Source organism: Erythrolamprus reginae, chromosome 4, assembly GCF_031021105.1.
Source record: "Erythrolamprus reginae isolate rEryReg1 chromosome 4, rEryReg1.hap1, whole genome shotgun sequence".
Taxonomy (NCBI): Eukaryota; Metazoa; Chordata; class Lepidosauria; order Squamata; family Dipsadidae; genus Erythrolamprus; species Erythrolamprus reginae.
The window spans coordinates 119,802,581-119,874,669 of record NC_091953.1 but is presented as its reverse complement, the minus strand read 5'-3'; the positions used below and the strand labels follow the sequence as shown (position 1 = coordinate 119,874,669).

Genomic DNA, 72,089 nt, shown 5'->3' with positions numbered 1-72,089 from the left:
CATTCATTGAGATATATCCTTCCTTTTTTCCTTCTCCATCCAGAATTTCTTCCTTCCATCCAGAAGTTATTATACTTCTACTATTGTCTCATATTCATTCATTCATTCATTCATTGACATATGTCCTTCCTTTTTTCCTTCTCCATCCAGAATTTCTTCCTTCCATCCAGAAGTTATTCTACCATTGACTCATATTCATTCATTCATTCGTTCATTTGTGTGTTTGTTCATTTGTTTGTTGGTTCGTTTCTTTGTTTCTTCGTTTCTTCGTTCGTTCATTCGTTCATTCGTTCATTCATTCATTCATTCTTTGGGTGCGATATATCCAGTATCTATCTCATTTCCACATATACATGCACAAATGTATATACATAGAAAAAGAAAGACAGAGAGAAGTACTTGCTACTATGGGACACCTTTAAATAAAGTAGAATAATTTGCCTTTATCATCCAGAAAAGGTCCATTTACATATCATAAATGCCTTTGACAATGATTTGTTTCCAGTGCCGGTTAACAATGCTTCAACTTTAGAGGGTGCATAGGGAATGCATCAGCTGAACTAACTGGGAAGATCCAATCTCTCAGACACGTTCAATCCAAACTTGGCAGCCTAACTCTAACCCTAACCCCACAAACCACACTCATAGTAAGAACCCCTCAAATGAGGAAAAGTAAATCAATCACAAGTTTCAGACCTGTAAAAGTCAATATTGACCTGAACAGTCCAAGTGTAACAATCAGCACATAGCAACAGGTAAACCAACCCCCCCCCCAAAAAAAACCCCACACTCATAGTAAGAACCCCTCAAATGAGGAAACGTAAATCAATCACAAGTTTCAGACCTGTAAAAGTCAATTAATCACAAGTTTCAGACCTTTAAAACTCTCCGGGTCAAATAGACCCAAAACATTACATCTGTATAGTAACTGCACCCAGCAAAAGCTAAACAAAAAACCTAAAAAAACCAATGAGGCAAAGTCACTTAATCATAAGTTTCAGATCTGCAGGGAAAAAAATTGTATTGGGTGGGAAAGGGGAACCAGGCTATGTGAGTGGAGGGCTAGTACATACACATACATGCAGCTGAAGTTGCACAAATGGTAGGCTGGTGTGCACATGCATGCACATGCAGCTGGACTGCAAGTTGAACTGTGTACATGTCTGTGCACACCGACCCATTGCTCATGTGAATTGAGCTGCATGCATGCGTGCATGCCATCCCATCTCTTACATGGCCTGGTTCTGCATAGGACACAGCGCACTAATGGGCCATGGCCTGGTGGTTTGTAGACCCCAGGTTTCATTATTATTATTATTATTATTATTATTATTATTATTATTATTGTTATTGTTATTGTTGTTATTATTATTATTATTATTATTATTATTATTATTATTATTATTATTATTTTATTATTATTAAAACCCCTGGTTTGTTTGTTTGTTTGTTTGTTTGTTTGTTTGTTTGTTTATCCATCCATTTATCCATCCATCCATCCATCCATCCATCCATTCATTCATTCATTCGACTTTTATGCCATCCAATCCTGAAGGACTCAGGGTGGCTTACAACATAATATAATACAATACAAAAAGTTACAGCAATAAAAAGAAGTCAAATATAATCTCTAAAAAAACCCATTCCTAACCCCAATAAAACCCATTTATATAAAAACCAGTCAAATCTTATGCATGCACACCATTCATACAATAACATTTGGCCATGAAAGATGGACAATTCATGGCCCCCAGGCTTGCCGGAAAAGCCAGGTCTTTGTGGCTTTGCAGAAGGCCAGTAGAGTGAGAGCAGTATGGACATCGGGGGGGGGGGGGTAGTTGGTTCCATAGAGCCGGTGCAGCCACAGAGAAGGCCTCCCCCCATGGTCCTACCAATCTACATTGTTTAGTTGACGGGACCTGGAGGAGGCCAAGTTTGTGTGCTCTTATTGGTCTCTGGGAGGTATGTGGCAGAAGACGATCCCATAGATAGTCTGGCCCTGAGCATTAGACTAGTGCACCAGTCGCCTGATGCACCGGTCGCAGCCCTATTTGGACCGGGAGTCACCGCTCACAGTCACTCATGCCCTCATCACCTCGAGGCTTGACTACTGTAACGCTCTCTACATGGGACTACCTTTGAAGAGTGTTCGAAAACTCCAGATCGTGCAGAATGCAGCTGCAAGAGCTATCATGGGCTTTCCTATATATGCCCATGTTACTCAAACTCTCCGCAGTTTGCATTGGTTGCCGATCAGTTTCCGGTCACAATTCAAAGTGTTGATTATGACCCATAAAGCCCTTCATGGCATCGGACCAGAATATCTCCGGGACCACCTTCTGTCGCACGAATCCCAGCGACCAGTTAGGTCCCACAGAGTTGGCCTTCTCTGGGTCCCGTCGACTAAACAATGTCGTTTGGCGGGACCCACAGGAAGATCCTTCTCTGTGGTGGCCCCGACCCTATGGAATCAACTCCCGCCAGATATCAGAGTTGCCCCCACCCTCCTTGCCTTTCGTAAGCTCTTAAAAACCCACATCTGTCGTCAGGCATGGGGGAATTGAAATATTCCCTTCCCCTAGGCTTATAAAATTTATGTATGGTATGACTGTATGTATGACTGATCTCTTAAATTGGGGTTTTTAGAATTTTTTAATATTAGATTTGTTTGCATTGTCTTTTTACTGTTGTTAGCCGCCCCGAGTCTGCAGAGAGGGGCGGCATACAAATCAAATCAAATCAAATCAAATCAATCAAACAAACAAACAAACAAACAAACAAACAAACAAACAAACAAACAAACAAATAAATAAATAAATGGACTAACATGTAGTCAAACCTGGATGCACCGATAACTGGTAAATATTTTTTTCCGAAAGGAATGTTAGATCTGAATGCTTTTACATACCCTTTTTTTAAAAAAAAAAAAACCTGGATCATATCTATCTAGCCTAAAGCTAAAGTTTAAAGTTTTTACAATTTATCAAACCTGGCCATTATTTTAGAATCCCCAAATCTTCATTAGTTGAAGTATGCAAAATGTTTGAAACACACCCACATACCCACAAAAAAGCTGCTTTTGATTTGGCAAGCAATTAAATCTTACTCTTTTCAGATGCTGTTTGCCCTTACCAGAAGTATATATTTGTCTCTATTTGTTGTTATTAGGTAGCATGTCACCTGCATATTGGTTGATAAATAACTCCAAGTTAGATCACAAGAGAGGATTGACTCAATCCTTTAGGGGAAAGCTCAAGGATATTGGTCACAAAATCCAACCCCCATCTCAAAAGAAGCACTTTCTAGATACTTTTTTTTCTTACAAATAAAGGGTCCATTCATGTTCATTGATTTGATTTGCAAGGATTACAGATCAAATGGCCAGATAAATTGAGATGCTGATGAAAAACAAGTTAAATGGAAACTCTCAGAGTGGACTTCTGAAAAATGTGCCACAGAAGAGTAGCAGATAAAATTATTCAGGTGGCTGAAGAAATTTAAAAGCTTTTAGGACTCTGTTGATGGCTGATGCGATGCTTATTTCAAAGTGTCCTTTTAGTGAGAGAGGGAAGAGTGAATTACCGTACATGTGAGAAACTACCTTTATTTATCCAATGAGTGGGATGTGGGAGAATAAATGGGTTAAATCTGCAGTTGAAGCAATGGCAGCTTGGGGGCATCGTGAGATCATGGTTCCGTAGCCAATATTGAGCATTCAACCTGCTCTTGCTTGAACTCTCTTAGAAGAAGAGGAGGACAAGGAAAAGGAAAAGGAGGAACACAATTTGCAAGCTCTTGTATTTATATAAAAATAGTTTTTAGGACATGAATCACAGTTATATAATGTCATCTAGCCATTAGACAGCTATTTTCTTATGGAGAAAGCTGGTTTTATATATATATTCATTATTTCAGCAAATTCAGCAAAAAACCATGTGACATATAACTATATTTACAGCAGCACGAAGCTTACAACTTCAGCGTGATAATGGTGAACGTGATTTCACCGAAACGTCGCATAGACACTCAAAATATTACACGGGGCAAAACCCGAACTCAGAACAATCTACATATATATATATATATATATATATATATATATGTCACATGTTTAAGCTGAATTTGAAAATTAAGGGAGACTAGGATAGATCTATTTCGGCCTTATTTTGGCCTTCACGGGTACAGGTCAGTGTTCCCTCTAATTTTTTTTTGGGTTGGGCGGAAAAGTATAGTGTCTGAGCAGCAGTCCCTTCAGGACTGGGCAGCACAGAAATAAATAAATAAATAAACAAACAAACAAACAAACAAACAAACAAACAAATAAAAAACCCACCCTGTTTTGCCTCAGAGAATTTCAAAATAAAATACTGTACTGTGTGTCTATAACAGTGAGCTCATAATAGGGCAACTCTATCAATATCAAAATGCCACTTAAATAGTTGAGCTAGTTTCAAACTAGATTTTGATTTTCTTTCTCTCTTCCTTACTCCCATTCTTTTTCTTTCTCTTTTCCTTCCTCTCTTTTTTCTATCTGTTTCTCTCTCTTCCTCTCTTCCTCTCTCTCTCCTTCCCTCTCACTCTTTCCCTCTCGGCTTCTGGGCAGGTTTGGAAAACTCTGAGTTGATGATGATTTTTAAGTGAGCGATTGCTCACTGCTCAGCTTAGATGGAACTATGGTACAGGTATGACGGTCTTGGTATATTCGGGTTTCTTCCCGTGTAGGATTTGGAAATTTCTGGCGACGTTTCGATGAGGTCCCACTCATCATCTTCAGGCTGGTGTTTCTGTCCTTGTTCTAAGGCGAACACTGCGAGACCTAAGCTGCCTTCCTTCTATAAATACTGGTGGCTGGGTGTGGTTTGATGGCTCAGCAATTGCCTGCTGTGTAGAAACTTCCTGGTGAGTCAATGGGGTAACATCCCGGGTCGTTGATGTAGCTGAAGTATACTGATTAGTTAATGGTTGTTGATATATATATACATATCGAATCCCAGTAAGGAAGGGTGTGGCTAGCTGATGAGGCCAGAACAAGGCCGAAATGGTACCATCCTAGTCTCCCTTCATTTTAAAATTTCAGCTAAAAACATTTGATACATACAGAATATAGTTGTCGGCTATGAATAAATTAATTGCCTTGAAATGGTCCTGGGTTGGGCCTAGAGGCAAAAAGGAGCTGTGACGTTCCTTCAATATACCAGGGTGATCCGACATTAAAAAAACATATATAGCCCCTCTCTGGTACAGAGCTGGAGGGATCAGGCCTGGTGGCTCAATTGTTAATTCTCTGCCTTACAAGGCAGAAGCTGCCAGATCGAATCCCAGTAAGGAAGGGTATGGCTAGCTGATGAGGCCAGAACAAGGCCGAAATGGTACCATCCTAGTCTCCCTTAATTTTAAAATTTCAGCTAAAAACATTATGTGTGTGTGTGTGTGTTTGTGTGTGTGTGTGTCATATGTTTTTTTGCTGAATTTGAAAATTAAGGGAGACTAGGATAGATCTATTTCAGCCTTATTTTGGTCTCATCAGCTAGCCATACCCACTGGGACTTGAACCTGCAACCTTTGCCTTGTAAGGCAGAGAATTATCCTCTAGGCTACAGTATACAATCCCTTCAGCTCTGCACCAGGGAAGGGTTACATATTTTTGTGTCGAATCACCCTGGTGTATTGAAGGAACATCACAGCTCCTTATGTGCCTCTCGGCCCAACCCAGGGCCATTTCCAAGGCAGTTAATATTATTGATAGCCGACAATTCTATCTGTATGTGTCACATGTTTTTTTGCTGAATTTGAAAATTAAGGGAGACTAGGATAGATCTATTTCGGCCTTATTTTGGCCTCATCAGCTAGCCATACCCACTGGGACTTGAACCTGCAACCTTTGCCTTGTAAGGCAGAGAATTATCCTCTAGGCTACAGTATCCAATCCCTTCAGCTCTGCACCAGGGAAGGGTTACATATTTTTGTGTCGAATCACACACATATATATATATGATAAAATAATGTATTAAAGACAAAGTGGAAAGTGAAATGCCATTTCCAGTACTTAGCTATTTCGGAGATTTAGTGATATGTTAAAAATAATTTCAGTAACTGAGATTTTTAGAAACTTAAATAAAATAAATTCACATAGGTCACAAATTTATGAAAGATACTGAAAACATTATTATGTTCAAGGTTGGAGTGTCGGCATTGTTCTTTCCTATGATTTATCACAGAGCTGTTAACATCCAAGACAATAAATGTGGGATGTTGGCATCGTATTAATAAATAGTGCCAAGGTTGTTGCATTCTGGATAGAACTTTCTATTTCATGACAATCGTTGAGGAACTGTACTTGGGAATAAAGTTGATTACTTCAGAATTAAGAGTTTAGTATATCCTGGTAAAGCAGATTCCTAAAGAGGAATCAAATAAAGTTCTTTGGGTAGAGAAGAATGTGACCAAGTAATGCACAAGTTCACAACAGAGGGACAAAGATATGGCAAGCATTTATATTAGCGGTGCCTATGTTCAAAAACAGAGAAGTCCCTATTTCAAAAAGAGTTCCTCTTATACGGAAAAGTTAAAGTGCATAATACAGTGGTACCTCTACCTACAAACGGATCTACTTACAAACTTTTCTAGATAAGAACCGGGTGTTCAAGATTTTTATGCCTCTTCTCAAGAACCATTTTCCACTTACAAACCCGAGCCTCCGAAACTGTAACCGGAAAAGGCAGGGAGAAGCTTCCGTGGGGCCTCTCTAGGAATCTCCTGGGAGGAAACAGCCGGAAAAGGTGGGGAGAAGCCTCCATGGGGCCTCTCTAGGATTCTCCTGGGAGGAAACAGGGCTGGAAAGGTGGGGAGAAGCCTGTGTGGGGTCTCTCTAGGAATCTCCTGGGAGGAAACAGGGCTTCTGCCCTCCCTGTGGTTTCCCCAATTGCACACATTATTTGCTTTTACATTGATTCCTATGGGAAAAAGTGCTTCTTCTTACAAATTTTTCTACTTAAGAACCTGGTCACGGAATGAATTAAGTTCGTAAGTAGAGGTACCCCTGTACACTTTTTTACATGTTAGCAGTTAGATAGCTTTCTAGTACAACTGCAGTCAAACATACTACAGTATCTGTTCTTTAATCCAGTCCAACCCTATCTTTGATAAACTCTACATCTAGGAACTCAACCTTATAAAAATGTAGAGATAAATGTTGGGGAATATTATGCAGGAATAGGAAGGACTATGACAGGGGTCTGCAACCTTCAGCTCTGGAGTTGCATGTGGCTCCACCCCCCTATTGTAGCTCCCTATCACTCAAAATAGGCATAGCAACCACCAATGTGTGACACCTGCCGGCACATGATTTATTGAGCTTTTTGGCCCATCTTATTTTTTTCGGAGTTAAAAATGTTTTTGTTGTATGCTGAAATAAAAATGTGTTTTCTCTGTAGCAGGATATTCATTTCATAAATGCAACACACTATAGTTTTTTATACATAGCATAAAGGTAAAAATGATATATGCAGTGTTATCCTCATTTTACATATCAAAGGGTTTTGCGGCTCCTGGTGTTTTCTTTTCTGTGGCAAATGGGTCCAAATGGCTCTTTGAGTGTTTAAGGTTGCTGTCCCCTGGGCTATGATGTCGGATATTTACTGTTGTGGTTAGCTCTGGCCCAGCTCCTGCCCCAAGGACTGTGGATGTGGGGGAGATATCCACATGCTGCAGGCCTGTTTTGCCCACGGTGGAATCTGATGATGAAGGCTCCTCTGACCAAGCAGACATGAGTGACAGGGAGGAGGAGAGCGGGGCAGACAGCTCAGAAGGAGAGCAATTATCTAGCTCCTCCTTGGATTCAGAACAAGAGTTAATGATACAGCCACGCATGTGGAGAGCGATGCATAGGCAACAACAACTGAGAGATTATTATCAAAGAAAATGAGGCCACCTGTGGTTGGGTGGGGCTGTGGTAATTAGTGAGGCTGCTATAAATAGCAGCCTATGGCTTTGGCCATTGTGGAGGATTATCTGATCGTTGTGTTTCGTGACTGCTTTACTGACTTTGACCTTTTGTGTGCTGATTTTCCCCCGCTTTGAAATTAAACCAGAGCAAAGTGTGTTTCACTTTGTGAAAGAAGAAGGACTGTGAATTGCCTCACAGCTGTAAGCCAAGTATCACAGAACTGATAAGGGACTTATACAAATTACCAGTTTGTTTGGAGATGAGTGCTCTTTGCTATACCAAAAGAGGGCTTAGTTTAAGTGACTTTTCATTAGAAAGAACATTGTTTTGAATTTTCAAATGTGTGTGTGTCTGAAATTTGTACCTGTGAATTTTGGGGAGAAGTCTACCAGAGAGCCCGATAGAACAAAAACAACTTTTCTATGTATAGTTGTTATTGTTTGGCTTTTCAGGGGTATTTGTATCTGTTTTCCAAATTTGTGTGGATTTGAGTATCACATATAGTTTGATTGGAATAGATCATGGAAGACAAGGTTCAAATCTGGAAATTCAGTTATGACTTTGGGCCAACCTCCTTCTCAGTGTAACCTATTTTATGAGTTGTGGGATGATTATGAGAAAGAAACACTATATCTACAGTATGATCTCCTGAATTAAAGGGGAAAGGACAATTAAAGATGAAATAAAATAAATATTGATAGACTACTTCTTATTTATTCATTTAATTAATTGTTGGAATTATATGTCGCCCTTCTCTGAAGACTCAGGACGGCTCACAACATGTAAAAGAAATACAAAACAGTTCAAAAGCCCAATTTTAAAAGTGATCTAAAAATCCAAGTTCTAAAACCATGCAATCACACTCATTCACACCATAGTCATGCTGATAGCTGGAGCAAGATATTAGAGCTCAACGGTCACAAGCCTGCTGGCAAAGGTAAATTTTTAAAACCTTCCGGAAGGCCAGGAGGCAGTGTGAATCTCTGAGAAGAGTTGGTTCCAGAGGGTCGGAGCTACCACAGAGAAGGCCCTTCCCCTAGGGCCTACCAGCCAACATTGCTTGGCTGACAGAGAAGGCCAACTCTGGGCTCTAACAGGTCACTGGGATATATAAGGCAGCAAAACGTCCCGTACGTAGGGTCCCAAACAGCGGTGGGCTACAAGCCAGAACGCTAAATTGTGCTCGCCACCACGGCTCGTAAGTACTTGCGGGGCCAGCGCAATTTTGCTTCTGCACCTGTGGAGTTAGAAAAATTGCGCACAGAGTCGCAGGGGAAACCTCGCCAAAACACATGCACACCTGCGGCTCTATGCATGATTTCCACAGATGCAGAAGCAAAATTGTGCTGGCCCCGCAAGGACTTACGAGCCGCAGCAGCGAGTGCAATTTAGCGTTCTGGCTCATTATTATTATTATTATTATTATTATTATTATTATTATTATTAATTAGATTTGTATGCCGCCCCTCTCCATAGACTCGGAGGGGCGGCACTCGGAGGGGCGGCACTCGGAGGGGCGGCACTCGGAGGGGCCCACCACTGGCCCTAAACCATATGAGCTTATGAGTTAAACTTGGCATTTTTCCTCACATTATTTTTTCTATTTGGTGGTTAGAGGCAATATGATGTTCTACTGGGCTCTGTGATAGGAGCCTCTCAAAAATTCAAGGGTACAAATTTCAGACACACACACACACGTTTGAAAATTCAAAACAATGTTCTTTATCACAAAATTCAAAATAAACTAAGCACTCTTTTTGGATTGCAAAGAGCACTCTTCCCAAAACAACCGGGTAGTCTGTACAATTTCCCTTAAGCAGTCATTAAGTACTTAGCTAGCAGCTGTGAAGAAACTTCACACCCCTTCTTCTTCCAACGAAGTGAGACACACACACACATGTTGCTCTGCTTTGTTTTCCAAGGCATGAAAAAGCAACAAAGTCCAGAAAACACAGGATTCCTGACGAACTCCAATCAGATATTCTTCCACAAGAGCCAAACCCACATGCTGCTATTTTTAGCAGCAGCCCTAATTACTGGAGCCCCACCCAAACACAGGTGGCCTCCCTTTTTTCCTGTAATATGTTCTTACTTGGTCTCTTCTACGCATAATTCTGCGCTTGCGTGGGTCCAAAAGGTCATCATCTGAATCAAGGGAAGATAAGGGAGATTGACTGCCTGGGCTGTGTGCCAAGCCACCCTCTGCCGAGTCACTCCCACCTTCTTCTTCGTCCGAGGAAACAAAACTCTGAACTGATTCTGTCGGCAACAACACAGGCCTGTGACATGTTGAAGTTTTCCCTGCATCCACCTCCCCATTCCCTGGGGCAGGAGCTGGATCAGAGCCAACCACAACATATGAGTACTCCACTGTAACTTTCAAAAGAGAAGATAAGTGTTTACAGAACACATACATCTTTTTGGCCAGCAGTAGCACCACATGACTAACCTGAATAATCATTAACACTATAGGGTTAACTAATCCAGGGGCTCAGATGAAGCTCAACAATGCAAGATAACGATTTTATATTTGGAAGAGATTGAGGAATTATATACAGATCAAGCACACTTTGTTAGAGATGCCCCTTTAAAAGATGAAAAGGTTTTAAATGTTTTCCAGTGTCATATTATTAGCAACCTTGTTTGTTTCTTCAGTTCATGCCCTCATGTAATAATAGAATTTCAGAGAGTTTCTATTAATCTCTTTCTGACATCACTGAGCACAAGGGACATGGATAGTTCCTAAAGCTAATATTACTGTATGTAATCATCTAAACTGCAAAGGTCTTACACTGATTACTGTGGGCTTACTCTAAGTATTACTAACTCGGCATTTAATTTAGTGCATCTAGTTGGTTGACACTCTTGCAAGTGTGGATGGGACATTAAGTAGGGTAACCCTCTATTTCCTCTTTGTTATGGTATCAATTACCTTCTGTAGAAATTGGTGCAAGATGTTGGCTTTGATTTTGATGGAGTAGAGATCAGCTCTCTGGATTATGGAGATGATTTAGTCTCAATAGCTAAATATCCTTCTAGACTGCAAAAGAAGGTAGGTTTTTTACATAGAGCCCTTAACTCTGCTGGAATGTCCCTGAATCCCAAGAAATGTCTAGGTATCTGTATAGTTGAAAATGGGAAGGAAATGTGCACAGCCCTATAAGCAACATCTGCTTGTATGACTACATCTTTTTGGTCCTTTGGACCAAAGAAATCTACTGGACATCTCTGTCTTGAATTCACATGGAAAAGCCATTTATTACCAAAATAAAATTGCAGGTTAGGCAATACACTCCAGGAAGTTCTTAAGCCCTATGGTTGCAGCTGCTCTAAATCTATTTATTGACTTAATTTAGCATGAACTTGTACTAGGAAATTCCCATCATAATACCTTCAAAAAATTAGATTATATGTTGTGTTCCTCTGATCGGCAATGGCTTGTGGTTGCCAAGCGATAGTCCTTTCAGCTATTATCATGCTCTTATTAAAGAGCGTTGCATCAGCATTCCTTGTTCTCAACTACCATCTCATTTGTCCAAAAAACTTGTTTTGCTAAAAATGATACAATTTTTGATACCATCAAATGACAGGATGTCTTTTGTGTCCTTGGAAATCTAGTCACTCACAATGCCAGGTGTGCCTGCCAGAACTACTGGATTCATTACAACATCTGGAGCAGTTATTATGTAAAGATAATCTATTTGAGTTATTTATTTTGTTTATTTTATTAATTGGATTTGTATGCCACCCCTCTCCGAGGACTCCGGGCAGCTCAAAACAAGTTAACGAATTAAGACAATCATACCAGTGGGGGTTCTAAATAATTTTGCTCCCATGTCCCATGCCCCTCACGTCATGAGCACTACCGGTTCTAAGAAATTATTATTATTATTTATTAGATTTGTATGCCGCCCCTCTCCGTAGACTCGGGGTGGCTCACAACAATAACAAGAACAATGTAAGAACAAATCTAATAATTTAAAAAACGCTAAAAACCCCATTATTAAAAGCAAACATACACACAAACATACCATGTATAAACTGTATAGGCCTGGGGGAGATGTCTCAGTTCCCCCATGCCTGACGGCAGAGATGGGTCTTAAGAACTTTACAAAAGGCAAGGAGGGTGGGGGCAGTTCTAATCTCCGGGGGCAGCTGGTTCCAGAGGGTCAGGGCCACCACAGAGAAGGCTCTTCTCCTGGGTCCTACCAAACAACATTGTTTAGTCGACGGGACCCAGAGAAGGCCAACTCTGTGGGACCTAACCGGTTGCTGAGATTCGTGCAGCAGAAGGCGGTCCCGTAGGTATTCTGGTCCGATGCCATGAAGGGCTTTATAGGTCATAGCCAACACTTTGAATTGTGACCGGAAATTGATCGGCAACCAATGCAGACTGCGGAGTGTTGGTGTAACATGGGCATACCTTGGGAAGCCCATGATTGCTCTCGCAGCTGCATTCTGCACGATCTGAACAGGAAGCAACTCATCACTGAATCATACCATCTGGCTCCTATTTTACTAAATCTGACCTTATTTTTGAGAAAAACAGCTAATTGTGAATTCTTGAATTCTCAGTAATAGCTAGATTTAAGCAGCAGTGGGCTACGAACCGGAACACTAAATTGCGCTCGCAATTTCTTAAGTTCTTGTGGGGCCAGTGTGATTTTGCTGCTGCACCTGTGGAGGTAGCAAAATCTTGCACGGAGCCACAGGTGCGCCCGTGTTTCAGCATGCGCAGAAGCAAAAAAAAACCTCACCGAAACACGGGCACACCTGCGGCTCCATGCAAGATTTTTCTACCTCCACAGATGCAGCAGCAAAATCACATTGGCCCCACAAGAACTTATGAGCTGTGCAGCAAGTACAATTTAGCATTCCAGCTCGTAGCCCACCGCTGGATTTAAGTTACAAGAAACCTGGGATTTAAAAATTGCTAAGAATGGATTATTGGCCTCCATAAATGATATTTTGGCATATTTAGCCATGATCAATATTAAATATATTATTGTGGTTGTTTCTAATTGTGGTCTCATCAAGTTCCAGATTTCAATGGTGCAATTGACCGTCTGATACATCCTTGACCTCTGTTAACTCGCTATCAATGAATCCATTAAATACTATGATTGATATACATGCCACACTAAGATTGATTCCTAGCAGACTTGCTATTTCAATGTTGCCTTTAATTTGTGACTTACTTTTCATGGTGATTTTCCTGCATAAGTGCCGAAAAGTGACAATCTGCCTAAGAAGATGGAGCTGCAAGTCTTTGTATTTTATTTGATACTTTTTTCTTGTTTCTATTGTAAATCTAATAATAAATTATCAAAAATGAATAAAATATTGCACTGAGTTTTGTGTGCTTACTCTAAGCATTACTAACTCTCATCACCTCGAGGTTCGATTACTGCAACGCTCTCTACATGGGGCTACCTTTGAAAAGTGTTCAGAAACTTCAGATTGTGCAGAATGCGGCCGCGAGAGCCATCGTGGGGCTTCCTAGATTCGCCCACGTTTCTGCAACACTCCGCAGCCTGCACTGGCTGCTGATCGGTTTCCGGTCACAATTCAAAGTGTTGGTAATGACCTTTAAAGCTCTGGGATTGGGCCAGAATACATCCGGAACCACCTTCTACAGCACGAATCCCAGTGGCCGATAAGGTCCCACAGAGTTGGCCTGTGGCGGGCCCCAGGGGAAGAGCCTTCTCTGTGGCGGCCCCAGCCCTCTGGAATCAACTCCCCTCAGATATTAGAACGGCCTCCACCCTCCTTGTCTTTCACAAATTACTCAAGACCCACCTTTGTCACCAGGCATGGGGGAATTAAGATATTCCTTCCCCTAGGCCATTACAAGTTATGCATGGTATGTTTGTGTGTATGTTTGGTTTTTTATAATAAGGGTTTTTAGTTGTTTTATTAAATTGGATTGTTACATGTTGTTTTACCATTGTTGTTAGCCGCCCCGAGTCTGCGGAGAGGGACGGCATACAAATCCAATAAATAAATAAATAAATAAACTCTGAATCTAATCTATACATAAGTAATGGGTGAATGTATACCATTCTTTAAGTTAGAATGCTGGTAGTAACACACAGCATGATCAGATGTGGATTTTTTCTGGTTCTGATCGGTTCTATAGAACCTGTAGTAACTTGGCGGCCTGGGTTGCTAAAGTATGACTAAACAAGTCCCTATGTACTGTTGAAATGTTAAATATCATTTTCTTAACTGTTAAATAGTTTCATTGTCCTTCAGATACCAAGCAAGAATAGAACTAGTTTGAGTAATTTTGGAACTACATAAAACTTTTATTTCATGCCACCTGGTAAGCCCAAATAGCTTAGAATTAAATCAAGTCATAATTGGAAAACAGTAATCTTATTACACCCTGCATAGGTAGCAATACCAGTAAAAGTAGCATTTGAGTAATGAGATTCATGACTTTTTCACATTATCCACAGACCCTTTCCAGCATTCCATCAAGTTGCATGTTTCCACTTGAGATGTAAAGAGGCAATGACATCATAATGGTGTTCATTATTCGCTCAAGTAAATGCTACAAGTTATAGTAGATTAGTGTATCAACCCATATAAGTTGACCTTGCTGGTGATTTGGTTGGCTGCATCTGTTATAATTACAATGCAACAGGCGATGGAAGCAAATTAATCTTGGTACAGCTGAACATGTTGCCCTCCTGATTGCAAAGAAATTGGGTAGCAAGAAGAGGAATAATTTTTACCATCCTTAAAATAGATAAGCACTGGTTTCCAATTCTGATTGCAATATGAAAGGCTAAAAAATAAGTGATTCAGAGGCTCACAATTTCATATTGTGTAATACACACACACACACACACACACACACACACACCTAAAGAATATCTCAATACCCTATGACATTCACTAAATGTTGTATCTTATGATTCATGATGAATGTATGATGAGTATGATCATGATTTATCACTTATATCTTTTATGTACACTGAGAGCTTATCACAATAGCAATAGCACTTAGAGTTAAAAACCACTTTACAGTGCTTTACAGCCCTCTCTAAGCAGTTTATAGACTCAACATATTGTCCACAACCATTTGGATTCTCATTTTACTCATCTGAGAAGGCTGAATCAATCTTGAGCCTGGTGGGATTTGAACTGGCAAATTGCAGGCAACCGGCATGCAGCAAAAATAGCTACTGATCTTGAATAAAAAATTATCTACAACTCTTCATTCTCTACATCAATGACCTCTGTGACCATATCGAAAGCAACTGTGTTCTTTTTGCTGACGATGTGAAACTTTTCAACACCACTGACAACACACTCACTCTCCAAAAAGACCTGGACTTTGTCTCACTGACAACACACTCACTCTCCAAAAAGACCTGGACTTTGTCTCAGACTGGTCTAACACCTGGCAATTTCAAATATCAACCAACAAATGCTCTACCCTCCACATCGGCAAAAAGAATCCAAACCTCACATATGAACTGAATAAACAATCTCTCACTGCCAACCCACACTCAGTAAAAGACCTTGGAATACTAATATCGAATGACCTAAGTGCTAAAGCCCACTTCAACAATATCGCCAAAAAAGCTTCCAGAGGTGTTAACCTGATCCTACGCAGCTTCTGCTCAGGCAATCTCACACTACTCACAAGAGCCTACAAAACTTTTGCCAGACCCATCCTAGACTACTGCTCATCTGTCTGGAACCCATACCACATCTCAGACATCAACACCCTTGAAAATGTCCAAAGATATTTCACCAGAAGAGCCCTTCACTCCTCCACTCGAAACAGAATATCCTACGAAAATAGACTAACAATCCTGGGCCTAGAAAACCTAGAACTACGGCGCCTAAAACACAATTTGAGTATTGCCCACAAGATCATATGCTGCAACGTCCTACCGGTCAATGACTACTTCAGCTTCAACCGCAACAACACAAGAGCACGCAACAGATTCAAACTTAAAACGAACCGCTCCAAACTTGACTGTAAAAAATATTATTTCAACAATCGAGTTATCGAAGTGTGGAACTCATTACCAGACTCAATTGTCTCAACCCCTAACCCCCAACATTTTCCCTTAGACTCTCCATGATTGACCTCTCCAGATTCCTAAGAGGCCAGTATGGGGCATACATAAGTGCACTGGTGTGCCTTTTGCCCCCTGTCCAATTGTCTTTCCTTTCTCTCACTTATCATATATATTTTCTTTCTTTCATATATCCTTTCCTCTAAGTTCACTTTACCCTTATATATATTACTACATGTCTATTTTTCTTCCTTTGTATTTGTGTATTGGACAAATGAATAAATAAATAAATTAAATTAATTAAATAAATAAATAAATAAATAAATAAATAAATAAATAAATCCCTTAAATATGTATTATTAAGAAAAATGCCAAAAAAAATAACATTTGACAAAGCAGTGGTGGTTGATATAGACTTCTGGTATTGTGCTACATTCTGGTCAGTGTTGACCCCCTCCAACTATGTATAATCAATCTATTAAAAATTTAATATTTCTTGGCTCACTAAATATTTGTGGTTTATAGTTGTTTACACATAAAGCAAAGTAGATAAATCTATCCTTTGTTATTAAACATAGAGCCATATTCACTTTGAAGATTCTTAGTAAGCTGTACTGAATGGAAAACCACAGTTTGAAGAACTTAGAGAAGAATATTTAAATCAAAGCATGATTCACATGTTTTCTACGTTAGATTTTGGCTCACTATGAACTTTTACATTTTCAGTTTTGTCCATGTGCTATCTTCTCAGAGGTAGAAAGAACTGAGTTTCTGTCTTGGGCTGAGTATTCTTCCACATCTTCAAAACTGACCTATAAAAGTAAATTAAGGGGTCAGTCATAAAATTTGCAGATGACACATAGCTGCTAACTAAGTGCACTAGAATGCCTTCCGTCCCCTGTCCTATTGCTCTCCTATATCTCCTATACCTTTCTTCTATTCCTATATCTCTTCTTCTATTCTTTCATTGATATGTTTTATTCCTATATCTTCTCTTCTCTTCTTTCTTAGATATATTTTACTATGAGTACCTCCTCTATAACCTTCATTATGTATTTTACTATGTGTATACCCACTAAAACCCTCACTGTGTATTGGACAAAATCAATCAATAAAAGATACAGTATTCTCAAGATTCAGAGCTATCTTGACAGACTTGATCATTGGACATTATCCAACAAGGTGTACTTCAATTGTGAGAAAAACTAAGATTCTGAATTAAGGGCGGAAAAAGCACAGCACACAGTAGACAATATCTGATTCAACACTAATGCCAGTGAGTGATATAGTATCCTGGTGGACCACTGCTTAGGTATGGATTGACAATGTGCTGCGGCTGTATCATTAACTCTTGTTCTGAATCCAAGGAGGAGCTAGATAATTGATCTCCTTCTGAGCTGTCTGCCACACTCTCCTTCTCCCTGTCACTCATGTCTTCTTGGTCAGAGGAGCTTCATCAGCATATTCCACCGGGGGCAAAACAGGCCTGGAGCATGTGGATGTCTCCCCCACATCCACAGTCCTTGGGGCAGGAGCTGGGCCAGAGCTAACCACAACACATACAAGGAAATTTCCTAGGGCATCTCTCTGGCAAATTTGCAAGATTTGTTTTTCTTGCCATATATTGTACATGTATACATCTGAAGTAGGCTGTGTTGTTTCACTGTGCTAGATAATACAGGTGCGGTATGCATAATTTTGAATTTGTTTATTTGTTTGTTTGTTTATTTTTTTATTTAGCTATGTTTATATAGTGTACAGTGGTACCTCTACTTACAAACTTAATTCATTCCGTGACCAGGTTCTTAAGTAGAAAAGCTTGTAAGAAGTAGTACTTTCTCCCATAGGAATCAATGTAAAAGCAAATAATTTGTGCGACTGGGGAAAACACAGGGAGCGTGGAGGCCCTGTTTCCTCCCAGGAGATTCCTAGAGAGGCACCACAGAGACTTCTCCCTGCCTTTTCTGGTTACAGTTTCGGAGGCTTGGGTTTGTAAGTGGAAAATGGTTCTTGAGGAGAGGCAAAAAAATCTTGAGCCCCGGTTCTTATCTAGAAAAGTTCATAAGTAGAGGCGTTCTTAGGTAGAGGTACCACTGCATATTGGAGGTGAGAGCTGTATGCAGCAAAATTTCAATTTAATGTACTACAATTAGCGTACATTTAAAGTAACAATAAAGTTACTCTTATTTGTTTGTTTTATGTCTGTTTTGTTTTGTGTGTACTTATTCAAAAATAATAAAAAATGAAAATTTAAAAAATAAGATTCAAGATTTAATTGCATTTGTATGCCGCCCCTCTCTGATGAAAATAAAAGAAAATAATGTTTTATTTCCTTTTCATATGTTCTGTTGTCTTATTCTTGACTGAATACTGTGGGGTTCCAAATAGTTAACATTCAATATAAAAATCTTGATTCTTTAAAGTTTCTAATTGTTCTTGTTCTTGTATTTTTATATCCACCATAAGCTGCCTTCACTGCCAACTAGCAACCGCTTATTACAGTGGCTTGATTAGATCTGAACCTTGAGGATTATTCCTCCATAAATGACATACTGTAACTATTCTCTATGCTCCTATCTGGGATCATCAATATGTTTATTATTTTGTACATTTTTTTTACCCACAATCGCCCTCATAAGTCTGCTAAATCTCCTGTTGGGGAAATGATGCACACATTTTACATTTCAAATAGTTTAACTTTTTACAGCTTTTATGTATTATATAAAAACTGGAGGTTGGCTGAGAAAGATTCCCCACTGCCCTTCTTTGCCTGTAATGAATGCAGAAATGTGATTCTGTAGGATAAATCTCCTGTAGAGGGGAAAAAGAAAGAAGATTTGTGCTTATAGCGCATAAACTCCGTTGAATATATAACAATATCCATTCAGTGTGGAGAATCTGTAATCTGGCCAGAGATAAAACGGTACTCTTGAGACATAAACACATGATCAGAGATACAAAGGAGGTAGAACTGTTTCCCCAAACCTTTCTTTTATTTTTCAACCATAAAAGATTCTGCTAAAACACTTAAATGTGTTTCACAATGCGAGAAGAAATGAAGAAAGAAGCGAGCAGAATCAGGAATAAAGCACCATGAGAGATTGCGGGCTGGATCATTAGCTTAAATAAACAAATAGTGTCTTATTTTAGACACAGTAATTTTACATTCTTCACTTTAATTTGCAGCTTCCACCTCCACACATTTAGTTACCAGCTGTACAAGGAGGCAGCTCATAGATTTATTTCTGGGTAGGCATAATGCCTACAGAATGACTTTACTACCTCGTATCGACACATCTGAGCTATTTGTGTGAGAGACCCATGCGTTTAAAAAGAAATTACCATTTTTAGGAAATGTTTCAGCCTCCAAAATTTATTTTGGGCAATGACACCAATATTCAATGCCGCTTGTGTAATTTCAAATGCCATATTTAGATGGTTGCATAGAAACCAGACACCCTGGACCTCTCAATTGACCTGTTATGATGTAATTATTATTAGTTTCTGGCTTGAGATTGTCCTGTAGAGCAAATACTTATACATGAAACCGCTGGGTGAGATCATCCAAGGGCATGGGGTGAGGTATCATCAATACGCAGATGATACCCAGCTTTACATCTCCACCCCTTGTCCAGTCAGTGAAGCAGTGGAAGTGATGTGCCGGTGTCTGGAGGCTGTTGGGGTCTGGATGGGTGTCAACAGACTCAAACTCAACCCGGATAAGACGGAGTGGCTGTGGGTTTTGTCTCCCAAGGACAATTCCATCTGTCCATCCATTACCCTGGGGGGGGGGGGAATTACTAACCCCCTCAGAGAGGGTCCACAACTTGGGCGTCCTCCTCGATCCACAGCTCACATTAGAGAAACATCTTCCAGCTGTGGCGAGGGGGGCGTCTGCCCAGGTTCGCCTGGTGCACCAGTTGCGGCCCTATTTGGATCGGGAGTCACTGCTCACAGTCACTCATGCCCTCATCACCTCGAGGCTCGACTACTGTAACGCTCTCTACATGGGGCTACCTTTGAAAAGTGTTCGGAAACTTCAGATCGTGCAGAATGCAGCTGCGAGAGCAATCATGGGCTTCCCTAAATATCCCCATGTCACACCAACACTCCGCAGTCTGCATTGGTTGCCGATCAGTTTCCGGTCACAGTTTAAAATGTTGGTTATGACCTATAAAGCCCTTCATGGCACCAGGCAAGGTTATCTCCGCCTTCTGCCGCACGAATCCCAGTGACCAATTAGGTCCCACAGAGTTGGCCTTCTCCGGGTCCCGTCAACTAAACAATGTCATTTGGCGGGACCCAGGGGAAGAGCCTTCTCTGTGGCAGCCCCGGCCTTCTGGAACCAACTCCCCCCAGAGATTAGAATAGCCCCCACCCTTCTTGCCTTTCGTAAGCTTCTTAAAACCTACCTCTGTAGTCAGGCATGAGGGAACTAAGATATTCTTTCACCCTAGGCTTCTACAATTTATGTATGGTATGTTTGTATGTATGATTGGTTTTAAAATAAGGGTTTTTAGCTGTTTTAGTATTGGATTGTCGCATGTTGTTTTTACCACTGTTGTTAGCCGCCCCGAGTCTACGGAGAGGGGCGGCATACAAATCCAATAAATAATAATAATAATAATAATAATAATAATAATAATAATAATAATAATAATAATATCTGTTTCCCCACTTTTGCTGATATTCTGTCTCCCACTCCATTAAAAAAAATAAAGAAAGAAATGTGTGGGAGGGGCTTGGAAATTCAATTGTGCAACTTATCTGTAGAGATTCTCAGCCAAAGTCCCAAAGTCCCCAAGGTACTTTTTAAGGGGGCAACTGAACTTTCTTGTTTTTTCTTTGAATATGTTTCCTTCCTCATCCAAGAAGCTTATTCAGCTTTAACAGGATAGTGAGAAATGGAAGGATTTACTGTATACAGGGTGTGTTCCAAAGTAATGCAATTATTATTGTTTAAGTAATTTATTGAACAGATTTGCACAAACACTTAAAATTCTTCAAAGTACTGTCCTTAGGCCTCTACACATTTTTTCCAGCGACTCTGCCATGACCAGTACACACCCTGGAAGGTGTCTTTGGGGACCTCTCGCAAGGTCTTCATCACGGCTGATTGGATCTCTTCTATGGACGAAAAACCCACCTTGCCACAACGCGCCACGAGTCCGTGAGTTCCTGGCCAAACACCAGGTGCCAACGCTCCCCCCCAATAGTCCTGATGTCACCCCAGCAGACTTCTTTTTTTTTTTTCCAGCCCTGAAAAGAACCTGTTTTTTGTCCATAGAAGAGATCCAATCAGCCGTGACAAAGACCTTGCGAGAAGTCCTCGAAGAAACTTTCCAGGGTGCGTACCGGTCGTGGCAGAGTTGCTGGAAAAAATGTGTAGAGGCCCAAGGACAGTACTTTGAAGAATTTTAAGTGTTTGTGCAAATCTGTTCAATAAATTACTTTTTAAAAAAATTATTGCATTACTTTTGGAACACACCTGTATTCCTTGCAGATGGTTGGCCATTTGCATCCTTTTAAAGGGTCATTGAAGTACCTGGAGGTTTTTATATGTGTCCTCAGGGTCACCTGAGTAGTGCTCCTGGTTCTTGTAGTCTGCAATAGAACTGAAACCTGACCTCTTTTTATCGGGTATTAGTATAGATAAATATGATAAGGGAACAATATATTTAATGTTACATATTTTGACTGCTGCTAGATTGGTTTTTGCACAAAAATGGAAAAACCATAAATCCCCTCAGTGGAAGAGATATTGTATAACATACTATCTTGTGCAGAAATGGACAGACTCATGATGGAACTAAAAGATAAAAATGAATCAGAGTACTTTGAAATCTGGGAGAAATTATATTATTGATGGGAATCAAAGAGGAACGTGGGATTATGAGTTAGCCATAACTTGATGTATATATTTTTATATTAATAAATAAGGAAAATGAATTTAGTATTGTACATAAAATGGGGGTATATCTATATAAAAGAGTTGTATTTAAGAAGAGAAAGAAAATGAAAATGTGTAATCTGGAACATTATGTCATGTCCAAGTTTTTTGTTTGTTCTTAATTGTACTATAAATAAAAAAAACTTAATTTTTTTTTGTAGATTTCAACTCCCAGAATTCCTCAGCCAGATGGCAGTTCCCTGGTGCTTCCAGGATCTTTTATCTTAACATCCTAGAAATTAAGGATTTTATACTCATGTAGGATTTTGAACTAATGATATTTACCCATGTAGTACGGCTGCATTACTTTTATCCTCCAAATATTTTCTTTATTACCTTCTTCTACTGGTATCCTATGATTTATCACTTTGTTGTTTCTATATACATTTATGCCTGTACCCCTAGAATTTATATTTGTATGTACACTGAACGTTTGTATGTACACTGAGAGTTTATGCACTGGAGACAAATTCCTTGAATGTCCAATCACAATTGACCAATAAAGAATTCTATTCTATTCTATTCTATTCTTAGCTGCCCCGAGTCCTTGGAGAGGGGCGGCATACAAATCTAATAAATTATTATTTATTATTTATTTATATTTATTATTTACAAATCTATTTTATCATTATTATTATTATAATAATAATAATAATAATAATAATAATAATAATAATAATAATAATATTCTTTGGGACAAAACGACCATGGATGACTGAGAATCTCCATAGACACATTAATCTTAAAGTTGCCACTGCGACCTAGTTCCCAGGCTGATTGGCAGGAATGGAATTTACCGTCTATGGCAGGGGTAAGCAAAGTTGGCTGTTCTATGACTTGTGGACTTCAACTCCCAGAATTCCTGAGCCAATCATACTAGCTTAGGAATTCTGGGAGTTGAAGTCCACAAGTCATAGAACAGTCAACTTTGCCTTTCCCTGATCTATGGCAGGAAAGCTTTGTAGGGCGTTCCCCAACGACTCTTGTTAAAAAAAAAACCCCAAACAAACACGCGTTCTTGGAAAAAGGACTATCCTGGCCATAGCACCACGTGTTAGCCTCCTTCCGGCTTCCGCCCGTCCTTGAAGTCGACTTCCTGCTCTTCGGGGAAGGGAACGGACGTTCAGCCTTTTCCCCGCTTAACAAAGCGAGCGGAACCGGCGAAGCGCTCTTTTCTGCCCAAACTCTCGCTTGGCTTAGCCCGTGGAGGTCCGAGAAGGTTGTCCGGCTCTGCCCTGCCCACGTCCAGGGTGAAGGGACGGCGTCGGTTCCGAAGGTGGCAAAGCTCGTAGGACTCTCGAGAAAAGTCTGCAGGTAAGGGAGCAGGAGAGTGGAAGAGATCTGGACGCTTTGATATTAAAAGAATTGGAGTTTTGTTTTGTTTTGTTTGCATGGGGGGGGGGGGATGCAAAGGATTTCCCACCCATGCATTGATTGCCCGCCAAAAGCGATGCGTTGCGTTGCGTTGCCTTCATTGTGGATCCTGCGCTGATGCTCAGTGGGGCTGGTTCGATGCCTGCAAAGAAATCCCTGTGTCGAAGAATTCTGCTCTTCTGTAGAGGCAGAACAAAAGCAGGGTGGGAGCATGGGGGCACGAGCACTCTTCTTTATCTGTGCCATGTACAGGAGTGTGTTTGCATGCAGGCCTGAGGAGTGGGGTGGGGTGGGGGTTGCAGCCTGTACACAGAAACATAGAAGATTGACAGCAGAAAAAGACCTAATTGTCCATCTAGTCCGCCCTTATACTATATTATTATTATTATTATTATTATTATTATTATTATTATTATTATTATTATTATTATTATTATTATTATTATTTATTAGATTTGAATGCCACCCCTCTCCGGAGACTCAGAGTGGCTCACAACAGCAAAACACAGTACAAATCTAATGATTAAAAAACAGTTAAAACCCTTAATATAAAACAGTCATACATCCCAGACAACCCATACATAAAACGGAACGGTCCAGGGGAATCAATGATGGCAGAGGTGGGTTTTAAGGAGTTTGCGAAAGACAAGGAGGGTGGGGGCAATCCTGATCTCTGGGGGGGAGTTGATTCCAGAGGGCCGGGGCCATCACAGAGGAGGCTCTTCCCCTGGGTCCCATCAAACATTGTTTCGTTGACGGGACCCGGAGAAGGCCGACTCTGTGGGACCTAATCGGTCGCTGGGATTCATGCAGCAGAAGGCGGTCCCGGAGGTATTCTGGTCTGATGCCATGAAGGGCTTTATAAGTCATAACCAACACTTTGAATTGTGGCCGGAAACTGATCGGCAACCAATGCAGACTGTATATCCTGTATTGTATCTTAGGTTGGATATATGTTTATCCCAGGCATGTTTAAATTGTCAGTTACTGTGGATTTACCAACCACATCTGCTGGAAGTTTGTTCCAAGCATATGCTACTCTTTCGGTAAAGTAATATTTTCTCACCTTGCTTCTGATCTTTCCCCCAACTAACCTCAGATTGTGCCCCATTGTTCTTGTGTTCACTTTCCTATTAAAAACACTTTCCTCCTGAACCTTATTTAACCCTTTAACATATTTAAATGTTTTGATCATGTCCCCCCTTTCCCTTCTGTCCTCCAGACTATACAGATTGAGTTCATTAAGTCTTTCCTAATAAGTTTTATGCTTAAGTACATTGAATAGAATAGAGTAGAATAGAATAGTTGGACACACAGGGAATTTGTCTTTGGTGCAACAGAATACACTATGCAGCTAGACTTACAATGCTAGGTTTAGAAAGCTTAGAACTACGTCGCCTTAAACACGATCTAAGCATAGCCCATAAAATTATCTGCTACAATGTCCTTCTTGTCAGTGACTACTTCAGCTTCAGCAACAACAACACACAGGCACACAACAGATACAAACTTAAAGTAAGCTGCTCTAAACTTGACTTCAGAAAATATGACTTTAGTAACCGAGTAGTTGATGCATGAAGCTCACTACCAGACTCTGTAGTATCATCATTTAACCCCCAAAACTTTACCCTTAGACTATCCATTGTTGACCTATCCAGATTCCTAAGAGGTCAGTAAGGGGCATGCATAAGTGCACCAGAGTGCCTTCCGTCCCCTGTCCTAATGTTCCTTTTTTACTAGTATCATACATATAAATATTATTATATCTTCGTATACCACCAATACATACCTGACCAAACAAACAGATAAATATGCTCTCATTGTACATAAAAGAAAATGGGTCTTATATCTAGGGCCCATGGAGCTCAAAGGGGGGAAATGTTAAAATTTTTACAAAACCAACTTTTTAAAAAGAAAAACAACTCTGGATATATACTTCATACTCTACACTTTGTGTGTATTGTACACAGTGCATAGCAAAACCGCCTTGCCGCCTCCTTTGATATAACCTTTATTAATCAGAAACTCAGTGAACAGTTCTTTATTTAGTTGATTGACTTTGAATTTCCTTGCTTCTTTATTTAAGTTTGCAAGCTTAGTTTCAATTTGTTTATTTATGGGTATATTTTATATTTCATTTCAGTTGATTGAATGGTTATGAAATGTCCTCTCAAAAATCTGGAACTCCAAAACCCAAGGACAAACCGACTCAGGATGAGATTGATAAAAAGGGGCGACAAACGCTTTTTCAATTTACCGCTAAGGGCAAAACAAGTGAAACTAACCAAAATGAAACTTCGGAGAGGGGTGGCATACAAATCTAATAAATTAGTGTTATTATTATTATTATTAATTATTTTCAAAAAAAACATCAGATCAAGTAAATTCTCAATTTAAAGATACCGGTATGTATCCATGTGTTGTAGATGAGCCTATATTAGTCTTGTTCCATCACTTAATAATCCTCTGGCCAGCCCTTTTTGCTTGTGAAAAGACAAAAGCAATATTGCACTGATGTTCTGCAAGCCTTCCCTTGCATAGCAAACCACATAGGAACCTGCACATTCACCCTTCTCAGATGCCTTTGGAGTACCCAGGAATGTAAGAACATCTAGTTTCTCCAGATTTAGCAAGTAAAAAATGACCATAAAGGTGAAATACCGAAAGATGAATATTTGCAAAGTTGTATCTCCCACGCAGAGTCTTGGAGTAGTAGGGCAAAGATGCCTTTGGAACCTGGAGTGCCCAGGAAACTAAGAAACATAGTTTCTCCAGATTTAGCAAGTAAAAAATGACCATAAACATGAAATACCTGAAGATGAATATTTGCAAAGTTGTATCTCCCAAGCAGAGTCTGGAGTGGTAGGGCAAAGATAAGGAGTTTCAGGTGTTCAACTCCAAGTCCCAGCCCTCCTCATAATTTCTCACCGGGCTGTTACAATGGGTTGGTTAATGCCCTTTGTATTTTTATTTCATTCTCCTTTTTATATGATTGATAGATAGTGTGATCTTTCTCAGGAATGGCTTTCTGTCTCTGAGAAAAAGTTGAACCTAAATTTGGCTACCATTTCACCGTATATTTTTAGATACATTTATACCAATGTATAAATTGGTGTTCCTGGTGTTTACCGAGGCAAAATAACTAATGAGGGAAAATGGAGATTATGTTATATGCATGTCATTATCCAGAATTGCTTGGCAGAAAAATAGTTCACTGGGATGAACTGCTAATTACCGTGTTTCCCCGATAGTAAGACCCCCCCCGATTGTAAGACATATGGGGGGTTTCAGGGGGGTCGGCTTATATAAGCCATACCCCGAAAGTAAGACATATGTCTTACTTTCGGGGAAACACGGTATAAACGGTATTGCGGGGGGGGGCGATGACATTGCTTCCAAGATCCCCGCGCGCCCCTCGCCTTCGCTCGCCGCGGCCTCTTCCACCGCCTCTTCCCCTGCCGAAGCTCAGCTGCAAGCGGCCAGCGAGGCCGCTTGCAGCTTCGCTCGCCTTCCAAGCTCCCCGCGCGCCTTCGCATTCTCCCCGCGCGCCTTCGCCTTCCAAGCTCCCCGCGCGCATTGCTTCCAAGCTCCCCGCGCGCCTTCGCATTCTCCCCGCGCGCCTTCGCCTTCCAAGCTCCCCGCGCGCATTGCTTCCAAGCTCCCCGCGCGCCTTCGCTCGCCTTCGCTCGCCACCCGCCTCTTCCCCTGCCGAAGCTCAGCTGCAAGCGGCCAGCGAGGCCGATCGGATCCGAGGCGAGCGGCCGGAGCTGCGCCCTCCTTCGCCCGCCTCCTTTCCGCTCGCCTCGGAGCCGAGCGGCCTCGCTGGCCGCTTGGAGCTGAGCCTCGGCAGGGGAAGAGGCGGGGTGGCGCCGCGGCGAGCGAAGGCGAGGGGCGCGCAGGGAGCTGCGCCCTCCTTCACCAGCCTCCTTTCCGGCAGCTCCCTGCGCGCCCCTCGCCTTCGCTCGCCGCGGCGCCACCCGCCTCTTCCCCTGCCGAGGCTCAGCTGCAAGCGGCTCCGAGGCGAGCGGAAAGGAGGCGGGCAAAGGAGGGCGCAGCTCCGGCCGCTCGCCTCGGATCCGATCGGCCTCGCTGGCCGCTTGCAGCTGAGCTTCGGCAGGGGAAGAGGCGGTGGCGAGCGAAGGCGAGCGAAGGCGCGCGGGGAGCTTGGAAGCAATGCGCGCGGGGAGCTTGGAAGGCGAAGGCGCGCGGGGAGAATGCGAAGGCGCGCGGGGAGCTTGGAAGCAATGCGCGCGGGGAGCTTGGAAGGCGAAGGCGCGCGGGGAGATGTAAGACATACCCCCAAAGTAAGACACAGTGGGGCTTTTGGGGGTAAAAAGATAGTAAGACACTGCCTTACTATCGGGGAAACACGGTATTATTATTATGATTATGATTATTATTAATTAGATTTGTATGCCGCCCCTCTCTGTAGACTCGGGGCGTCTCACAACATACAATAAAACAATTCATAACAAATCTAATAAATTAGAAAAAAACATTAAAAAACCCCATTATTAAACCAGACATACACACAGACATACCATACACAAATTGTATAGGCCCGAGGGGGGGGGGGGGAATGCCTCAATTCCCCCATGCCTGATGGCAGAGGTGAGTTTTAAGGAGTTTACGGAAGGCAATGAGGGTGGGGGCAATCCTAATCTCCGGGGGCAGCTGGTCGATGCATCGAGAGACCTACGTTCAGCAGGGAAGGGTCAGTTGACTGTTCCACAGACACGTACAGCAACATCAAAATTGTGGGTCTTTCAAGATTTGTCCCCATGTCTGTGGAATAGTCTTCCCTTAAGCTTTGGGTAGAAGAGAATGTTCTCCCCTTAAAGACAATCCTCTTTGATTCGGCAGATTGAAACGTCCTTGCTCTGGGGATAAGCAAGAGGGGAAGACATTAGAGTGGTTGGGAATGTTTTGTGGTTTTATTAGTTGTGTTTTAGCTAAGTGTGTGTATTGCCTGCTGTCTGTCTTTGTTGTATATGGCTTGCTGTTATTTATAAAAGGCCATTATAAATAAATGTTTATTATTATTATTATTATTATTATTATTATTATTATTATTACTACTACTACTACTACTACTACTACTACTACTACTACTACTACTACTCTTTGTATGGAATTGGCCATCTAGAAAATAGGGTATTGAATGGGGAAAAATATTCAAACTTATTTTTTCCTTACATAAAAAACTTGACGTGTAGGGGCCTAGAAATCTAAGTATAGATCCATGGTTCTAGAATGATAGTTACAGGACAGAAAATCTTTTAAACCCAAATCTTATTTGTGATTTTATTTTCCCAGACTGCAAACTGCTTCACTGTCCGCCTGATGGAGAATGCGATTAGTGCCCTGCCTGTTGGAGCAGTGGCCGCTGTACTAAAGCCCAGTGCAGAACTTCCCAAAGAGACCTTAACTGTACATGGTTATGATTTTGAACATGGATTAGACTACCATGCTTTGCTCCAGTCGTATCTCAACACTGGTTTCCAGGCTACCAGTTTTGGACAAGCTGTAAATGAGATCAATCGAATGGTGAGTGGCCAGAAAGATTCCTGAAGGGATGAAAGGATAGAAGACTAGATAGAAAAGCAGATACTGGATTCTATCCTTGAATCTCCACTTCCATGAATTGCCCAGAAAGTAATGCACCACATTTTTTTCCTCAGCCTACAGTAATGGTACGAATGTGAAACTTTAGACATACATTATTTGAATTGTCAGAAGTGCATGTGTAGATTTTGCGTTTCTTCGGACCAATAGCGTAGCTGCAGCAGTGTTTCGAAATTGTGTCAGTAAGTGATGTACTTTCTTAATGCGGAGAAATAAACTGTTGGGAACATTCACAAAGGTTTGTGTAGAGTTTATGGAGAATCTGCAGTCAACAGAAGTACGGTTAGTCGCTGGGCACAGTGGGCGAGGCCATTAGAAGATGAAGAGGTGATTCGCACAGTGGAGAAATGACTCTGGGACCAGATTAGTACCAATGGCATATGTGCCCTTGCGTCTCGCTGGAGGAAGGCCATAAAACGAACAGACATTTCATGGAAAAATAGGGTGTATAGAAGAAACATCATTTTTTCTTGTGTGGGTTTCATTGTGTTCAATAAATAATTGTTGAAGAAGAAAATGTGGTGCATTATTTTCTGGGTGACCCTTGTACATTTCTTTCCTATCCTGTTATCTTTTGTTTGCTCATATTCTCACAATATTCTTGCTTATGTTACGTTGCAATTGGCTCACAGGAATTCAGACTTGGGAACATGCATCTTTCTGATAATACCCTGCATACCACAATGTTTTACCAAATAGCTGTAAAAAGCCAATTTTATTTTATTTGCCCAATGAGTTTGCAGAAACAGGAAATATGAAGAATGGTGGAAGGTCTTAAGCATAAAACGTATCAGGAAAGACTTAATGAACTCAATCTGTATAGTCTGGAGGACAGAAGGAAAAGGGGGGACATGATCGAAACATTTAAATATATTAAAGGGTTAAATAAGGTCCAGGAGGGAAGTGTTTTTAATAGGAAAGTGAACACAAGAACAAGGGGACACAATCTGAAGTTAGTTGGGGGAAAGATCAAAAGCAATATGAGAAAATATTATTTTACTGAAAGAGTAGTAGATCCTTGGAACAAACTTCCAGCAGACGTGGTAGATAAATCCACAGTAACTGAATTTAAACATGCCTGGGATAAACATATATCCATCCTAAGATAAAATACAGAAAATAGTATAAGGGCAGACTAGATGGACCATGAGGTCTTTTTCTGCCATCAGACTTCTATGTTTCTATGTTTCTATATTATTTATAGTTATACTATGATGAAGTTTAATCTTACCATCTCATCCTTACGACATAGAATTCAACTCGTTAATATCCATAAAGGTCTGGATTTTGATGGGCAACCTGTAACTTAATGAGGCCGAGGGAATGAAGTAGATTTTGGATGGAATAATTTCACAAGTAGTGGCTGCCCCAAAAATCCATTTTTTATTCTGGTAACTTCTGCTGTTTTTCGTCTACTTATGGTTGATTCAATCCATAAACAAGATCGTTGTTTTCACAAGCTTGATCACACATTGCAAGTCTATGCACAGAATGTTTTACCTGGCCTCAAATAACAGCCTCCATTGCAAAGACATCTCTTGCAAAGCATCAATAACACCTGGTTATGGTTGTTTTATCTTTGTTAGTTAATTTCAAAAAAATCCTTTTTCCTTATCTCTTCTTCTATGTTCAGATCCTACTTTAACTGCTACAGGCTTAAAATCCATAAACATTTTCTTACGTTCTAAGCATACATTAAAACCAAACTAATTTTTACCCACTTTATCTCTGATATCTGCTTATTTTAATGTTAACAGCAGGATTCATTTAGACTTAGATTTTTGGTAGAATTTGCTCTAACTGAGATGTTCATAGCTGGAAATCAGGAAGGGATTAGCTCACAAACTACACATACATTTTTTTTCTTCCTCACATTGCTTTCCATTTCAAATTTTCTAATCTGGAAACAAGCTAAACATTTTTAATCAAATGTACCTATTCCTTATGACTGTGTCCCATTTCTTCTGCAATTATAAGTGGCTTAAAGGATTTGTTGTAAGCAAGATTTGTTTGTTTTGTTTGGCTTTCTTCCCTGCTATGAGCTCTGAAATATAATGTTTCACCTGGGTTGAATTTGATTCAAATGATTGGATTCTGTTGCAGATAGAAGCAAAGTTGACACCATTAGGGGAGGATGAAGGAAACCATGCTGATTTGAATCCCTGTTCTCGCCGCCTGAATGGATGTACAATTTTCTTGGGCTTCACTTCCAACCTCATCAGCTCAGGTGTTCGTGAGTCCATCCGCTATCTGGTGCAACATAACATGGTATGGGCTTGACTGAGAAATACGTTTCATTTTATTTCTAAGTAAAAAAAAAAAATTTTGTATGTTTATGTGGTTGGAAAAAGAAGAGGGTTTTTCAGAAAGAAGAATTATGGGCAATTTCTTTCACCACGTGGTTCACTGGCATTTAGATGGACATTCAAGGCCTGGAAAGAAATAAGTTATGGGAAATACTTTTCTCAATCACTCTGAGAATAGAATAGGAATAGGAATAGAATAGAATAAGAACAAGATCATTTGGAGGATGCCCCGTCGACAAAACAATGTCGATTGGCAGGACCCAGGGGAAAAGCCTTCTCTGTTGCGGCCCTGGCTCTCTGGAACCAGCTCCCCCCAGAGATCAGAACTTCCCCCACCCCCCTTGACTTTTGTAAGCTCCTTAAAACCCACCTCTGTCGTTAGGCATGGGGGAATTGAGATATTCTTTCCCCCTAGGCCTATACAATTTATACGTGGTATGTTTGTGTGTGTGTTTGGTTGGTTTTTAATATGGGTTTATTAGTTATTTTAACTATTAGATTTGTTATATGCTGCTTTTATTATTGTTGTTAGCCGCCCCGAGTCTACGGAGAGGAGCGGCAAACAAATCTAATAAATAAATAAGAAAGAAAGAAAGAAAGAAAGAAAGAAAGAAAGAAAGAAAGCCCAACTACATGGGTAAATACTGTTAGTTAAAAATCTACATGAGTATAAAATCCTTAATTTCTAGTATGTTAAGATGAGATCTCAGAACCATTGAACTATATCTTTTAAAGATCCTGGAGCACCAGGGAACTGCCAGAGGATTGGAAAAGAGCTGATGTAGTTCCCATCTTCAAAAAGGGGGAAAAGGATCCAGGAGACATGATACTGTTCCAATATCTCAGGGGTTGCCACAAAGAAGAGGGAGTCAGGCTGTTCTCCAAAGCACCTGAGGGTAGAACAAGAAGCAATGGGTGGAAACAAATCAAGGAGAGAAGCAACTTAGAACTAAGTAGAAATTTCCTGACAGTTAGAACAATTAATAAGTGGAACAACTTTTCGAGTCAAGTTGTTCCAACACTGGAAGTTTTTAAGAAGATGTTGGATAACCATTTGTCTGAAGCGGTGTAGGTTTTCTTGCCTAAGCAAGGGGTTGGACTAGAAGACCTCCAAGGTCCCTTCCAACTCTGTTATTCTATTCTATTCTAATTGCAAAGAAGCTTTGTTAGATCCTTCATTGAATGTTACTTTTTATTTTGTAGGTTGATGTTTTGGTGACCACAGCAGGGGGTATAGAGGAAGATCTGATCAAATGTTTGGCACCCACTTACATCGGAGACTTTAGCTTGCAAGGGAAAGAACTACGGCAGAATGGAATTAACAGGTGGTTCCTTTGGTCGTACTGAAGGATAATCTGACCATATCAGTCTTCAGTATCTTTCATTATTTTACTTTTTATATATTACTTTAGATTATCTTCTATATAATAACCTATGTCAGTGATGGCAAACCTTTTTTCCCTCGGATTCTGAAAGAGTGTATGCGCACGCTATCGTGCATGAGTGAGTGCCCACACCCATAATTCAATGCCCAGGGAGGGAGAAAACAGCTTCCCCCATCCCCAGAAGCCATCTGGAGGCCAGAAGCAGCCTGTTTCTCAACTTCTGGTGGGCCCAGTAGGCATGTGTTTCGCCCTTCCCAGGCTCCAAAAGGCTTCCATGGAGCCGGGAGAGGGTAAACCCCCACCCCACCCCCAGAGGCTTTCTGGAAGCCAAAAATGCCCTCCCAGAGCCTCTGTGCGAGCCAAATATCAGCTGGCTGGCACACATATGCATGTTGGAGCCTAGCTAGGGCAACAGCTTGCGTGCCAGCAGATATGGAGGCTGTTGGGGTCTGGATGGGTGTCAACGGACTCAAACTCAACCCGGATAAGATGGAGTGGCTGTGGGTTCTGCCTCCCAGGGACAATTCCATCTGCTTGTCCATAACCGTGGGGGGGGGGGATTATTGACCCCCTCAGAGAGGGTCTGCAACTTGGGCGTCCTCCTCGATCCACAGCTCACATTAGAGAAACATCTTTCAGCTGTGGCGAGGGGGGTGTTTGCCCAGGTTCGCCTGGTGCAACAGTTGCGGACCTATCTGGACCGGGAGTCACTGCTCACAGTCACTCATGCCCTCATCACCTCGAGGTTCGACTACTGTAATGCTCTCTACATGGGGCTACCTTTGAAAAGTGTTTTGAAACTTCAGATCGTGCAGAATGCAGCTGCGAGAGCAATCATGGGCTTCTCAAGGTATGCCAATGTTACACCAACACTCCGCATTGGTTGCCGATCAATTTCCGGTCACAATTCAAAGTGTTGGTTATGACCTATAAAACCCTTCATGGCATTGGACCAGAATATCTCCGGGACCGCCTTCTGCCGCACAAATCCCAGCGACCGGTTAGGTCCCACAGAGTTGGCCTTCTCTGGGTCCCGTCGACTAAACAATGTCGTTTGGCGGGACCCAGGAGAAGAGCCTTCTCTGTGGCAGCCCCGACCCTCTGGAACCAGCTCCCCCCGGAGATTAGAACTGTCCTCACCCTCCTTGCCTTTCGTAAAGTTCTTACGACCCATCTCTGCCATCAGGCATGGGGAAACTGAGACATCTCCCCCGGGCCTATACAGTTTATACATGGTATGTTTGTGTGTACGTTTGCTTTTAATAATGGGGTTTTTAGTGTTTTTTAAATTATTAGATTTGTTCTTACATTGTCTTTGTTATTGTTGTGAGCCACCCCAAGTGTGCGGAGAGGGGCGGCATACAAAAATAATAATAATAATAATAATAATAATAATAATAATAATAATGACTCCGCGTCCCACCTATGGCACCTATGCCAGAGAGTCGCCATCACTGACATATGTTATCTCACCTACAGTTTTAAGAAGGTGGTCTAATTTGTGGTGTCTTGAAAAGCAATGCAAAGTAGAGGTCAATAGCTATTTCCTTTTCCTTTCCTCCAGAATTGGGAATCTCTTGGTGCCCAATGACAATTACTGCAAGTTTGAGGACTGGCTGATGCCAATCCTGGACCAGATGGTGACTGAACAAGACACACAGGTGAGAGCTGGAAACATTAAAGGCGAAAAGATTTGACTTGTTTTTTCTGTACGATAATTTCAAAGTGTGGATGTTAATTTTAAGTCTTTGGGTTCTTCCTTCATGTCCCAGTGAGGGGGGGGGGGATTACAATATTCTAAGGGGTGAAGGGCAACACAACCTTAAAAGCAAGTCCTGATAATATTAAATCCTAACTCTATGTTCCAAAGTAATATTTTTGTTTATTATATCCAAGTATTACTGCCGTATTTTTTGCAGAATAAGATGCACCTTTTTCCTCCCTAAAAGACGCTGAAAATTCTGGCCCATATTATTGTTGTTGTTGTTATTATTATTATTATTATTATTATTATTATTATTATTATTATTATTAGATTTGTATGCCACCCCTCTCTGAAGACTCAGGGCGGCTCACAACAACAATAATACAATATACAGAATGTCGCGTTAGTGAAAATGATTAAAGTCTGTTTGAACCTTAATTATCGCGGAGGTGATGGATGGAAGCTGTTTAGTCATTTGTTCAAAACAAGATTTCTTTTATTATAAAAGTAGAAAATAAAACATGTCCCGGTGGACAAAACAACAAATACGTCTTACATGATGGTGGGTAGAAATAAGAATGGAGTTTTTAGGATGAAGAAGAAGGAAGTAGTGTTAGATATGGCAGGATATTACATCATAATAGGAGGAACTTAATAAAACAAACACAGTTAACTATTTAATTACTAAATGTCTCTGGGGCTGACAATATTCAGCGTGACACAGAATATAAATCCAATATTAGATAAAAAAGCTAAATTTAAAACCCATAAATATTAAAAGCAATCGGTACTGCACAATCACACCATTCTCATGTATTAGTCAGAAAAAAAGGTGGTGGTGGGGGAAGAGATAGTCCCCCCCATGCCTGGCGACATAGATAGATCTTCAATATCTTGGAGAAGGTGGGAAGAGTGGGGGCAATTCTAATATCCGATGGGGAGTTGATTCCAGAGGGCCGGGACTGCCACAGAGAAGGCTCTTCCCCTGGGACCCGCCAAACGGCATTGTTTATCTGACAGGACCCAGAGAAGGCCAACTCTGTAGGACCTGATTGGCCGCTGGGATTCGCACGGCAGAAGGCGGTCCCGCAGGTATTCTGGTCCGATGCCATGTAGGGCTTTATGAGTCATTACCAACACTTTGAATTGTGACCGGAAAATGATCTGCAACCAGTGCAGGCCGCGGAGTGTTGGCGAAACATGGGCAAATCTAGGAAGCCCCACGATAGCTCCCGCTATCTCTCGCTTATACTCTGAATGTAGCTTTTTTTCCCTTGAATCTTTTTTCCCCAGCCCTAACTAGGTACTAATGATCTTCCCAGCTCTTACCTTTCAGGTTCTTTCATTGTTACTCTTTGCTGGGAATGTTTTCCAAGCCCTAAGTCTTTGCAGGGTTTTTTCATTGCTCTAACTTGCTCCAAATATTTTTTTCCCATCCCTAACCAGGTGCTAATGATTTTCCCAGCTCTTACCGGCTTGCAAGCTCTTTCATTTTTGCTCTATCTGAATAAGTTTTTTTTAAAGTCCTAACTAGGGGATAAAATAATGTGCTGGAGCTGACCAGACTAAGGATGCTAGCTAGATGAATATCTGGTAAGCAGATTATTTTCCCTATTTTCCTCCCCCAAAACTAAGGTGCTCCTTACACTCCGGTGTGTCTTATGCTCCAAAAAATACGGTATATTTGAAGACGTCCTTGTGATTAACTTTTCCCTGTATTCCCCTGTGCTGTCTAACCATTCTTGGCTCCTCCCTGCCTTTCAGGGTATGAAATGGACTCCGTCAAAGCTCATTGCTCGGCTTGGCAAGGAAATCAACAATCCAGAATCAGTCTGTTACTGGGCACAAAAGGTAGGATGTGGAAGGAATTTCTATTTAATTCGTCATTTCACTTCTTTGCGAATAAGTGCTCTTCTTTGTTGTATCTTTATTTATTTATTTATTTATTTATAAATAAAACAGTATCTTCTTTTTTCTAACCTCTGATAAGGGGCCTATGTTAGACAAGCAATATTCCACTTACAATTATTCTTTTACTGACCATTTGAAGTTATAACGCACGAATCCCAGTGGCCGATTAGGTCCCACAGAGTTAGCCTTCTCCGGGTCCCGTCGACAAAACAATGCAGTCTGGCAGGCCCCAGGGGAAGAGCCCTCTCTGTGGCAGCCCCAGCCCTCTGGAATCAACTCCCCCCGGAGATTCAAACTGTCCCTATCGTCCTTGCCTTCCACAAAATGCTAAAAACCCACCTTTGCCATCAGGCGTGGGGGGATTAATCTCCCCCCTCCTTTTTTCGCTGACTTTTATTATGTTTAACTTCAGTCAGACTGAGTGTGTATAATTGTATAGCAGATAAGTTTTTGTAACAATGTATCTTAAGTTAGTTTTTTAATTTTTTTAACATTAGATTTCTATTTATATTGTATTGCTGTTATGTTATGAGCCGCCAGGGGCGGCATACAAATCTAATAAATAATAATAATAATAATAATAATAATAATAATAATAATAATAATAATTATTATTATTATTATTATTATTATTATTATTATTATTATTATTATTATTATTATTATAACACCACTGAAAAGAAGTGATTGATGACAGTTTTTCCCATAACCATGGCAGCATCCACACGGTTAGATGATCAAATTTCAGACACTTGGCAACTAGCATGTATTTATGATAGTTGCAGTGTCTGAGGGTCACGTGATCACCTTTTGTGAGCTCTGGACAAGCAAAGTCAAGAGGGAAATCAAATTCACTGTGTTACTAACTGAACAAGTTCAGTGGTTCACTTAACAAGTGTGCCAAGAAAGACCTTGCTGAGCAACATAAATTTTGGGCTCAAATTTATTTATTTATTTATTATTTAGATTTATATGCCACCCAATTCTGTGGGACTCTGGGCAACTTTCAGCAAAGGGTAAAAAAAACCCCTATTAAATAATTAAAATACAATGATTAAAAACATTTTAAAAACCTAAATAACCCACTACAATCATACTATTAAACCTAATCGAATCATATCTTGGCCAGAATAATGTGTCAGTCTCGCGGCTCCCACGCCTGCCGGCAAAGCCAGGTCTTCAGGGCCTTATGGAAATCCAGTAGAGTGGGGGCAGTATGGACCTTGAGGGATAGTTGATTCCAAAGAGCCGGGGCCACCACAGAGAAGGCCCTTCCCCGCGGGGCCACCAACCGACATCGCTTAGTCGACAGGACCCAGAGAAGGCCAACTCTGTGGGCTCTAATCAATCGCTAGGAGCTATGCGGCAGGAGATGGTCCCGTAAATAGCCGTGTAGGGCTTGATAGGTGATAACAAACACCTTGAATTGTGACCGGAGACCAATTGGTAGTCCAGCGCACACACAACAGCTCTCGTGGCCACATTCTGGATTAACTGAAATTGTGGCCATAGCTCAAGGATTATCTGCATTTAAATGATCTTGCACATGGCACTTGGTATTGGAGTTATTCTTGTCCCACTGATTTCCCAGTGGATAGCTGGTGAGACCACATTTGGAGTACTGTGTTCAGTTCTGGAGACCTCACCTACAAAAAGATATTGACAAAATTGAACAGGTCCAAAGATGGTCTACGAAAATGGTGGAAGATCTTAAGCATAAAACGTATCAGGAAAGACTTCATCAACTCAATCTGTATAGTCTGGAGGACAGAAGGAAAAGGGGGGACATGATCAAAACATTTAAACATGTTAAAGGGTTAAATAAGGTCCAGGAGGGAAGTGTTTTTAATAAGAAAGTTAACACAAGAACAAGGGGGCACAATCTGAGGTTAGTTGGGGGAAATATCAGAAGCAACGTGAGAAAACTAAATTTAAACATGCCTGGGATAAACATATATCCATCCTAAGATAAAATACAGAAAATAGTATAAGGGCGGACAAGATGGACCATGAGGTCTTTTTCCATCAGACTTCTATGTTTCTATGTTTCCCCCAGTATTAGATTTTGCTTTAAAACTGGGCTCCAAACAAAGATAAATATTTAATACATAAAACAAATGAAGTAAGTACACCTCTAGCTTCTGTGAGCCATGCTACTTATATTTTCTCAACAGAATAACATTCCTGTATTGAGCCCAGCAATAACAGATGGATCCCTTGGTGACATGATTTTCTTCCATTCCTATAAGAAACCAGGTCTTGTGCTGGACATCGTAGAAGGTGAATGAAGATAATTTGCAACATAAGTTGGCCCCTGGATAATTTGTATTCTGCTTAGAACTTCTGTTTTATGTCAAAAGGGCAGCTCAAGAGTTACAGGTTGATGCTGTAGTCCCTTTTGTAGTTATAAAAATTATTGAACTCTGATTAGAAACATCAAATAACTAAATCAACATTAATCCAAGATGCATAGAAGAGAACTTTTGAAAATAAAAAAGTACTGAAGAGCAAGTAAAGAGACAGTACTATTCTTGTAGAAATTTACCACATATTTATTTATTTTATTTATTTATTAAATTTGTATGCCGCCCCTCTCCATAGACTCGGGGCGGCTCACAACAGTAATAGAAAAAACAATGTACAGTACAAATCTAATAATTAAAACTAAAAACCCATAATTTAAATATATAGGATGTAAAATATTGATATTACACTCATTGCTGTTAAGGCAAAGGATAAAATCCATCCAAGATTTGATAGAAATATGCTTTCTGCCTCTGATATTTTATTATTTTAACTTTGGGTGGGGTTTTTTTTCCTGATGGAGTAGTTCAAGAGGCCTTAAAAAAACTTTAAACTGTTAAATAATGAAAGTGTTTTCAAATGCTGAGAAATTACAATTTAGGTGGTAAAATTAAATAGGTAAAAATGTTCTGATTTTCAAACATGAAACTAGCTCCTGTAAATAGATGCAGTAAACCTAACTGAGGGAGCATTCGGTTCCTTGTTTAGTATTGATACTTATCTGCCCCAAATATATATGGAAAGCTGACAGCCCAGATTTGAGATTGGAGACAGGATGAGCTTCCATCCCAACTCCTACCAACCTATTAGTTTGAAAGCATGTGAATGCAAGTAGATAAATAGGTACCACTTTGGTGGGAAGGTAACAAGGTTCTATGACCTCTAGCATATATCCATGGTGGCCACATGATCATGGATGTGTGTTTGGACAATGCTAGCTTCCATGGCCAAGAAACGGAGATGGGCATTGTGCCTAGAGTTGGGCAAAACGGGACACAGGAAGCCTTTACCTTTATACATGTACACATACACACATACACACACACACACACACACACACACACACAAAGCAATATGACTGGAATGACATGCCAACAGTGTAAAACCTTCCAGTGTGGTTCTTGCATTGAAGTTGAGGTTAGCAAATGCTGTATATTGAAAGCCCAGTAGCTGTAGGTTTATTGTTGAGACGTGCAATGTGTTTGCTCACTTCCATCATAACCGTTATTGTCATCTCTCTTACAGACCTGAAACTCATTAACAGCCAGGCCATCTTTGCCCGGAAGACAGGAATGATCATCTTGGGTGGAGGTCTTATTAAGCACCACATTGCCAATGCAAATCTGATGGTGAGGGAAAGTGGTGGGTAGTAGCCACAAAGTCAAGGTTGATTTGGGAGGGAAAGACTGTGGTGAGATGAAACATTTCTTTAAGCAAAATGTATAGAGAGACATCTTGGTGCTATCCCTCAATTCGTATAACTTTAACCAAATGGCTTGCAACAATAGAGAGCCGGGGTGGCGCAGCAGGTCGAGTGTGTACTGCAGGCCACTGAAGCTGACTGTAGATCTGTAGGTCAGCGGTTCAAATCTCATCACCGGCTCAAGGTTGATTCAGCCTTCCATCCTTCCGAGGTGGGTAAAATGAGGACCTAGATTGTGGAGGCAATATGCTGGCTCTGTTTTTAAAAATTCAATTCAATTCAATTTATTAGATTTGTATGCCGCCCCTCTCTGAAGACTCGGGGCGGCTCACAACAATAATAAAAACAATATTCCAGCAAAAACAAATCTAATATTAAAAAGCACATAAAACCCTATCATATTTAGAAAAGCAAACAACATATACATACCCAAACATAAATATAAAAAAGCCTGGGGGAAAGGTGTCTCAACTCCCCCATACCTGGCGGTATAGATGGCTCTTGAGTAATTTACGAAAGACAAGGAGTGTGGGGGCAGTTCTAATCTCCGGGGGGAGTTGATTCCAGAGGGCCGGGGCTGCCACAGAGAAGGCTCTTCCCCTGGGGCCCGCCAAACGACATTGTTTGGTCGATGGGACCCGGAGAAGGCCAACTCTGTCGGACCTTATCGGTCGCTGGGATTCGTGCGGTAGGAGGCGGTTCCGGAGGTACTCTGGTCCAATGCCATGCAGGGCTTTAAAGGTCATAACCAACACTTTGAATTGTGACCGGAAACTGATCGGCAGCCAATGCTAACATGTTGTAAGCCACCCTGAGTCTAAGGAGAAGGGCAGCATAAAAATCGAATGAATGAATGAATGAATGAATGAATGAATGAATGAATGAATAAAACAAAATATCAATAGCATGTAAACTTATATACCACTTCACAGGGCTTTACAATCTTCTCTAAGCACTTTACAGAGTCAGTATCTTGCCCCCAACAATCTGGGCCCTCATTTTACCCACCTCGGAAGGATGGAAGGCTGAGTTAATCTTGTGCCAGTGAGACCCGAACTGCCAAACCGCTATCAGCCAGAGATCAGCAGAAGTAGCCTGCAGTACTGCATTCTAGCCACTGCGCTATTGCGTCTCTTATGTATTTTGAAATATTTAAAAAATAAAGGCAATCTAGTAATCCATTATACCAGAAAAGAGTGCAGAAGGTGAACATTTTTACATTGGAGAGTTCAGCAGAAAATTTAAATGGTTGCAAATCTAGCTTTTAAGTTCTTCAATGCATAGGTTATTGCGACAAAACTGGACTTTGCAATTGAGGTTGCAGTAATTCTTTTCCAATCAGGAAGACCCCACGTCATGAATTGGTGGTTATTGAAATGGATGTCCAAGTGCCGCCTCTGTGTTGGTTGAAGCAGGCAGGATTCCCTTGGGTACCATTTGTTGGGGGTCAAGGGAAAGGGAGAGTTTTTCCTTCTCTTCCTGCTCAAGATCCCCATGTCCAATTGGTGGGCCACTGTGTGACACAGAATGCTGGACTCAATGGGCTTTGGCCTGGTTCAGGATGGCTCTTCTTATGTTCTTACGTTTGTTCCCTGCATGTTGAATGCAAAATCAGTCCTTGGCCATTCTTCACAGTGCCCTATTTATTAGGGCTTAGAAGAACTTCTACAAGGACTTTGGATGCTCTTCCCCCATAGTGGAGAATATTATGCTAAATAATTATTAGGTTTAATAATTTGTTGAAGTTGCTCTAAAGTACTTTTTCCTACCGTTGCATTTTGGAAACCATTAGCTATATCAGGGCAATACTGGTTTTAATAATAAATAATAATAAATTTATTGTCATTGTCAAAACAACGAATTGTCATTGGCAACGAAAGTCGTGTGACACCCAGAGACCAGTCCCCCCATACATAAAATCAGAATAGGTAAATTTAAAAATAGAATTAAAAAATAGAATAAAATGTCCCACCCACTACAAATTCCCCACCCTGAACCACTCAACCATCTACATGACAAACCGAGTAATATTGTCCAACAGTTCACTGATGGTGACCCTTTAGTTCGTTGTTAAGTGTGAGTATAGCTCTGGGATAAAAGCTATTCAGGAAACATGTGGTCTGAGTTCTAGTTGTTCTGTATCTTCTGCCAGAAGGCAACAGTTCAAAAAGATTGTAAGCAGGATGAGAAGAGGCTTTGAGAATGGTATGCACCTTCCTAGAACAGCGAGATGTGAAGATGTCATCCAGGGCGGGTAGCTGGAGCCCAATGATGTTCTGGGCAGTTTTAATAATTCTCTGTAGAGCTTTTTTGTTCGCTACAGAGCTGCTCCCATACCAAGCTAGAATGCCATATGTCAGGACACTCTCAATGGTGCTGCGATAGTAGGACAACAGTAGATGCTGAGATAAATTTATCTTCCTGAGCATTCTCAGGAAGTACAGCCTCTTTTGTGCCTTCTTCACAAGCCTATTAGCATTCATAGTCCATGAGAGGTCCTCTGAGATATGAAGATCTGCTAATCGTAGCCCTGGTATATCTAATCTGTTCTGTCGGGCTCTCTGGTAGAATCCTCCCAAAAATTCACAGGTACAAATTTCAGACACACACACGTTTGAAAATTCACATCAGTGTTCTTTATAATGAAAATTCACTTAAACCAAGCCCTCTTTTGGTATAGCAAAGAGCACTCGTCTCCAAACAAATTGGTAATTTGTACAAGTCCCTTATCAGTTCTGTGATACTTAGCTTGCAGCTGGGAGGCAATTCACAATCCTTCTTCTTTCACAAAGTGAAACACACTTTGCCCTGGTTTAGTTTCAAAACGGGGAAAAATCAGCACACAAAAGGTCAAAGTCAGTAAAGCAGTCACGAAACACAACGATCAGATAATCCTCCACAGTGGCCAAACCCACAGGCTGCTCTTTATAGCAGCCTCACTAATTACCACAGCCCCACCCAACCACAGGTGGCCTCATTTTCTTTGATAATAATCTCTCAGTTGTTGTTGCCTATGCATCGCTCTCCGCATGCGTGGCTGTATCATTAACTCTTGTTCTGAATCCAAGGAGGAGCTAGATAATTGATCTCCTTCTGAGCTGTCTGCCACACTCTCCTCCTCCCTGTCACTCATGTCTTCTTGGTCAGAGGAGCCTTCATCAGCAGATTCCATCGGGGGGAAAAACAGGCCTGCAGCATGTGGATGTCTCCCCCACATCCACAGTCCTTGGGCCAGGAGCTGGGCCAGAGCTAACCACAACATAATCAAGGATATAATCAGCCTGCTGAGCCTTAGAGTTCACCAAGGTTTGTGCGGTGGTTTTGTTGTTATTTCCAGAGAAACGGAGCTGACTTCTCTGTATATGTCAACACTGCACAAGAGTTTGACGGTTCAGATTCAGGAGCTCGGCCTGATGAGGCAGTGTCCTGGGGAAAGATCCGTTTGGATGCCAAGCCTATCAAGGTACGCGTGGGGAAAAGAAGGGACGGAGAGATGACGCGCTGGCAGGGATGGGACACGAATTCCATCCTGACAGGCAATGTATTTTAGAAAAAAGCAGATGAATGTTTTGGAGAGGGAGCCGATCGTCTCAGCTACCATGTTTTTCTCTTACCAGGTGTATGCTGATGCTTCCCTGGTTTTTCCATTGCTGGTTGCGGAGACCTTCGCTCAGAAACCAAATGCTTTTGTTCAAGAAGACTGAAAAATGACCCTCTTCAGGACTGCCTGCTTCCATCCTGTTTCACATCGGTCAACACCTATGTGGAAATTGTCACGAAGAACAGAGACAGGGGCTATTGACCATTCAGACAGCAACCTCAACACGCCCCACAGTAGACAGAAGTAGTATCCTAATTGTCTGCATATTATACCTCCTATCAACCATTACAATGATGGATCTTGTACTACAAAATATGATTGAGGTGGGAAGGTCACAACCCTCAATTGTGTGCTCAATTCTTCCAAAGGATTTTTATGCAACACCTAGGAGTTCTGGAATTTGGTTTGTGTGTATGTCTTTTAAAGACTGAACCTGGCCATGCCTCTGTGATCTGGTCACTCCTGTCTTCTCAGTCAGCCCCCATATATTTATTTATTCAAGGTGTTTTGTGTGGATTTGGTGAAGAGCCATAATTATGTAATAGTTTAAACATACAGTTGTTTCTTGTTTCGGAGTGTCTTTTTGCCATCCAAATGACTGACTTTCTGTGCATATAAGAACAGCCTTTTTTAAGTTATTATTCTTTCTGAGGCAAAATTATGAGTTGATTAAATTTTTTATCAAATGATATATTTAATATTCTCCATTTATTTGTGGGCTTCCAGAAATGATACAGTTTTGGTTTATGTAGTATGGGGAAATGAAAGTTAAATAATGGCCTTCAATTTTATTTTATTTTTAAATCAAGGCTTTTAGGCAAAGATGTACAGTATAATCTGAAATTCCAAGCCTTCATTAGAACTCCACTTAAAGTTACTTCCAAAATAATTTTTAATATGTCTGGAAGAGAAAATCATTTAAGATTGGGTTTGAGTAATCAAAATAATTTTATTTCTAACAGTTTTATTAAAAATTGCTACAACAATAAAAAATGAATACAAACTTAAAAAAAATAAGGTGCAGGAAAGAAAAAATGCCAAAAAAGAGAGAGAGAAAATATAGTAAACAGAAAATTTATTTTATTTATTTATTTATTCTATTTTTAGGCCGCCCTTCTCCTTAGACTCAGGGCGGCTTACAACATGTTAGCAATAGCACTTTTTTAACAGAGCTAGGCTATTGCCCCCACAATCCGGGTCCTCATTTTACCCACCTCGGAAGGATGGAAGGCTGAGTCAACCTTGAGCCGGTGATGAGATTTGAACCGCTGACCTTCAGATCTACAGTCAGCTTCAGTGGCCTGCAGTACAGCACTCTACCTGCTGCGCCACCCCGGCTCGTAAAATGTATAAATAAATCTTTCTTCTCAATAAATATAAACAATTTAAGCAATTTATCATTTCTTAAAGAGCAATGATTTGTCTCTTCCCATAAAATCCCATATTATATATATATAATTTGTTTGTTTATTTATTTATTTATTAAATTTGTATGCCGCCCCTCTCCGTAGACTCGGGGTGGCTCACAGCAGTAATAGAAAAACAATATAAAATACAAATAATTAAAACTAAAAACCCATAATTTTTTAAAAAACATATATAAACAAATGCATGAAAAGCTAATCATTTTTAATTTGGATCACATAAACCAACTTGATATTACTTCCTTTGGTGTTTTATGCAAGTGGTGTTGTGAGAATTTGCTGTCAAATCTCTGCTTAAGTATATCAAGTCAAGGGGAGACCTTTGTGGATGATTGGATTCTGTAATCAATTGCTCTTATAGCTAGGATTTTTTTTTAACTCTCCCATCAGAATTTGCCTTCCTATAACCTACATCCATTCTTTCTATAACCTACATCCATTCTTTCATGCTAGGAAACACATTTATACCTTGATCCCAGTTATGCCTTTTCAGGTACTTGAAAAGGGCTGTCATATCCTCCCATGGCTGTCTTTTCTCAAAGTTAAACAAGAATCCAATTTTTGCCACCTGTCATCAAAGAAACAATCATACAAGTTATTATAGTTTACAGGAAAGGGGAAAGGAGTGGAGATGAGAAGAGAGGAAAGGAAGAACAGGACTCGTGCTGTTAGACATTCAGGGCTGGAAAACATTTCATCTGTAACAGGTGATGGAGATAGTAATATTGATGTGATAAATGCTACATTGGAAATTGGCAATAAATAGTACAGGTTTTTGGAGCCCTTATTATTATTTTTATTATTATTTATTAGATTTGTATGCCGCCCCTCTCCGTAGACTCGGGGCAGCTCACAACAATAACAAAGACAATGTAAGAACAAATCTAATAATTTAAAAAACACTAAAAACCCCATTATTAAAAGCAAGCATACACACAAATATACCATGTATAAACTATATAGGCCCAGGAGAGATGTATCAGTTCCCCCATGCCTGACGGCAGAGATGGGTCTTAAGAACTTTACGAAAGGCAAGGAGGGTGGGGGAAGTTCTGATCTCCAGGGGGAGCTGGTTCCAGAGGGTCGGGGCCACCACAGAGAAGGCTCTTCTCCTGGGTTCCGCCAAACGACATTGTTTAGTCGACGGGACCCGGAGAAGGCCAATTCTGTGGGACCTAACTGGTTGCTGGGATTCGTGCGACAGAAGGCGGTCCCGGAGATATTCTGGTCCGATGCCATGAAGGGCTTTATAGGTCATAACCAACACTTTGAATTGTGACCGGAAATTGATCGGCAACCAATGCAGACTGCGGAGTGTTGGTGTAACATGGGCATATTTAGGAAGGCCCATGATAGCTCTTGCAGCTGCATTCTGCACGATCTGTAGTTTCCGAACACTTTTCAAAGGTAGCCCCATGTAGAGAGGATTATCTTATACATTGCTCCATAATATGTACACGAAAATATTCCACGTCTTTCCATGCATTTGTCCCATAAAAATGTCTCATCAACTTCATTTTTAAGCAGCTGCATTAACCTTACTCTCTTGGTTCCTCTTTATGGGTGCAAATATATATTTTTCTGCACTTCATAACCTGCTTTATTGTCCTACACTTTATTTACACATTGGTGTCAGAAATTATGTTCTTATATATCCTCATTAATGCACCGTACCTTGTCTTTGTTTCTTTATCCTTTCCTTTGATTTTCAGTTTAGAATAGAAACATGGAAGTCTGACGGCAGAAAAAGACCTCATGATCCATCTAGTCTGCCCTTATACTATTTTCTGTATTTTATCTTAGGATGGATATATGTTTATCCCAGGCATGTTTAAATTCAGTTACTGTGGATTTACCAACCACGTCTGCTGGAAGTTTGTTCCAAGGATCTACTACTCTTTCAGTAAAATAATATTTTCTCATGTTGCTTTTGATCTTTCCCCCAACTAACTTCAGATTGTGTCCCCTTGTTCTTGTGTTCACTTTCCTATGAAAAACATTTCCCTCCTGGACCTTATTTAACCCTTTAACATATTTAAATGTTTTAATCATGTCCCCCCTTTTCCTTCTGTCCTCCAGACTATACAGATTGAGTTAATTAAGTCTTTCCTGATACATTTTATGCTTAAGACCTTCCACGATTCTTGTAGCCCGTCTTTCAACCCGTTCAATTTTGTCAATATCTTTTTGTAGGTGAGGTCATGAATAAATATGATTTTACTGTTCATTAGTATCTGATCCTTTTAATCCTTCACCGCTGGTACAAGTGATTATGTGAGGGTATTTTTCCCTCACTTGTCCTTGCTTTCTTGAAAGTGTAGGTGAGAACCTACTTAAACCTTGGCGTATGAAGTCTTTTGTCTTTGGGAGAAAAAACCCCCCCAGCCTTTTTCAAAGTGTGAGTCTCAGTTCATAGCGATTCTAAAAAAGAGAGCTGTTTCTTTTCTTACAGAATTATAAGCACATGTATTTACTTTTATCTCACAAGCATCTATCACAGCATTGTTTTGTTGCTATTGAAATAGCACATGAATAATACATCTCCTGACTCACAAAAATATTCCGTTCAGAAAATAAATGACTCCAAATAAGACATGTATGGAACAAGTGTGGGTTGATAAAGCTTCATGGGAAAATTAAATGAGCTGTCTTCCGAAGGTAGATTGTGTCTTTAAAGTACACATAGGACTTCCAGTGGGAAGGAGAGAACCAACATCTGCAGTTTCATAAATATAAATGTTTCTTATATATATATGGGGTTTTTTTTAATGTCTGATCAACCTGGAAAGCTGATGAGGCCAGAACAAGGCTGGAATGGTGCCATCCTAGTCTCCCTTAATTTTAAAAATTTCAGCAAAAAACATGTGATATATATATATTTGTTTTCGTAGATTTTCATGGGTATATGTATGTAGATTGTTCTGAGTTCGGGTTTCGCCCCGTGTAATATTTTTAATGTCTATGCGACGTTTTGGTGAAATCACATTCACCATCATCAGGCTGAAGTTGTAAGCTTCGTGCTGCTGTAAATATAGTTTGTTTGCAACTGCCATTTGTTCCTTATAAGTGGTGGGGGTGGAGATTTGGTTTGAATGTAGCAAATAGATTGGGTGGCTGTGTTTTAATGATTTGATTGGTTGGTGGGAGGATTACCATGGTTAGTTGAAGGATTGACATGGTGATGATTGTGATATGTTTTTTTGTTTAGGGCTGGTTTCCAAATTTCTGGTAGGCGGGACGTGTCATCACGTTTATTCATACTGAGGGGGTGTTTTTCTATTTCTATGCTTTCCATGATTATTCTTTTATATACGTGTTCTGTTTTGGAGAGTAATTTAGTTTTTTCGAAGTCAATTTCGTGTCCTGTTTTTTTAATGTGCTGGAAAAGGGAGGAAGTTTTTTCTTCCTTTTTGACTGCATTTTTATGTTCTGCAATGCGTTATTCTTCGATTAGTTTGTCCAATGTATGTGGCTGCACATGTTTTGCATGGTATTTCATAGATTCCTTGGTTTTCGAGTTGGATTTTGTCTTTTGAGTGTATATATATATATATATATATATATATATATATATATATATATATATATATATATATATATATGAAACATTTATATTTTTATATATATATATATATATATATGAAACTGCAGATGTTGGTTCTCTCCTTCCCACTGGAAGTCCTATGCCTTCAGTAGAATCCAAGAAGTTTATTAGAAACAACACACATGCACACAAACACACACACATACACGCTGCCATCTTTCTAGGTCTGGAGCATGAAAAAAATCTGCCTTTGTAGTAAACATAGAAACTGTCTTTTTTTCCACGTTTTGTATTCCTACACAGAAATCAGAAGATAAAGAGTACATTAACAAGTGTCATGATATCTTGGAATGGTGGGGCAGTAATCAAAAGCTATAATACATTTGTGTCATTTCTAAAGAGAAAGAAGAGGAAGGGGGGATGCAAGGTCCTCTGCTTTTCACTGGCAAAATTTCATTACCGATGGAAGAGACGAGGAATATTTATACTGATATGTTAGCAGAAGTCATTATGTCACGATCAGCCACCAAAGCTATGCAGCTGGTGACTCAGAAGGTTACATTTAATTTGGTACATAGAAATGCCTGCTACACTAAACTAAACACAGATACTGCACCCATACTCTGTACATTTTGAAACATCTATTCTGCACCGGAACTAAAGCACTGCACAACCATATTAGTTCGTGCCTCTTGTCTACCTCTTGTGCTGGTAGTTTCACTCTCTCCACGTTAAAGATTGTATATCACCCAGAGTTTTTATTTATTTATTATTAGAGTTGAAAGGGACCTTGTAGGTCATCAAGTCCAACCCTCTGCTCAAGCACCACCCCAGCCAGATGGCAGTCCAATTTTCTTTTGAATGTGTCAAGTGATGGGGCATTCACAACCTCTGCTGGCAGGCTGTTCCACTCGCTCTCACCATCAGAAAGTTCTTCCTTATTTCCAGGTTGAATCTCTCCTTGGTCAGTTTCCATCCGTTGCTTCTGGTCTGACTCTCCAGTGCCCTGGAAAATACTGTGACCCCCTTCTCTCTGTGGCAACCCCTCAAATACCTGTATAATGCTATCATGTCCCCTCTGGCCATTCTTTTCGCTAGACTATCCATGCCCAATTCCAGGAACTCTCTTTGTATGTCTTGGTTTCCACTCCCCTTATCATTCTGGTTGCTCTTTTCTGTACTTTCTCTACAGTTTCAATGTCCTTTTTGTAGTGAGGTGACCAAATTTGAATGCAGTACTCTAGGTGTGGTCTGATAGGGACATTATAGAGTGGTATTAATACCTCCTTAGTCTTGGTGTATATCCTCCTGTTGATGCAGCTTAAGATTGTGTTGGCTTTTTTAGCCAACGCTGCACATTGTTGGCTCATATTTAATTGGTTGTCAATTAGAGTTGCTTGGGGGATCTATCAGAACCAAGAACTAGAATAAAATAAAATAACAGACTATTTAACTAATTGTTTGCCAATTCTCCCACTGGATTAGAGTGAAGAAGAACTTTGTTTTTGCAGCTCATCATCATCAGTGGCATCCTTCAATTTCAAAAGACTATTGTATAATAATAATAATAATTTAATAATAATTTATTAGATTTGTATGCCGCCCCTCTCCAAAGACTCAGGGCGGCTCACAACAATAGTAAAAGACAATATAACATTAAGACAAATCTAATATTAAAAGAAAAATATATATAAAACCCCAACAATTAAAAAACCATACAACACATACATATCAAACATAAAATATAAAAGCCTGGGGGAGGTGTCTCAGTTCCCCCATGCCTGGTGATATAGGTGGGTCTTGAGTAATTTGCGAAAGACAAGGAGGAAGGGGGCTGTTCTAATCTCCAGGGTGAGCTGATTCCAGAGGGCCGGGGCCGCCACAGAGAAGGCTCTTCCCCTGGGGCCCGCCAGATGACATTGTTTGGCCGACGGGACCCGGAGAAGGCCAACTCTGTGGGACCTTATCGGTCACTGGGATTTGTGGGATAGAAGGCAGTTCCGGAGGTATTCTGGTCCAATGCCATATAGGGCTTACCAACACTTTGAATTGTGCTCTGGAAACAGTCCTCAAAATGCCATATGCATAGCTGGAGTACCCACTCCAGAGCACCAGGCCTGGGTAAGTTAGTATGGAGGATAACTGTTACCCAAGCACCAAATCCTCCCTCTCCACATCTCAGAAATAATCCAATGGAATGATTTTGCAGCTCACTGATAAGAGATTTTACATACAAACATACACACCACACACACATGTATGTATGTATGTATGTATGTATGTATGTATGTAAGTATGTATGTATGTATAAGGAGCCTTGACTGCTGGCTATAGTTCACCAGTTTAAATCTCACCAGGCTCAAGGTTGACTCAGCCTTCCATCCTTTTAAGGTGGGTAAAATGAGGACCCAGATTGTTGGGCGAAATATGCTGACTCTGTAAACTGCTTAGAGAGGGCTGTAAGTCATTGTGTAGCAATATATAAGTCCAAGTGCTATTGCTATTGAGATATTGTTTACCCTAGCACAAAGCTGAAAGCATGAGGGACCTTGTCAAAATGTCGCCAGAAATCTCTGAAACTTAACACGAGAAGAAACCCGAATATGCCAAGACCATATTATATATATAATATGTCACTCTATAAAACTGCAAGAAGAATCCAGGGGTGAAATCCAGCTGGTTCTGACAGGTTCTGGAGAACTGGTAGTTGAATGTCTGAGTAATTTGGAGAGCTGCTCCCCGAGTGGGTTAGGAATGGGGATTTTTCAATATCCTTCCCCTGGAATGGGGTGGGAATTGAGATTGTGCAGTATCCTTCCCCTGCCATATCCACCATGCCCACCGTGCCCACCAAGCCACACCCATCAAGCCACACTATGCCCACCAAGCCATGCCCACCACCAAGCCACGCCCACCACCAAGCCATGCCCACCACCAAGCCACGGCCACCATCAAACTGGTAGTTTTTAAAAATGGAATTCACCACTGGTAGAATCCATAACTTTAGAATCATAAGGAAAGGTAAATTTCAAACATAATATTCAAAAAATAAGATGCTCCTGCCATTAAAAAAAATATTCCATAAAAGCAAAATATATAAGTGGTGCAGTAGCCTTGCCTCACAATCAGGAGGCAGATATTTCTCTCTGGGCATCCTGAGAATATATCTGCTGAACAAATCTGCATTGGCAACAGAAAGGGCATAAGACCATTAAAACATTCAGTTGCTCTATCCCAAAAGGGATTATTGGGTATTTAAATGAAGATGATGATGATAAAAGCAAAATATATACATAATTGCTACAGTCACTGTCACACACAGTTTATTGTATCCATAATTACTTCATTGTTAATTGTATTTATGAGCCAACCATGGTTGGTTGCATTTTTCACATCCCTAATAAAATCACTGTCATTTGCAAACTCAGCAAGTGTGTAGTATTCAGAAACAATTTTTATAAATAGGATGACCTAAAGATACTTTTTTCAAAAGACACCTTTGAAAAGACTTTCTTGTTTATTCATTTTTTTTCCCTTGAAGACATTTCATTTCTCCTCCAAGAAGTTTTCTGATTGAATGGTGGAGAATGAAAGGATTTATATTCTTGCAGTCATCTTGGTCATTAGCACTCTCTCTCTGAGAGTCATTGAGGCCACTTGAAGACCACCATTCAGTCAGAACTGAAGAAGCTTTTTTGGATGAGAAATGAAACATCTTCAAATTAAAAACAAGGAAGTTAGTTTATTATTTTATTTATTTTATTTATTAATTGGACTTATATGTCACCCTACTCCGTGGACTCGGGATGGCTTACAACATTTCAATAGAAAAGATACAAAATATAAAACACTTCTAAGACAATTAATAGAATAGTTTAAAAATTATCTTAAAACTAATCATTTAAAATCGAACAATCACATGTATACTATCACATCCAATACATTCACTGGGCAGAGGCTGGGGTCTAGTAACCCCAGGTCTGATGACATAAGTTTTCCGGTTCTTACGAAAGGCAAGGAAGGAGGGGACAGTGCGAATCTCTGGGGGGAGCTGATTCCAGAGGGCTGGGGCCCCCACAGAGAAAGCTCTTCCCCTAGGTTCCACCAGCTGATAGATAGATATGTGTGTATGTGTGTGTGTATCACATATTTTTGCTGAATATTTTGGCTATGAATAAATTAACTGTCTTGAAATGACCCTGGGTTGGGCCAAGAGGCAAAAAAGGAGCTGTGACATTCCTTCAATATACCAGGGTGGTCCAACAGAAAGAACTATATATATTGGATACTGTAGCCTAGAGGATAATTCTCTGCCTTACAAGGCAAAGGTTGCAGGTTCAAGTCCCAGTGGGTATGGCAAGCTGATGAGGCCAAAATAAGGCCGAAATAGATCTATCCTAGTCTCCCTTAATTTTCAAATCCAGCAAAAAAACATGTGACACATACAGATAAAATTGTCGGCTATCAATAAAATTTAACTGCCTTGGAAATGGCCCTGGGTTGGGCCGAGAGGCAAATAAGGAGCTGTGATGTTCCTTCAATACACCAGGGTGATTCGACACAAAAATATGTAACCCTTCACTAGTGCAGAGCTGAAGGGATTGGATACTGTAGCCTAGAGGATAATTCTCTGCCTTACAAGGCAAAGGTTGCAGGTTCAAGTCCCAGCGGGTATGGCTAGCTGATGAGGCCAAAATAAGGCCGAAATAGATCTATCCTAGTCTCCCTTAATTTTCAAATTCAGCAAAAAAAACATGTGACATATATATATATGTGTGTGTGTCACATGTTTTTATATATGAGTTTTCGCTGTGGTGAGAAAACTGGATGAGCAAAAGCTCTTTCATATTATTGCCGCTGTTAAGATGATGCAACTCATACCACTTTTTTTTGGAGATTAATACAAACCTTTGGATTGACAATTTTAAAAAAAATGGTATACACATCGGTTACAATCACTATAATCAGCCTAACCTCTGAAATTTGTTAGAGATATTATTCTTGAGACCAATCCTATGATGATCATCATTGTTGGAAAACAGGGCATCTCATCTGAATAGCTAACTTTGATTTCCCATTTGGCGCTTTCAGAGGCCAATGCTGCTGTACCTTCCATCTGCATGAGACAGTTGTCATGGCTCAGCTGATTCCTTAAGAAATTATTCTAATTAAAAACAAATTTAATTGAGAAACTAAGGAAGCGCTAATCTCAAGTATATGCTGATTTTCAAGAAATCGTCTGGCCCTGTAATTCAGAAGGGGTTTCAAAAAACCAAAAACAGAAGAGAGATGCTATTTTGTTTGGAAGCCCACTAACCAGAGCAGTAGGCATTATAAGAGTAAGGGAGACAACCTGTTCAGAAATATTTCTTTTGCTTCAGTATATTTATTTGAGACATTGACGTTAGCATATATACTTTTCATTGCATTAGAAAAGGCTCCACATTTTAATTTTGTTGTGGTTAGCTCTGGCCCAGCTCCTGCCCCAAGGACTGTGGATGTGGGGGAGACATCCACATGCTGCAGGCCTGTTTTGCCCCTGGTGGAATTGCTGATGAAGGCTCCTCTGACCAAGAAGACATGAGTGACAGGGAGGAGGAGAGTGAGGCAGACAGCTCAGAAGGAGATCAATTATCTAGCTCCTCCTTGGATTCAGAACAAGAGTTAATGATACAGCCACGCATGCGGAGAGCAATGCATAGGCAACAACAACTGAGAGATTATTATCCAAGAAAATGAGGCCACCTGTGGTTGGGTGGGGGCTGTGGTAATTAGTGAGGCTGCTATAAATAGCAGCCTGTGGGTTTGGCCATTGTGGAGGATTATCTGATCGTTGTGTTTCGTGACTGCTTTACTGACTTTGACCTTTTGTGTGCTGATTTTCCCCCGCTTTGAAACTAAACCAGGGCAAAGTGTGTTTCACTTTGTGAAAGAAGAAGGACTGTGAATTGCCTCACAGATGCAAGCTAAGTATCACAGAACTGATAAGGGACTTGTACAAATTACCAGTTTGTTTGGAGAGGAGTGCTCTTTGCTATACCAAAAGAGGGCTTGATTTAAGTGAATTTTTATTATAAAGAACATTGTTTTGAATTTTCAATCGTGTCTGTGTCTGAAATTTGTACCTGTGAATTTTTGGGAGGATTCTACCAGAGAGCCCGACAGAACAAATTTATATTATATACTTAAAGTGCTGTTGCTATTTTGCCATTTTCAGGTTTAATTTTGTAGTTAAATTAAACCACTATTGGTCTAACCCCTTAAGCAGTTCCGCTTATATGCTCTGGAATTGCAAGATCTTTTTTTACTGAGCAAAAATAATTGTGTTTGCCATTTTATTTGCATTTTACTTTGATTTACCAATGAAAGCATTCAGAACACTTTGCTTATTAAAACAAGGAGAAATAATACCAAAAAGGTTATTAACAATCTAATGATAGAAATTACAGGATCGTAAGAATTCCTTGTAAAATAAGACACAATAATACAGAGCTAGTTTATTAGCACAATGATCACTCTATTTTAAATAAATATGGAGCTCTAAGCAGACGATTTACTCTAATTTATTTCAGTGCTGCATATCATTATATCTTCTAAATAGAATGATCAACATGAATTATGGGGATTCTTGATTGTGTCATCAAGCACTCTTGTACTTTGATAATACTATGCTGATGCCTTGCTTTGAAGAAGCAAAATCTATGCAGAATTTTCTTACCCACATTTTCTATTCATAAGGGGAATAAATAACTCATGCAGATAAAAAGGGTGATGCAAAATTTTCAGAAGCAGACTTTAAATGGTTAAAACTATTTAGTTAAAACCATGTAAAGGTAAACTGGAATTTCTACTTTATTTTACATTTATGTGAAACCACACAAAACCTGTTAATTTGTGAAATGTGTTGTATTGATAATATGGTTAATTAAATGTTTCCTAAATTATATCAACTGAATTGAGTACCAAAACACAATGTAGGTGAATTGGCTCTTAATTCAAATTTCTTTAATTAAAGAGATATCCTAATTTTTATTTTATTTTATCTTGAACATGTGAGGTTCAGGATTAAATATTAATATCTTAACAGCATGTTCTAGTCCATATAAAGTAGGATCTCTTTGCTTATAAAAGTGGGCTTCTAATTCCTATGGTACTATGGTACTATGAAGTATTATCCATAGATAATTTAAATGATAAGACATTAGACTATTGTGGATGTTTTAGGACAGTGCTGATATTTGGAGAGGAGACGTTGAGAGGAATGCACTTGGGGAAAAGGAATCCTCAATCTGAGTATTGTATTGGCAATTCTGTGTTAGCAAAAACTTCAGAAGAGAAGGATTTAGGGGTAGTGATTTCTGACAGTCTCAAAATGGGTGAGCAGTGTGGTCAGGCAGTAGGAAAGGCAAGTAGGATGCTTGGCTGCATAGCTAGAGGTATAACAAGCAGGAAGAAGGAGATTATGATCCCGCTATATAGAGTGTTGGTGAGACCACATTTGGAATACTGTGTTCAGTTCTGGAGACCTCACCTACGAAAAGATATTGACAAAATTGAACGGGTCCAAAGACGGGCTACAAGAATGGTGGAAGGTCTTAAGCATAAAACCTATCAGGAAAGACTTAATGAACTCAATCCGTATAGTCTGGAGGACAGAAGGAAAAGGGGGGACATGATCGAAACATTTAAATATGTTAAAGGGTTAAATAAGGTTCAGGAGGGAAGTGTTTTTAATAGGAAAGTGAACACAAGAACAAGGGGACACAATCTGAAGTTAGTTGGGGGAAAGATCAAAAGCAACGTGAGAAAATATTATTTCACTGAAAGAGTGGTAGATCCTTGGAACAAACTTCCAGCAGACGTGGTTGGTAAATCCACAGTAACTGAATTTAAACATGCCTGGGATAAACATATATCCATTGTAAGATGAAATACAGGAAATAGTATAAGGGCAGACTAGATGGACCATGAGGTCTTTTTCTGCCGTCAGTCTTCTATGTTTCTATGAATAAATGTTAGTAATAAAACAGACTAGTAGAGACCAAAGGATTTCTTTAATCTATTTAAAGTTATCCCTTCTAAGTTTGAAGTTGGATTCTATATGCTGATGTTTTAAAATAAGTTCTCTGCATTATAATCCAGGTTATAAGAAAAACCAGAGTAACAAAAAGTTTGCTTAATAACCACAATGTTGCTTAACATAATTAATGTTAATGCAACCTAGGATTGCATTGGTTTTTATGGTGGCTGCACAATGCTGACTCATATTTAAACAGTTGTCCACTAGGATTCCAAGATCTCTCATACTGATATTGAGCACAATTTCATCTACTCTTTATCTATAAATTTGGTTTTCCTTGAATAAGTGTAAAACCTTATTTTTTTCTCTAAATTGAATTTCATTTTATTAGATAAGTCTGTCAAGATCCATTTGGATCTTAAGCCTATCTCCTAGGGTGCTGGCTATTCCTGCCAGTTTTGTTTCATCTGCAGACTTGATGAGCTCCCTTTCTATTCATGATCATCTTCCTTTAACCACCACATAATTCCTTGTGGGATGGAATCAGGGCAACTGAATAGAGCTAGCAGAGTGTTCCAATGGCCCGATGCCCTTCCTGTCAACATTGAGGAGTTTTATTCAGCAGATATATTCTCCAAGTCTGCCCAGAGAGAAATATCAGGCCTCTATCTAGAATCAAACTCACAGCTTCCTCATTTGTTGTGGTTAGCTCTGGCCCAGCTCCTGCCCCAAGGACTGTGGATGTGGGGGAGACATCCACATGCCGCAGGCCTGTTTTGCTCCCTGTGGAATCTGCTGATGAAGGCTCCTCTGACCAAGAAGACCTGAGTGACAGGGAGGAGGAGAGTGTGGCAGACAGCTCAGAAGGAGATCAATTATCTAGCTCCTCCTTGGATTCAGAACAAGAGTTAATGATACAGCCACACATGCCGAGAGCGATCCATAGGCAGCAACAACTGAGAGATTATTATCAAAGAAAATGAGGCCACCTGTGGTTGGATGGGGCTGTGGTAATTAGTGAGGCTGCTATAAATAGCAGCCTGTAGGTTTGGCCATTGTGGAGGATTATCTGATCGTTGTGTTTCATGCCTGCCTTGCTGACTTCTACCTTTGTGTGCTGATTTTTCCCTGCTTTGAAACTAAACCAGAGCAAAGTGTATTTCACTTTGTGAAAGAAGAAGGACTGTGAATTGTCTCACAGCTGCAAGCTAAGTATCTCAGAACTGATAAGGGACTTGTACAAATTACCAGTTTGTTTGGAGATGAGTGCTCTTTGCTATACAAAAAGAGTGCTTCGTTTATTTGGATTTTCGGTATAAAGAATATTGTTTTGACTTTTCAAATGTGTGTGTATCTGAAATTTGTATCTGTGAATTTTGGGGAGGATTCTACCAGAGACCTCGACAGAACATCATTGTAAGGCAAAAGCTCCACCTCTAGACCATCACAATACTCCATGAGCCCTCCTTCTATTTTTTCATCTAAATGTTTACCAATAGTGTCCTTTTTTGGAATAAAATAAAAGAGCCGGGGTGGCGCAGCAGGTAGAGTGCTGTATGCAGGCCACTGAAGCTGACTGTAGATCTGAAGGTCAGGGGTTCAAATCTCATCACCGGCTCAAGGTTGACTCAGCCTTCCATCCTTCCAAGGTGGGTAAAGTGAGGACCCGGATTGTGGGGGCAATAGCCTAGCTGTGTTAAAAAGTGCTATTGCTAACATGTTATAAGCCGCCCTGAGTCTAAGGAGAAGGGCGGCATAAAAATTGAATAAATAAATAAAAATAAATAAATAAAATACTTAAGGCAGTGAAACACATATTGTTAACAGCCAGGACTGATTAATGTAAAGACACAGTATAGAAACTGTTCTGTGTTCCCTCCCTCTTCACTATTTTTCCAGCTTCATCATTATTCTCAGAAACCAAGCCTGCAGCCATTCACTCCTGCCTACTGTGGAAGGGATTGTGTGCCTTGCTGGTGATAAAGCCATTCCCATTGCACTGAGCAACCTTATAAACATACTGCCATGGTACGCTAATGCCAATGTTTGGAAAATCACATATAATTCATTAGTCATTATTTCAGTTCATTGAATCCTGCTGGTAGTTATCCTATGAGTAGCATGCCTCCAGACCTGGTCCCACATAAGCACAGCTGTTCCATTATCAGAAACACTCACTCTATTCTGCTTTCCCAGAGGACTGGTGATTTTAGAAGCAATACAACTGGTAATTATGTAAATACCAATATGGGGCAAAAAAGCTGGAAAATGTGCAGTAATCCTCTCAGCTACTGTTGTTTATGTTACACTCAGGATAACAGCATTAAAACTAGGCATAAGCCACAGATTGGACTTGTTATTCTTGCTCATATGAAGCTTGGAATAAGCTTCTCATTTCTGAAGCTCTGTGGGAACAATGGATTAGATGAGATTCAGTATGATCTAGCAAAATTCTTCTTAAATGCTTATATTTTCTTTAATTTTTTTTCCTGAAGTTCTAATCCTCACGCTAAGTTACTTTTAGTTTATTATAAAATCTTAACCCTTCCTTTCATCCATATCTTCGCTAGATCTTGTATCTTAATTTTCTAGTTTCTTCTGCCAGCTGAGACTTTCTGTAGGATTCAAGCAGTTTGCTAAATGTAGCCTGCTCTTCCCCTTTCCTGCATGCATAAACTCGGTTCAACTTTCCCAAGAATATTCCTGAATGATAATTCAGGGAAGTGAAATCCAGTATATTTCTGGTAATCAAGTGACAGTTCAAAAAAGTTATGGCAATTATTGCCATTTTTCACTGTTTTAGTATGACTATTATTCACAGATATTCTCAAAAGTAGAATTTATTTATTTATTATTTATTTTTTGATTGGATTGGGTTGGGTTGGGTTGGGTTGGGTTGGATTGATTTGATTTGATTTGATTTGATTTGATTTGATTTGATTTGATTTGATTTGATTTGATTTGATTTGATTTGATTTGATTTGATTTGATTTGATTTGATTTGATTTGAATGCCGCCCCTCTCCATAGACTCAGGGCGGCTCACAGCATACAATGAAACAATTCATAACAAATCTAATAAATTTAAAAAACTTTTAAAAACCCCATTATTAAAACAGACAGACACACAAACATACCATACATAAATTGTATAGGCCCGGGTGTGTGTGTGCCTCAATTCCCCCATGTCTGATGGCAGAGGTAGGTTTTAAGGAGTTTACGAAAGGCAAGGAGGGTGGGGGCAGTTCTAATCTCCGGAGGGAGCTGGTTCTAGAGAGTCGGGGCCGCCACAGAGAAGGCTCTTCCCCTGGGACCCACCAGATGATATTGTTTAGTCGATGGGACCCGGAGAAGACCAACTCTGTGGGACCTAATCGGTCGCTGGGATTCATGCGGCAGAAGGCGGTCCTGGAGATATTCTGGTCCGATGCCATGAAGGGCTTTATAGGTCAAAACCAACACATTGAATTGTAACCAGAAATTGATCGGCAACCAATGCAGACTGCGGAGTGTTGGTGTGACATGGTGTGACATGGGCATACCTTGGGAAGCCCATGATTGCTCTCGCAGCTGCGAGAATGTTCATCATATGAAGGCTTTGGATAAGCTTTTACTTTTAGTCAACTTTGCTCAAGTGATGTTCCATAAGACATTCAGATACTGAACATTAATCTGTGTAAGATAACATCTGTACATGTGTAACAGCTCTACGTAAACAACTACCTCTGTGTAGCCTTCCTCATGAACTGGGGGCATAAAAGCAAAGATATCTACAAATAGCATTTCAATGATGTAACATGAGGCAGAAGCCTGTGGGAACATTCACACTCTAAATCCTCCATATCCGAAGACACCTTTTAACGCACTGATCAAAGTAAAAGCTTCTGTTTATGAGATATGTTATCTTTCCATCTTGTAAAACATATTGTGTTTTAATTAAGTGTGAGTTTGGTAAAACATCCATTTTAAAGAAACGGAATTGGAGAAGCTTTAAATCAAGCTCCCTGTTTTAATCAAAATTAAAATATTCCTTACAAACGGCTGCTAAATAGATTTCCTAGCATTTAGCAGTAATCTGTCTTACTTTACTTTATGACTGATATTCTGTATTCCACATTCAGGGCAGACAGAAAACACATCACCGCTTTCTCGTAAGTTACACTTTTGTGCTTTCGAGAGTGTTATTGCTCTTTCCCCCGCTGTCTTCTCAAAGATGAAAACACCAATTTCTCTCAGTCTCTTCTTGAAGAACTCAGTTTCTAATCCCCTGGTTATGTAGTTGTCCTTTTCTGAACCTGTTATGGTCTGTATGACTTGTTCTGAAAATATATTGTCTGGAACGGGATTCCAGACAATTGTCCACAAGGGATGTGACTAATAGAGAGAAGAATTAACCCCACTCAGGCATCATAACACATAGGAAGTCGCTGAGTATTTTTGGCTCTCCAGGAATCAAAGTGTGACATTTGGTTCACATATGCGGCTGTGTATGCCAACATTTCTTTCTTACTTTTTCCCCTCCTGATGTCAGGACGTGACTTGTGGAGAGGCATACAGTGATACCTTGTCTTACAAACTTAATTGGTTCCGGGACGAGGTTTGTAAGGTGAAAAGTTTGTAAGATGAAACAATGTTTCCCATAGGAATCAATGGAAAAGCAATTAATGCGTGCAAGCCCAAGATTCACTCCTTTTGCCAGCCGAAGCGCCCGTTTTTGCACTGCTGGGATTTTATTTATTTATTTATTTATTTATTTATTCATTCATTCATTCATTCATTCATTCATTCATTCATTTATTTATTTATTTATTTATTAGATTTATATGCCGCCCCTTTCCGTAGACTCGGGGCGGCTCACAACATAATAAAACAATTCATAACAAATCTAATAATTTACAATTTAAAAATTTAAAGTAGTTAAGAAAACCCCATTTTTAAGCAGACATACCTACAAACATACCATACATAAATTATATAGGCCCCGGGGGAGATATCTTAATTCCCCCATGCCTGACGACAAAGGTGGGTTTTGAGGAGTTTACGAAAGGCAAGGAGGGTAGGGGCAGTTCTAATCTCTGGGGGAAGCTGGTTCCAGAGAGTCGGGGCCACCACAGAGAAGGCTCTTCCCCTGGGGCCCGCCAACCGACATTGTTTAGTTGACGGTACCCGGAGAAGGCCGACTCTGTGGGACCTAATCGGTCGCTGGGATTTGTGCAGCAGAAGGCGGTCTCGGAGATATTCTGGTCTGCTGCCATGAAGGGCTTTATAGGTCATAAACAACACTTTGAATTGTGACCGGAAATTGATCGGCAACCAATGCAGACTGCGGAGTGTTGGTGTAACATGGGCATTTTTGGGAAAGCCTATGACTGCTCTCACAGCTGCACTCTGCATGATCTGAAGTTTCCGAACACTTTTCAAAGGTAGTGAGGCTCCCCTCCATGGGAAACCCCACCTCCGAACTTCTGTGTTTTTGCGATGCTGCGATTTCACTGAGGCTCCCCTCGCTGGGAAACCCCACCTCCGGACTTCCATTGCCAGCGAAGCGCCCATATATGCACTACTGGGATTCCCTTGCAGCATCACAAAAACACGGAAGTCCGGAGGTGGGGTTTCCCATGGAGGGGAGCCTCAGGGAAATCCCAGCAGCGCAAAAACGGGTGCTTCGCTGGCAACGGAAGTCCGGATGCGAAACATCCCAGTGGCAGCGGTGGGTTTGTAAGGCAAAAATAGTTTGTAAGAAGAGGCAAAAAAAATCTTAAACCCTGGGTTTAAGAAATCTTAAACCTCTCAAAAGGTTTGTATGATGAGGCTTTTGTAAGACAAGGTATCACTGTATTTGCCAAGATGTACATTCTGCATCTATTTAGATACAGAACAGCAGAAAATCATAGCTTCCATCCTAATGGCAACATTGAGTCTGCCCATCAATCTGCCCATCTATGCTAAATAACCACAGATGTAATAATCAGTGACATCTGCAGCAAACTCTCTTGATGCCAAGCTTCTGACAGTCTTGCAGTGATGTCATCCCAAAGTCTGTCCCTTTGTGTTTATCTCCTGATATTTCATGCAAATACATATATTGTGGCATTTGCACGATGAGGTCACCACATGCTTTTCCTTATGTCCCCTCCTCGCTCAGTATCACCCTGAACCTACTGGCAGTTATGGGAATACAGTGTTTGGAAAACTACATCTAATTCATCACTCATTACTGCAGTTTATTTAATCTTGTTGCTCATGTGTCTTTCATTATGTCTGCCCTTGCTCTTTTTTCCCCATGGATGCCTATAGCAATAATGTACTATTAATAAAGACACGGGCAACAGCATTTAACAGACAGTCTTCACTAGAGCTATAAACGAACAGAATCTGTCTATCTAATTTTTTTTTAAAAGCTGAAGGCAAGTATTTGGGCTAGAAAAAAGATGGGAAACTGAATAAACACACAAACACACAAACAAACAAACAAACAAACACAAAACAAACCAGAGGGATTCAATCAAGACCCAGACTTCAGAGGATAATCAGAACTGCAGAAAAAACAATTGCTGCCAACCTGCCTTCCATTGAGGACCTGTATAGTGCACGAGTCAAAAAGAGGGCGGGGAAAATATTTACTGACCCCTCGCATTCTGGACATAAACTGTTTCAACTCCTACTCTCAAAATGACGCTACAGAGCACTGCACATAAAGACAACTATACACAAGAACAGTTTTTTGCCAAATGCCATCACTCTGCTAAACAAATAACTCCCTCAACACTGTCAAACTATTTACTAAGTCTGCACTACTAGTGTTATGACCAGAAGATTCCACAATATTCTGTAACTGGGTAAAGTTTAAAAGTAGAGTTGTTAAGCAGAAATAGCTGTTTGTATTAGAAGTTGTTTACCTGCTTCTCATTGGCTGCTGCGGTTTGGCGCCAATCTTTGTAGATCTGTCAGGCGTCGCTTGTTGCCAGGTGAAACAGTATAAAAGGAAAAGTGCTACCGGTGTTATGTGCTTCTCTCTAGCTCGCGTCTGAGTGAAAGTGTATCCACGTATAGTTAGTCTCCTGCAGAAATAAAGATTTAAAGTTAACCACCGTGTCCTCGGTCATTTCAACTAGTTTTTTCTCATCATTCCTATCACCCATTTCTTCCCACTTATGACTGTAACTTGTTGCTTGTATCCTTAAGATTTTTATTAATATTGATTGTTTCCTCATTGCTTATTTGACCCCTATGACAATCATTAAGTGTTGTACCACATGATTCTTGACAAATGTATCTTTTTCCTTTATGTACACTGAGAACATATGCACAAAAGACAAATTTCTTCTGTGTGCAATCACACTTGGCCAATAAAAAGAATTCTATTCTAAAGTATTGATCTCATTCTACTAGCTAAATACCCATGCTCTGCTATGAAATTATGTGATGGAGCTTGATAAATGGACACTTTCAGCTTGAAAATGAATGAGTTGACTGTATTATTTTGTTAGAGACCTTAAACTAAGTTTCTGCTACAGATGAAAACATTATTGTAAGTGTAATAACAATGAAATAGATGGACTGAAAGCCTTTAATCCCAGCAGCAACAGTAGCTGTTTTGTCTATGTAGCCAGGCTAATAAATTGCATAGCATAGACTTTTAATTTGTCCCTCAGCTGTAAAAGGAAGAAGCAGACATAGTTTTCTCGAGAGGAACCTTGGTGTTTGGGTCGCACTGGCGTATTTTGATGTAATAGCCATCTCCTCCATGACAAAACCTCAGAGAATACAGGAGAGCGTCATGGGCATGGTGTGTCTCCCTGGTTCCTAACAACCTCTTGTCTCTGCTATGGAGAATGATATCTGTCTTCTCAAAATCCTGGCCGACAATGAAAACCGCCACTTCTGTAGTTGTGGTGTGCATTGAAACAACATCGGTGCTCTCTAGAGGGTTTCCTATCGGCGTTAATCACCACTTGGAAGTCCTTGTGGCCCTTAGGAACAGAATCAACAAAAGCCTTAAGTTCCAGAATATACTTGTGTCCATGCAGCAATCTCTGCAGGTGGCTAACCAGTTGTGGATGAACACCTGGGTAGATTACACAATGGATGTCCCTCTCATTGTCATCATCACCAACCAAGAATATATGGAGAAATGAAGTCTGCTGCTGATGCCCCACCATGATTTATTTATTTATTTTTATTTATTTCGTCCAAAACATAATACATATTGAAGAGAAAGATATGTAATAATATAAGTAAAGAAAAGAATAGAAGAAAAAATATAAAAGTATAGGTGAACATATTTGAAAGGAAGAAAAGATAAATCAGATAAGGAGAGACAATTGGACAGGGGATGGAAGGCACACTGGTGCACTTATGCACGCCCCTTACTGACCTCTAAGGAACCTGGAGAGGTCAATCGTGGATAGTCTAAGGAGAAAATGTTTGGGGTTAGGGATTGACACTACTGAGTCGGGTAATGAGTTCCACGCTTCGACAATTCGGTTGCAGAAGTCATATTTTTTACAGTCAAGTTTGGAGCGGTTAATATTAAGTTTGAATCTGTTGCGTGCTCTTGTGTTGTTGCGATTGAAGCTGAAATAGTCATTGACAGGTAGAACGTTGCAGTATATGATCTTGTGGGAAATACTTAGATCGTGTTTTAGGCGACGTAGTTCTAAGCTTTCTAGACCTAGGATTGATAGTCTGCTTTCGTAGGGTATTCTGTTTCGAGTATACTCCCTATCTTCTCACTCAATCCACCAGCCAATCAGGAAAACCTCTGTTTCTATGACTTGTTTGTGAGGAACAACAGCTTGGAAAGGCCTGAAGTCTTCGGAGAGGGGCGGCATACAAATCTAAATAATAAATAATAAATAAATAAATAAATATAAAGGCAACATCATCTGCAAAGGCCTGAAGTTTATATGATTCTTTTTTAATTTCTAGACCTTTAATATTTTTATTTGTTCTTACTTTTATCAATAGTTTCTAATTTATATAGAGCGCTGGTGAGACCACATTTGGAATACTGTGTTCAGTTCTGGAGACCTCACCTACAAAAAGATATTGACAAAATTGAACGGGTCCAAAGACGGGCTACAAGAATGGTGGAAGGTCTTAAGCATAAAACGTATCAGGAAAGACTTAATGAACTCAATCCGCACGAATCCCAGCGACCGATTAGGTCCCACAGAGTGGGCCTTCTCCGGGTCCCGTCAACTAAACAATGTCGGTTGGCGGGCCCCAGGGGAAGAGCCTTCTCTGTGGCGGCCCCGGCCCTCTGGAACCAACTCCCCCCGGAGATTAGAACTGCCCCTACTCTTCCTGCCTTCCGTAAACTCCTTAAAACCCACCTTTGCCGTCAGGCATGGGGGAACTGAAACATCTCCCCCTGGGCACGTTTAATTTATGCATGGTATGTCTGTGTGTATGACTGTTAGTATATGGGTTTTTTAAATATTTAAATATTTTAAATTTGTCTGATTGCTTATGATTTGTTTCTACATGTTGTGAGCCGCCCCGAGTCTTCGGAGAGGGGCGGCATACAAATCTAAGTAATAAAATAAATAATAATAAAATAAATCTGTATAATCTGGAGGACAGAAGGAAAAGGGGGGACATGATTGAAACATTTAAATATGTTAAAGGGTTAAATAAGGTTCAGGAGGGAAGTGTTTTTAATAGGAAAGTGAACACAAGAACAAGGGGACACAGTCTGAAGTTAGTTGGGGGAAAGATCAAAAACAACGTGAGAAAATATTATTTTACTGAAAGAGTAGTAGATCTTTGGAACAAACTTCCAGCAGACGTGGTTGGTAAATCCACAGTAACTGAATTTAAACATGCCTCGGATAAACATTTATCCATTGTAAGATAAAATACAGGAAATAGTATAAGGGCAGACTAGATAGACCATGAGGTCTTTTTCTGCCGTCAGTCTTCTATGTTTCTATGTTTCTAATGTTAAGATAAATAGCAATGGTGAAATGGGGCAACCCTGTCTTACTCCTTGGAGGACAGTTAGGTTGATTTTAAGTTTCTTCCTTAAATCTAATAGAAAGCAGCCATCTCCCTTTCAGGGCATTTAAATTGCCATTTTCCCTACCAGAAATTGGGATCATCAAGTGCTTTCTTGTAATCAATCCAAACTATATTTGAACTGGTCTTTCTTCTCTTAAAGTTTGCCAAAATCAGCTTGTCAATTAGGAGCTGTTCTTTTTTCTTCTGCTGTTTGGGCAGGGTTTTTTTTTTTCAACTTAGGGGGAAAGAACTTGTTCTCAACTAAATGCTGTTGTACTGCATCAGCTACCTACACCAGTTAGCAATTTGAAAGTTGTTGGTAAGGAAGCAATTGGCCTGTAGTTGCCTTGCACTGCCCCTTTTGTTGGATCTTTCATTATCAGAAAGATTTGACCAGATTTTAACCAATCTTCACCTCCTTGCAGTATGTTGTTAAATTGCTTGGCAATTAGTGGGTAGAGTCAGGCTGAGTGCATCAAAATTCATCAAATTTTGGGCTTAGACAATTTAGAACTATGTTGCCTTCCGTCTGAACTAAGTGTAGTACATAAAATTATCTGCTACAATGTCCTACCTGTCAATGTCCACTTCAGCTTCAACCGCAAAAAGACACAAGTATACAATAGGTAGAAACTTAACATAAACCACTCCAAATTCAATTGCAGAAAATACTACTTCAGCAACCTGACTTTGTAGTTTCTTCCTCAAACCCCCAAGATTTTAACCTTAGACTGTCTACTGTTGACCTCATCCCATTCCTAAGAGGTCTGTAAGGGGTGTGCACACCAACGTGCTTATGGGCTCTGTCTTAATATCCCCATGTATTCATAACCAACTCATGTATTCCTAACTACGTTTATACATTTTATATATCCACAATCATGTTTATGTACTTTGGTACGACCACATTTGGAATATTGCATTCAGTTCTGTGTTCAGTCCTTAAAAAGGACATTGATAAACTAGAGCAAGTTCAAAGGAGAGTTACAAGGATGGTGAGTGGTCTGGAAACCATGTCCTATGAGGAACAGTTAAAGGATCTAGGGATGTTTAGTCTGCAAAGTGTTCTGTCGGGCTATCTGGTAGACTCCTCCCAAAAATTCACAGGTACAAATTTCAGACACACACACGTTTGAAAATTCAAAACAATGTTCTTTATAATGAAAATTCACTTAACCTAAGCCCTCTTTTGGCATAGCAAAGAGCACTCGTCTCCAAACAAACTGGTAATTTGTACAAGTCCCTTATCAGTTCTGTGATACTTAGCTGCAGCTGTGAGGCAATTCACAGTCCTTCTTCTTTCACAAAGTGAAACACACTTTGCTCTGGTTTAGTTTCAAAGCGGGGGAAAATCAGCACACAAAAGGTCAAAGTCAGTAAAGCAGGCAAGAAACACAACGATCAGATAATCCTCCACAATGGCCAAACCCACAGGCTGCTATAAATAGCAGCCTCACAAATTACCACAACCCCACCCAACCACAGGTGGCCTCATTTTCTTTGATAATAATCTCTCAGTTCTTGTTGCCTATGCATTGCTCTCCGCATGTGTGGCTGTATCATTAACTCTTGTTCTGAATCCAAGGAGGAGCTAGATAATTGATCTCCTTCTGAGCTGTCTGCCACACTCTCCTCCTCCCTGTCACTCATGTCTTCTTGGACAGAGGAGCCTTCATCAGCAGATTCCACCGGGGGGGGAACAGACCTGCAACATGTGGATGTCTCCCCCACATCCACAGTCCTTGGGGCAGGAGCTGGGCCAGAGCTAACCACAACACAAAGGAGAAGACTGAGAGGAGCCTTGATAACTATCTACAAATATCTGAAGGGCTGTCACAGAGCAGAGGGATCAGCATTGTTGTCATCAGCACATGGAAGGACTAGAAACAATGGAATGAAACAGCAAGGGAGTAGATTTAGATTAGATATCAGAAAAAAACTTTCTAACGGTAAGGGTGATAAACCAGTGGAACAGTTTGCCACAGGAGGTGGTGGGCTCACCTTCACTGGTGGTCTTCAAACAGAGACTGGGCAGTCATCTTTCTGGGATAGTTTAATGAATCCTGCATTGAGCAGGGGGTTGGACCCAATGACCCTGGAGGTCCCTTCCAACCTCTGATTCTATGACTCTATGACTTCTATATTTTGTTTGTAATGTTATATATGCTTGACAAAATAAATAAAATAAAATAAAATAAAACTTAATCTGGTACTAACTCAGTCTGGATTTTCCTTTCCCCTTCTCCACCATTTCTGCTGTTATCCCAAATTCTTTCATTTCAACTTCTTCTTTTTATTATTCTCATGCATTTCTTAAGTCAGCTACATTCTTGTTCTATTATTAATGCAGCAATGCATCACTAAATTTTTTACAATTAATGCAAATAAAAGAAAATAAACTTTTCAAGTAGCTTGCCTTTCTCTGTGATGCCCTACTGAATTTGCCAAGTCTAATTTTCATTCATTATAACTGCAGTTGACTTTGAATAATATGCACAGTTATTCTTGTCTTAGGTTTCAGTAGTATTGCATGGAGTAGTACTACAATCAGATTCTATTTATTTTATAATAGCATTTTTTTAAAAAATTCTCAATATTCTGGATGCTTTATCACAGATTATAAATAAGCGTAATGACTCAGTTAAAGCATAATAACATTAACAGAGATATAACTTCTTAACCATATGTACATCCATATGTGACAGGAAGCTGGCAAATGTTTTAAGTTCCTGAAATTCTTAAAATACTGCATTTTAATTGCTTTGTGAATTTGCAATCATTATTTCAGCTATCTATACTTTAGTATTTTGGTATTTGGTGTGTGTGTGTGTTTCATTATCTATGTACTTGAAGTTAAAATAAGACACATTTAAATATTTTTTTCCTCATTAACCTGATCCTACGTAGCTTCTGCTCCGGCAATCTCACACTACTCATAAGAGCCTACAAAAATTTTGCCAGACCCATCCTTGAATACAGCTCATCTGTCTGGAACCCATACCACATCTCAGATATCAACACCCTTGAAAACATCCAAAGATATTTCACCAGAAGAGCCCTTCACTCCTCCACTCGAAACAGAATACCCTACGAAAATAGACTAACAATCCTGGGTCTAGAAAGCTTAGAACTACGGCGCCTAAAACATGATTTAAGTATTGCCCACAAGATCATATTTATTTATTTATTTATTACTTAGATTTGTATGCCGCCCCTCTCCGAAGACTCGGGGCGGCTCACAACATGTAAAAACAAATCATAAGCAATCAGACAAATTTAAAATATTTAAATATTTAAAAAACCCATATACTAACAGTCATACACACAGACATACCATGCATAAATTAAACGTGCCCAGGGGGAGATGTTTCAGTTCCCCCATGCCTGACGGCAAAGGTGGGTTTTAAGGAGTTTACGGAAGGCAGGAAGAGTAGGGGCAGTTCTAATCTCCGGGGGGAGTTGGTTCCAGAGGGCCGGGGCCGCCACAGAGAAGGCTCTTCCCCTGGGGCCCGCCAACCGACATTGTTTAGTTGACGGGACCCGGAGAAGGCCCACTCTGTGGGACCTAATCGGTCGCTGGGATTCGTGCGGCAGGAGGCGGTCTCGGAGATATTCTGGTCCAATGCCATGAAGGGCTTTAAATAACCAACACTTTGAATTGTGACCGGAAATTGATCGGCAGCCAATGCAGACTGCGGAGTGATGGTGAAACATGGGCATACCTAGGTAGGCCCATGACTGCTCTCGCAGCTGCATTTTGCACGATCTGAAGTTTCCGAACACTTTTCAAAGGTAGCCCCATGTAGAGAGCATTACAGTAGTCGAACCTCGAGGTGATGAGGGCATGAGTGACTGTGAGCAATGAGTCCCGGTCCAGATAGGGCCGCAACTGGTGCACCAGGCGAACCTGGGCAAACGCCCCCCTCGCCACAGCTGAAAGATGTTGTTCTAATGTGAGCTGTGGATCGAGGAGGACGCCCAAGTTGCGGACCCTCTCTGAGGGGGTCAACAATTCCCCCCCCAGGGTGATGGACGGACAGATGGGATTGTCCTTGGGAGGCAGAACCCACAGCCACTCCGTCTTATCCGGGTTGAGCTTGAGTCTGTTGACACCCATCCAGGCCCCAACAGCCTCCAGGCACCGGCACATCACTTCCACCGCTTCGTTGACTGGGCATGGGGTGGAGATGTAAAGCTGGGTATCATCGGCATATTGATGATACCTCACCCCATGTCCTTGGATGATCTCGCCCAGCGGTTTCATGTAGATGTTGAATAGCAGGGGGGAGAGGACCGACCCCTGAGGCACCCCACAAGGGAGAAACCTAGGAGTCGACCTCTGGCCCCCCACTAACACCGACTGCGACCGGCCAGAGAGGTAGGAGGAGAACCACTGAAGAACAGTGCCTCCCACCCCCAACCCCTCCAGCCGGTGCAGAAGGATACCATGGTCGATGGTATCGAAAGCCGCTGAGAGGTCAAGGAGCACCAGGACAGAGGATAAACCCCTGTCCCGGGCCCGCCAGAGATCATCCATCAACGCGACCAAAGCGGTTTCCGTGCTGTAACCGGGCCTGAAACCCGACTGCCGGGGACCTAGATAATCGGCTTCTTCCAAGGACCGCTGGAGCTGGAGTGCCACCACCTTCTCGACAACCTTCCCCATAAAGGGAAGGTTGGAGACTGGACGATAGTTGTTAAGTACGGCTGGGTCCAGGGAGGGCTTCTTGAGGAGGGGGCGCACAAGCGCTTCTTTATAGAGTGATGGAAAAACTCCCCTCCCCAAGGAAGCGTTGGTAATCTCCTGGGCCCAGCTCCGTGTCACCTCCCTGCTGGCCGAAACCAACCAGGAGGGACACGGATCCAGTAAACAGGTGGCAGAACTCACAGCTCCAATGGCCTTGTCCACTTCATCAGGTGTCACCAGATCAAACTCTTCCCAGACAGGTGGACAAGTACGTGCCCCAGTCACCTCGACTGACTCGTTGTCAGTCGACTCTGTTTTACAATTGGAGTCGAGGTCGGCTCGGATCCGAGCGACTTTATCAGCGAAAAACGTGTTAAAGTCCTCGGCACTACTCTGTAAGGGCTCCCCAACTCCCCCCTGATTAAGAAGGGAGCGGGTCACCCTAAACAGAGCGGCCGGGCGGGATTCCGCTGATGCAATCAAGGCGGCATGGTACGCGCATCTTGCCGCCTTGAGCGCCACTTTGTAAGTCTTAATAAAAGCTCTTACAAGTGTTCGGTCGGATTCAGACCTACTCTTCCTCCATCGCTTCTCTAGACGTCTCTTCTGGCGTTTCAACTCCCGGAGCTCCTCGTTGAACCATGGAGCTCTACGGGGTCTAGCGCCTCGGAGAGGTCGCAAAGGCGCAATCCGGTCAAGAGCCTCCGCTGCGGCCTTGTTCCAGGCCTCCGCAAGAGACTCTGCCGAACTGTGGACAAGTGCCTCTGGTATAACCCCAAGCGCCGTCTGAAAGCCCTCAGGGTCCATCAGGCGTCTGGGGCGGAACATCTTAATTGGTTCCG

The 72,089-nt window shown here is 40.7% G+C and overlaps 1 protein-coding gene across 3 annotated transcripts; it reads left to right on the top strand.

Moving 5' to 3' along the window:
- Positions 1-23,030: 23,030 nt before the first annotated feature.
- DHPS (deoxyhypusine synthase) lies at positions 23,031-44,257 on the top strand. 3 transcript variants are annotated; one of them, XR_011559064.1, is made up of 10 exons: positions 23,031-23,248; positions 28,625-28,855; positions 31,037-31,201; positions 32,443-32,564; positions 34,189-34,285; positions 36,094-36,180; positions 38,415-38,520; positions 39,790-39,906; positions 43,305-43,430; positions 43,585-44,257. XR_011559064.1 is itself a non-coding variant. In XM_070751301.1 (10 exons), the coding sequence occupies exons 2-10, from the start codon at positions 28,652-28,654 to the stop codon at positions 43,669-43,671; spliced, it is 1,098 nt and encodes a 365-aa protein (XP_070607402.1). In that variant the 5' UTR covers positions 23,031-23,248; positions 28,625-28,651; the 3' UTR covers positions 43,672-44,257. The 3 variants fall into 3 exon arrangements, 2 of the variants coding, with proteins under 2 accessions (XP_070607402.1, XP_070607403.1); XM_070751301.1 differs by having other exon boundaries at positions 39,790-39,893; XM_070751302.1 differs by lacking the exon at positions 28,625-28,855 and having other exon boundaries at positions 23,040-23,248; positions 39,790-39,893.
- The last annotated feature ends 27,832 nt before the right edge of the window (positions 44,258-72,089 follow it).

Excerpts from the sequence above, each read along its gene's own strand:
- DHPS (XM_070751301.1), top strand. The coding sequence starts at position 28,652 with ATGGAGAATGCGATTAGTGCCCTGCCTGTTGGAGCAGTGGCCGCTGTA. Across the intron at positions 34,286-36,093 it reads TGACTGAACAAGACACACAG|GGTATGAAATGGACTCCGTC; the intron begins GTGAGAGCTGGA and ends CCTGCCTTTCAG. Across the intron at positions 43,431-43,584 it reads TGGATGCCAAGCCTATCAAG|GTGTATGCTGATGCTTCCCT; the intron begins GTACGCGTGGGG and ends TTCTCTTACCAG.